Source organism: Lactuca virosa, chromosome 8, assembly GCF_052849685.1.
Source record: "Lactuca virosa cultivar CGN04683 chromosome 8, Lactuca_virosa_CGN04683_v6, whole genome shotgun sequence".
NCBI lineage: Eukaryota > Viridiplantae > Streptophyta > Magnoliopsida > Asterales > Asteraceae > Lactuca > Lactuca virosa.
Window position 1 is genome coordinate 215922206 of NC_136433.1, and position 72089 is coordinate 215994294.

Sequence of the window (72089 nt, forward strand, 5' to 3'; positions counted from 1 at the left end):
AATTAAATATGGGCTCTTGTATTTATATAAGTGTGGACTAATGCTCATTTGGAATGGGCTTGGCATGCATGGGAGTCCATGGATATTCCATGGAGCTTTTAACCCATGGATCCTTGGAAAGGAAGAGTCATGGATATTAGGGTTTACATGGATGTAACCCTAATCCTCCACACTATATAAAGGAGCCTATGATGCTTGAAATGGTGACTAGTTGTGTGTGTACAAGAGTGGTGGCCAATTCAAGAGTGTGCATTATTCTCTAAAGAGTTTTCCAAAGTTTGTGGTGATTTGTGATTTTCATTTGAGGCATCCACACTATTGGTGTTAGGCTCTCAAACTCCAAGCAATCAACCACTACTAAAAGGTATGTCATTCTACTAGTAATTTTATGATACAAGTTCCCCATGCCATGCTAGTTAGGATGTAAAACCTTGGAAATTCTTATTTGCATGTATTTTAAAGAAAACATAGATCCAAGGTTTATAGGGTTGCATGTACACCATAGGAGTGTTAGAATGCTCATAACCCCACAGTATGGTCCCGTACTACTGAAAGCAGAGGATCCGTACTCGAGTCAAGGAGAGCTGCGATGAAACCCTGAAGCTTGTAGAGTTTGTGATCCCTCGATATATTTTGATGTGTATTCTGATGTTTTTTATGGTCTATTTTCAGTATGGTGACTCTGCGAGGCAGACCGATTGGAAATTCTGGTGCTGGGGAGGGCTCGGGCTCAGGTTCTGGAGCCGGGCAGTTGGATGATCAGAAGAGGGAGTTCATTTCGTCTGAGATTACGCGTAGCATTCTCGAGTAAACTCCTGTGATCTTTGGTACGGTCAAGGAGGGTATTATGGAGTTGTTGGAGGAGCGTTTGAGCTCTTTCCATTATGAGATTGTGTCCTTGATCGGGGCGCGTTCCTTGTCCTTCAATGAGTTTCGGGCAGGTTGATCTCCAGACTAGCACGTGGGAAGAACCCGATAGCGAGCAGGAGGTGGTTAGCGGATGTTGCTAATGCCTACTGCACCAGTAGTTGTCCCGAAGGGGCAAAGGTCAGACTTGCTTCCTGTATTCTGAAGGACAGGGGCACGAGATTGGTGAGAGGAGGTTGGGCACTCCGTTGGTGATGAGGTTGTTGATTCGATGACATGGGATGATTTCACCATATCGATTGGCTCCTCCCGAGATGCAGGAGTTGTCTACACAGCTGACGGAGTTGTTAGACAATGGATTCATTCGACCGAGCAGTTCGCCATGGGGAGCACCGGTCTTTTTTGTGAAGAAGAAGGATGGGTCTCATCGTATGTACATTGACTACCAGGAGATGAATAAGGTAACAGTGAAGAACCGTTATCCACTCCCGATGATCGATGATCTATTTGACCAACTTTAGGGTGCATCTTGGTTTTCCAAGATTGATTTGCATTCGGGTTATCATCAAATGAGGGTTAGAGACGAGGATGTGCATAAAACAACTTTTCGGACTCGTTATGGTCATTACGAGTTTGTGGTGATGCCTTTTCGGCTCACCAATGATACAACTGCATTTATGGATCTCATAAACCGCGTGTGCATGCCGATGTTGCATCGGTCTGTGATTGTATTCATTGATGATATCTTGGTCTATTCCAAGACCCAGGAACAACACGAGGAGGACTTGAGGGAAGTGCTAGAGACTTTGAGGAGGGAGAGACTTTTCACAAAGTTCTCCAAGTTTGAATTCTGGTTGCGCGAGGTGCAGTTTCTGGGATACCTTGTCAACCTGAATGCTATTCTGGTCGATCCGGCCAAGGTTGAGGCGATGATGCGGTAGGAGGTTCCGAGGTCTCCATTTGAGATTTGGAGTTTCCTTGGTCTAGCAGGTTATTATCGGAGACTCATCCGGGACTTCTCCAAGATAGTTGTTCCTTTGACTCAATTGACAAAGAAGTCGATTACATTTCGCTAGGAGCCTGAGCAGCAGGCAGCGTTTGAGACCTTGAGATAGCGGTTGTGTGAGGCACCGATTTTGACCCTGTCGGAGGATGTTGAGGGTTTATTGTGATGTGTCCATCACATGTTTAGGGGCAGTGTTGATGCAGAGGGGTCGCATGATCTCCTACACTTCGAGGCAGCTGAAGCCTCATGAGGCGAATTATTTGACGCATGATTTGGAGTTGGGGGCTGTGGTTTTCGCCCTCAATATTTGGCGACATTACCTTTATAGGCTCCGTTGTACTATTTACATGAACCACAAGATCTTGAGGTATCTGATGGATCAGCCAAATCTGAATATGAGGCAGCGTCGATGGTTGCATGTGGTGAAGGATTATGACTGTGAGATCCTTTATCACCCAGGAAAGGCCAATGTGGTGGACGATGATCTCAGCCGCAAGGAGGTCGCGACTCCGATCAGGGATATATGTTTGAGGATGACCGTGATTACTCCGCTTTTGGAGTGGATTTGTGATTCTTAAGTCGAGGATATGAAGGAAGAGCATCGAAAGAGTGAGCGTATTGTGGGTCAGGTGGCTTCCTTCGATTATGATAGCCGTGGGTTGTTGAGTCTTCATCGGTGGGTTTGGGTTCCGTATTAGGGCAGTATGCGTAAGGTTCTAATGGTGGAGGCACACAGGTCTAGGTTCTCCATTCATCCCGGGGCAACAAAGATGTATAGAGATCTTCGTCCTAATTATTGGTGGCCCTACATGAAGCGGGATGTGGCTTGGTATGTGGAGCGGTGCTTGACTTGTAGGAAAGTGAATGTCGTGCATCAGCGACCTCACGACAAGATGCAGCCGTTGGAGATTCCTATATGGAAATGGGAGGATATTACCATGGATTTCATCACGAAGTTACCTCAGACTGCACGCGGGATGGATTTGATTTGGGTCATCGTGGATCAGTTGACCTAGAGTGTGCATTTCATCCCGATTCAGGAGAGTATTTCTACGGAGAAATTGGCTAAGGTATATATCAGGGACGTTGTGGCATGACACAGGGTGCCGGTTTCCATGGTTTCAGACAGGGATGTCAGGTTTACTTCCAGGTTTTGGAAGAGGTTCCATGACGAGTTTGGTACTCTCCTCCATTTCAACACAGCCTTCAGACCTTATAGCATATGCTTCGGGTGTGTGTTTTGGACTTCAGTGGGAGTTGGGATACGTATCTTCCGTTAGCAGGATTTTCGTATAACAACAGCTATCACGCCAACATCGATCGACCTCTTTTTGAGATGCTCTACGGGAGGAAATGCATGGCCCCGATTTGTTGGGGTAAGTTCTGTCAGCGAGTTATGGGGAGTACCGAGGTGGTACTCAAGACTACCGAGTTGATCCTGTAGGTTCGGAGTAGGCTTCAGACAACTCAGAGTCGACAGAAAAGTTATGCCGATAGACGCATTTCAGATCTAGAGTTCCAGGTGGGGGATACGGTTCTCCTGAAGGTATCACCTTGAAAGGTGTCATCCGATTCAGGAAGAGGGGCAACCTAGGCCCCAGGTATATCGGTCCTTTCAGCATTTTGGCCCGGGTGGGCCAGGTTGCATATCGCTTGGATCTTCCAGATGAGCTCAGCCAGATCCATAACACATTCCATGTCTCTTAGTTGCGGAAGTGTTTAGTGGATGATTCCGTATTGGTACCGTTGGAGGATATTCAGGTGGACGACCGCCTGAACTATATTAAGAGACCGATGACGATTCTTGACCAGAAGACGAAAGCCTTGAGGAACAAGGTTGTTGGGTTGGTGAAAGTCCAATGGCAGCATTGCAAGGGTTCGAAGTGGACTTGGGATCCGGAAGATGAGATGAGGGAGCACTACCCGGAGTTATTTGGAGCAGCGGACTTTGAGGACGAAGTTTGGTTCAAGTGGGGGAGAATTGTAACACTTGAAGTTGGGAAGTTTCACATTTAATATTTATGTTAAAAAGTTGGCAATTTAGTCCTTTTGGCTAGTACACGGTGCGTACTCCATGGGTACGCTTGGTGTCCTAGCTGAAATATGAACGTGGTCATTGACCACGTATGATGGGCATACACTGGCCAGGGAGAAACCCTAATTTTTAGGGTTTGTGCCCTATTTAAGCACCATTAACCCACCTCTTGGACATTTTAGACCACCATCCACATCCTCAAACCCTAAGTTCGTCCCTTAGCCTTTGTGTGGTGCTTTTGAGCTATTGTGAAGCATTTTTTGTGTGTTTTGTGCATCTTGAAGAGGAAGGAGAAGATTGAAGACTCATCCTTTGGAGAAGAGCTTACAGATCCAGATTTAGCTTCTCTATTTCATGGCTTTTGAGGTATAAAGTTCATAGCTTGATAACTCATTGAATAGATCTTCTTTTGGGCTTGTTTATGGTCATTTTGGTCCCTTTTGGTTAGTCCTTGTGAGATAAGGTCATTTCTCAAGTTTAACCTTTTAGATATGGATATATTAAGGGTTCCTTAAGCATAAAGATGCAAAGTTTATGGTGTATATGGACTCACACATGTGTTAAGACCCTTGGTTAAGCTCTTTTGAGTTCTAGAGCCTCATTAAGCCATTCAGGCACGTAAAGTTGCCAACTTTACGTGATAAATCATCTTTTAGGACTAAATCTGAGAGTGCGGAATAGCGAATGAATGGATTAAGTGCTTATTTGTTGTGGATGGCCAACTCGTGAGTACGTTGGGCGTACCAAGTTGGTACACTGCGCGTACTAGCCTAAGGATGTGTACGCTGAGCGTACGAGCTGAGTACGCCCCACGTACTTAGCAGATGGGCTTCAGAAGTTTGGGCTTCTCGGCTTTGGGCCATGTTTGGACTTTAGGTGGATAGGGCCTTGTTGGGCAGTCAGGTTTATTTTGGGCTGACGTTTTTATTTTGGGTTCACTTGGATGAAGGCCAACAAAGGGATTTGGCCCAATTTTCCAAATTGGGCAGTAGTTAGGCTTTGGGTGACCATTTTGGAATTGGGCCTTTTAGTGTAATTGGTTTGGGCCTAGGTCTTGGACCAAGCCAGGTAAAGGGTAAAATGGTCTTTTTATCCTAATTTAGACTGGTGATGATGGATTGGAATCCAATTATTAATTAGATGTTAATTTATGTTGATAGCGCGGAGATTTTAGCGGGCCAACAGCCAGAGATTTATCTGTGAGATTCAGCAGTCTAAGGTGAGTCTTCCTCTCTGTGCTTAGCTGGTCGAAGGCACCAATTCCGACCCATGGTTGTTATGGTAGAGTGCTATATGTCTGTGTGACTCTTGCATGTGTATGTATACTTAGTGGGCGGGGCCCAATGGGTTATCCACATTTTCATGATAACTCTTTTGTGATGTTTTGATACATTTGATCATTTTGAGATTTATGATGATTTTTTGTGATAATGTTTTATTAATTGAAAAATTAAATTTTTGGGTCTTATTTTTGGGACATTATGTAAGAGACACGTTTTGAGATCGTGTTTTATATAAATAATATTATGTGATATTTAGTATTGAGTTCTAACAGATAGTTTTTACTAGAAATAAGGTAAAACTATGTTTAGAATCACTCATAAATTATTGGAAGTCTTATGAGATTCCAATTAAAAGCTAAATAGTGAAATTTAGCGAAAATATAAAACTTGAAATAAGTAAAATTTTATTGTTGAAAGTTGTAGATAATCTCGTTAGAAACACGTAGGCGAAAACCTCGTCGAAATCCGAGTTATAACGAAGAAGTTATGACCAATCGAAGATCCGCGATAAAACCGGCACGGTGCCGAATGACGTAAAAAGTGAGTTTTTGATAAACTACTTTTTAGCCTTAGTGATCTAAATGAAAGTCGTAGTATTCGTTAAACCGAGAAGTTCGATAAAAAGAACACCAAAATCTGACTTCGTATGAGGAAGTTATGATTTTTACAAGTTTCAGCTTAGCAGTAGACAACTAAAAACTCGAATTTTAGATCAGGTGATTTTTAGCCGACACAACCTAAACGAGAATCGAAGGTCTCGTCATTAGTAGTACAACGGTAAAAAGTCTGACGAAAACGGACATCGGATGAAGAAGTTATGAATTTTTAACGGATTTACCAGTCCCGGTCTGTTAAAAATAATAATATAAAAATAAAGTCAAAATTTTCCGACGAAGTCTAAACGAAAGTTGTAGAGCATAATTTTCTCTACGCGTTCATATAAAGAACATCAAAAACGGAGCTCGTACGAGAAAGTTATGGATTTTACAAGATTTGGCATAATTTTCGAGAAAAATCGCATGAATAGTGATTGCCACGTCACCCTCGCTCGGAGCTGGCCACGTGTCCGAAGCTGCTGAGTGGCAGGTCCGAGAAGCGACGCGTGTCGCACAGGTGTCTGAAGGAAGCCACGTGATCCTCGCATGCTCCCACGTGATCTGACCCTCGTGTAAGCTCCTGATTCGACCGAGGAGGAGGCCCAATCCGAAGCAGCCAGCTCTCCAGCCGAAGCTTCGCCCTACTGCCGCGTGTTCCGAGCCTCGCACACATGCCCCCCTCTCCTTGCTTTGGATCCGAGGCTCGCACCTATATAAGGGGTGCGAGACCTCCCGGTTAAGAGTTTGAATTTTGGCCTTTTTCACCCCTTTTCAACATTTACTTTCATTCTAACTTCCCCCGAAGCCCCGGTACTTATTCCAAAGCCCGAAGCGTGCCCCGAGATTCCCGAGAAGCCCGAAAAAAATTTATCTTTTCGGTTTTGAAGTCCTACCTTCGCAAGGCCCGGTTTTCAAGAAAACTCTCGGTTTTCAACGACGAAAGTCATATTTAGAGCCGAAGTGCTGCCCGAATTACTATTTTGACCCCTGGTTATTTCTCGGTGAGTTTAATAAATAGGAACAATTGTATGTTATGTGTTATATGTGCTATGTGCTTTTCAGTGTTATTATTCCGGTTTATTTTCCCGTGTTAATTTTATTCGCTATGTTTAATAGCAAAGTAATACCTTTGACCATGTGATCAGTGAAAGGACTTAGATTCATATTGGTACTGGTACGTAGCCTCTGGCCATGTAGAACATGTCTCCGTAAGAGAATGATTTCTATTCTATGGTATTGGCAGATGGTTAGACATGGCGTGAAAACCTGAAATCTACCAAAAGGTTAATCCGAAGTTGTATGTCTTCTGTGCCAATTGGGCCAAAGTTTTATTGATGTATATCAAGTATGGTAATTATTATGTCTCATTGATTGTATATTTTTGAATCAAATCAATGATTGATATGGAAAGTTTGTCACATGATTCTCATATGCCTTTGTTGTTCCTTGATCCTCCTTGCCTCTACCATAATGAAGTATATATATGGCATAACGTTATATTGTATCTAACATTGAACTCACTAAGCGTCACCGCTTACCCCTCTCAATGTTTAACTAAATTGCAGGAGATAAGCATCTAGTATAGTGATATACTGGTAGAAGATTTTTGAATAGTTTGAAACTATTGTTTTGATAGAAGATTTTCGAATAGTTTGAAACTATTGTATTTTGCACTCCCATATGTATAAAACTATAGTATCCTGGGGAGTTATGTAATATATAACACTATGAAATAGTGGGTTTGTATCCAGTAGTTTGTAACCGCTTTATCAATATAAAATATTGTTTTATGAATATGCATGTAGCATGTTTTGGAATAACTATATTGTCAAGTATGAAAGTTTGGGTCTTTCAGAAATATGAAAGTATAGAAAGGGGTCCTTTCAATCATGGTATCAGAGCAGTGGCTTAAGTGAACTAAATTCCACGGATTGGTATTTAGACTTAAACTATTGGAAGTTCAATATATGAACTTAATCATTGTAAGTATAGGGATACAAACCATAGGAAATATATATATATAAAAGTATTAGGTAATAGTAAACCCTAATATTCTAAAAATACAATATTACTCCCTATTGCAGAGCGATGGCTGAACAGGTTAGTAGCCATACCCCCGAGGTTGGTGGAGGTCCTCAACCTGAGGAAGTGAACACTCCAGTATCTCCTCGTGAGGAGCGACTCTTAGGTAAACTTACCGGCATTATTCGACAGACTCTCGAAGAACACAAAAAGAGTGGTGATAAAGGAAAAGAGAAAGCCACTGGAGAATCTTCGAGAGGAGAGGTGAAGCGTCCCTCGTTCAAGGATTTCAAAAGTAGCGGTGCTACATAATTTTCTAGTGTTCTTAATCCAATTGTTGTTCTTACTTGGATCCAGAACACAGAGAAAGTGTTTCGTATTTCTCATGTGGATGATGAAGACAAGGCTAACTATACTTCTGCAATGCTCATCGGAGAAGCCTTGGTCTGGTGGGAAGCAACCTATGAAGCTCTCAGCAGGTTTTACCAGGAGAATTTATCCTGGGAAATGTTCAAAACTCGTGTGCTAGAGAAGTACTGTCCTCTAGACATGAGGAGGAGGTTGGAGAAAGAATTCCTCGAGCTTAAACATGGAGGAATGACTGTGAATGAGTATGAAACTCAGTTTAATCAAAGAGCAAGGTTTGTTACAAAGTATATCCCAACTGAAGACGAGAAAATTCAGTTGTTCATGGAGGGACTGCGGCACGAAATCCACGATTTCGTTGCCAATCGGGAGGTTCTATCATTCGATAAAGCTGTTGAGTATGCTCGAAGGCGTGAGCATGACTTAGAGATACGTGGTGCCACTCTTACTGCTCCGAAGCATCCACGTACTGAAAGAACTGTTCCTGTTCCTTCTTTTCTACCAGCTTAAACCATTCGGATTGAGCCTGGTAATCAAGTGCAAACTCAAAATGCCTCTCGTGGACGCAGTATATCACAATCTTTTTCTATTCAATCGCCTTCATGTCGTGTTTGTGGTAGGAATCATCCGGGCCCATGCAAAATAGACAAGGAATCTATTGTCTGTTTTTGATGTGGAGAAAAGGGTCATATTAAGCCAGCTTGCCCAAGAAAGGATGTTACTTGTTTTGCATGTGGTATTACTGGCCACAAGAAGCAATTTTGCCCCACTCTTACTAGTCAGATGACGGGAAGTCAAGCTTCTGTTCAACAACCAGCGAAAAGTCGAGATCCTGTTCAACAATCAAGGGGTACTTCAACTAAAAAGGAGGAGGTTCCAAAAGCTAAGGCTCGTGCATTCCAGATCACCACAGAAGAGGCACGCGAGGACCCGAATGTTGTGACAGGTACATTTCTTGTTAACTCTAGACCTGCTCACATCTTATTTGATTCTGGTGCCTCAGATTCTTTTGTGTCTTATGAATTTGCGCATTCTTTTCAAATTGCTTGCTATGCACTTGCGCAACCTTTTCACGTAGAGACTGCTGGAAGTATATCATTACTTGCCGATAAAGTCTATAGGAATTGTGTTATAGAAATTGAAGGCTACAATTTTCTTTCTTATCTAATTCCTATCTCCTTGCCCAACTTTGACATTATTCTCGACATGGATTGGTTGTCAAAGAACCACGCAGACCTTTTGTGTTATGAAAAGATAGTGCGTATTCCCATTGAAGGGGAGAATCCTATCTATGTCTATGGTGAACAAGGAACCTTAAAAATAATATCTTTCCTCAAAGCCCGTAAATTCATATCGAAAGGGTGTTCTATCTATCTGGCCTACACAGTCGATGTCTCGAAAGAAGATAAGAAAATGGTGAATGATGTTCCCATTGCTAAGGAATATCCAGATGTTTTTCCCGAAGAATTTCCTGGACTTCCTCCGGACAGGCAACTAGAATTCCGAATTGATCTTGTGCCTGGTGCTGCTCCGATTGCTAAGACTCCTTATCGTCTTGCGCCAGCTGAGATGAAAGAAATGATGATCCAACTGCAGGAATTACTTGACAAAGGCTTTATCCGACCAAGTACCTCTCCCTGGGGTGCTCCTGTATTGTTTGTCAAGAAGAAGGACGGATCGATGCGGATGTGCATTGATTATCGTGAGCTGAATAAGGTGACTATCAAGAACAAATACCCACTACCTCGCATTGACGATTTATTTGATCAACTTCAGGGTGTTAGCTATTTCTCAAAGATTGATCTAAGATCTGGCTATCATCAGTTGAAAGTTCACGAGCAGGATGTACCGAAGACTGCTTTTCGTACTCGATATGGGCATTACGAATTACTTGTTATGCCATTTGGTTTAACGAATGCTCCTGTTGTATTCATGGATATGATGAATCGGGTATGCCGCCCAATGCTCGATAAATCTGTCATCGTATTCATTGACGATATTCTAATCTATTCCAAATCTGAAGCTGATCATGCCATTCATATTCGTGCGGTATTAGAACTTCTTCGAAAGGAGAAACTTTATGCTAAATTCTCGAAATGTGAATTTTGGCTTCGCCAAGTTCAATTTCTCGGCCATGTTATTTCTAGTGACGGTGTATCCGTAGATCCTACTAAAATTGAAGCTATTCAAAATTGGGAAGTGCCTCGTAATGCTTCCGAAATGCGTAGTTTCTTGGGTCTCGCGGGATATTACCGAAGATTTATTAAGGACTTTTCTTGTATAGCCGTACCTCTCACGAGTCTTACACGAAAGGAAGTGAAGTTCGAATGGGGTGAAGCCCAAGAAAAAGCTTTCTCGACTGTAAAGGATCTTTTGACCCATGCTCCAATCTTATCACTTCCAGAAGGTGATGATGATTTCTTTGTATATAGCAATGCTTCAAGATTAGGACTCGGTTGTGTGTTGATGCAACGTGGTAAAGTGATAGCCTATGCCTCAAGACAACTGAAAGATTATGAAAAGAATTATCCCACTCATGATCTTGAACTCGCTACAGTGGTGTTTGCCCTAAAACTTTGGAGACATTACCTCTTTGGTACAAAATGTCAATTGTATACCGACCACAAGAGTCTCAAGTATATATTCAGTCAGCAAACTCTGAATATGAGACAACAACGAGCCATGGAGCTGATCAAAGACTATGACTGTGAAATCCTATATCATCCTGGAAAAGCTAATGTAGTTGCCGATGCACTTAGCAGAAAGGTTTACCGTAATAGTATGTGTTATGCTATTACTCACACCACAACAAAGTTCACTATTCTAGATGAACTAGAGAAATGGCAAGTAGAAGCCCTAAAGCCAGAAAATGTGAAGAAAGAAGGGATGGTACATTACACCGATGTTTTAATTGATGATCCAAGAGGACTGAAGGTATTCAAGAATCGGCTATGGATTCCGAAAATTGGTGGATTATGAAAGAAGATTTTAGATGAAGACCATAAGTCTAAACTGTCAATACATCCTGGTACAAGTAAAATGTACTATGATGTAAGAGCTGATTATTGGTAGCCTGGATTAAAGAGAGACATTGGAAGATATGTACAGGAATGCTTAGTATGTTTACAAGTCAAAACAGAGCACCAAAAGCCTTACGGAACCCCAGAAAGCCTTAGTGTACCTATATGGAAATGGGAAGAACTGTCCATGGATTTTATTACCAAATTGCCAAAGACTGCTAGACATCATGATATCATTTGGGTAATCGTCGACCGCCTGACTAAAAGTGCTCATTTTCTTGCCATGCGTGAAACGGCTCCAATGGAGAAATATGCACAAGTATACTTGGATGAAATTGTTGCAAGACATGGTGTGCCACTAAAGATCGTTTCCGATTGTGATACTCGCTTCACTTCTCACTTTTGGGCGAGTATGCAACGTGAATTGGGATCTCGAGTTGCTCTCAACACAGCCTATCATCCCCAGACAGATGGTCAGACGGAGAGAACAATCCAAACTGTAGAAGATATGCTTCGTGCATGTGTCTTGGAGTTCGGTGGTAACTGGGATAAATACTTACCTCTTGTCGAATTCTCGTATAATAACAGTTATCACGCTTCAATTAAAATGCCACCATATGAGGCATTATATGGTCACAAGTGTCGTACTCCATTATGTTGGCGTGAAATAGGACAGAAAATCCTTGGAGGCCCTGAAATGATTCAAGACACCACCGACAAGATTCAAATTGTACGAGAAAGAATGAAAGCCGCCCATGATCGAAAAAAGTCCTATACGGAAAGGAGGAGGCGACCAATAGAATTCCAGGTGGGGGATTTCGTAATGTTGAAGGTATCGCCATGGAAAGGTCTTATGCGATTTGGAAAGAAAGGAAAACTAAATCCTAGATTTGTTGGTCCTTTCAAAATCCTCCAGAGGATTGGTAAACAAGCATACCGCTTGGAATTGCCTGAAGATTTGGCAGGTATTCATGATGTCTTCCATGTGAGTTATCTGCGCAAATGCTTGAGCATCTATGATGAGGCAGTTCCATTATCCGAGGTGAAACTGGATAATAAGTTAACTTATGTAGAAGAGCCTGAAGAGATTGTAAACGAAAGAAGGACTAAGCTACGTAATAAAGAAGTAGAGTTGGTGCTTGTCAAGTGGAAACACCATCGAGGTCCGAACTATACTTGGGAAAATAAGAATGAGATAAGAGCGAAATACCCCCATTTATTTTAATCGGTGTAATTTTGGGGACAAAATTCTCAAAAGGAGGAGGTATTTGTAACATACACGTTTTGAGATCGTGTTTTATATCAATAATATTATGTGATATTTAGTATTGAGTTCTAACAGATAGTTTTTACTAGAAATAAGGTAAAACTATGTTTAGAATCACTCATAAATTATTGGAAGTCTTATGAGATTCCAATTAAAAGCTAAATAGTGAAATTTAGCGAAAATATAAAACTTGAAATAAGTAAAATTTTATTGTTGAAAGTTGTAGATAATCTCGTTAGAAACACGTAGGCGAAAACCTTGTCGAAATCCGAGTTATAACGAAGAAGTTATGACCAATCGAAGATCCGCGATAAAACCGGCACGGTGCCGAATGACGTAAAAAGTGAGTTTTTGATAAACTACTTTTTAGCCTTAGTGATCTAAATGAAAGTCATAGTATTCGTTAAACCGAGAAGTTCGATAAAAAGAACGCCAAAATCTGACTTCGTATGAGGAAGTTATGATTTTTACAAGTTTCAGCTTAGCAGTAGACAGCTAAAAACTCGAATTTTAGATCGAATGATTTTTAGCCGACACGACCTAAACGAGAATCGAATGTCTCGTCATTAGTAGTACAACGGTAAAAAGTCTGACGAAAACGGACGTCGGATGAAGAAGTTATGAATTTTTAACGGATTTACCAGTCCCGATCTGTTAAAAATAATAATATAAAAATAAAGTCAAAATTTTCCGACGAAGTCTAAACGAAAGTTGTAGAGCATAATTTTCTCTACGCGTGCATATAAAGAACGTCAAAAACGGAGCTCGTATGAGAAAGTTATGGATTTTACAAGATTTGGCATAATTTTCGAGAAAAATCGAATGAATAGTGATTGCCACGTCAACCTCGCTCGGAGCTGGCCACGTGTCCGAAGCTGCTGAGTAGCAGGTCCGAGAAGCGATGCGTGTCGCACAGGTGTCCGAAGGAAGCCACGTGATCCTCACATGCTCCCACGTGATCTGACGCTCGTGTAAGCTCCTGATTCGACCAAGGAGGAGGCCCAATCCGAAGCAGCCAGCTCTCTGGCCGAAGCTTCGCCCTGCTGCCGCGTGTTCCGAGCCTCGCACACATGCCCCCCTCTCCTCGCTTCGGATCCGAGGCTCACACCTATATAAGGGGTGCGAGCCTCCCGGTTAAGAGTTTGAATTTTGGCCTTTTTCACCCCTTTTCAACATTAACTTTCATTCTAACTTCCCCCGAAGCCCCAATACTTATTCCAAAGCCCGAAGCGCGCCCCGAGATTCCCGAGAAGCCCGAAATATATTTATCTTTTCGGTTTTGAATTCCTACCTTCGCAAGTCCCGGTTTTCAAGAAAAACTCCCGGTTTTCAACGACGAAAGTCATATTTAGAGCCGAAGTGCTGCCCGAATTACTATTTTGACCCCTGGTTATTTCTCGGTGAGTTTAATAAATAGGAACAATTGTATGTTATGTGTTATATGTGCTATGTGCTTTTCAGTGTTATTATTCCGGTTTATTTTCCCGTGTTAATTTTATTCGCTATGTTTAATAGCAAAGTAATACCTTTGACCATGTGATCAGTGAAAGGACTTAGATTCATATTGGTACTGGTACGTAGCCTCTGGCCATGTAGAACATGTCTCCGTAAGAGAATGATTTCTATACTATGGTATTGGCAGATGGTTAGACAGGGCGTGAAAACCTGAAATCTACCAAAAGGTTAATCCGAAGTTGTATATCTTCTGTGCCAATTGGGCCAAAGTTTTATTGATGTATATCAAGTATGGTAATTGTTATGTCTCATTGATTGTATATTTTTGAATCAAATCAATGATTGATATGGAAAGTTTGTCACATGATTCTCATATGCCTTTGTTGTTCCTTGATCCTCCTTGCCTCTGCCATAGTGAAGTATATATATGGCATAACGTTATATTGTATCTATTATTGAACTCACTAAGCGTCACCGCTTACCCCTCTCAATGTTTAACTAAATGACAGGAGATAAGAATCCAGTATAGTGATATACTGGTAGAAGATTTTTGAATAGTTTGAAACTATTGTTTTGATAGAAGATTTTCGAATAGTTTGAAACTATTGTATTTTGCACTCCCATATGTATAAAACTATAGTATCTTGGGGAGTTATGTAATATATAACACTATGAAATAGTGGGTTTGTATCCAGTAGTTTGTAACCGCTTTATCAATATAAAATATTGTTTTATGAATATGCATGTAGCATGTTTTGGAATAACTATATTGTCAAGTATGAAAGTTTGGGTCTTTCAGAAATATGAAAGTATAGAAAGGGGTCCTATCACATTACATGTAACACCCATAAAAATCACAAGAAATTTATGTTGGATAAGGTGTCTAAGTCAATAAATATAATTGGTATGTACTTGACCCGAGAGTAGCATAGTCCATTTGGGTTGCATGTCACCCAAACATTTGTAAGGATGGACTTTTGAGAAAAGGCTATTTATGATTTATTAATATATTATAAGTTCTAATATATTAATATGAAATCATATTATTTACTTAGTATTGATCAAGAATTAATTTGGAATTAATTTAGTGATCAAAAGAGATTAATTAAATGTAAAGGGTTGATTTAGTAAATCAATGATTATTATTGTATGGGCCTCTGGTTATTTAGGTTGGGCTAAACCAACATGGTAGTCCATAGATAGTCCATGGAGGTTTAAAACCATGGAGCCTAGGTAAGATGAAAGGTCGTGCACATTAGGGTTTACATGGATGTAACCCTAATCCTTGCCACACTATATAAGAAGCCCCTTAGCATGTGAAATCGGCCACTAGTGATCTTTGGAAGAGCATAGCCGATTTTGAGTGCAACTAATCCTCTCTCAAGTCCTCCATTGTTGGTGGTGGTGTATGAAGCATTTGAGGCATCACATTTGGGGTGCTAGGCTCTTAAAGTTCCAAGGAATCAAGCTACAAGAAATGGTATGTCATATAACTAGTTTTTTGTTATACAAGTACCCATATTTTGTATGCTAGTTATGGTAATGATTTGGAAAATCAAATTGCATGTATAATTAGAGAAAACATAGATCCAAAGCATTTAGGGTTGTATGTGCACCTTAAGGTTGAAAGGATGCTCAAAACCCATCAGTGGTATCAGAGACTAGGATTGTTTTCTATTATACTTGATGTTTTATTGGATTTCAAAGTTGGAAGAATCAAATTTCTGCATTCTAACAGGTGAACTCGCCGAGTCCGCTGGGTGACTCGACGAGTCCACTCACGAATGGACCAACTCGACGAGTCCTGTTCATGTACTCGCCGAGTTAGTGGTCCAGAGTGCAGAATTTCGAGTTTTGGCCAGAAATTGGATTAGGATCATTACCCCCAAACTGTTTTTTTGAACCATGAAATCTGTTTTTTCATAAGGTAATGATCATGCTTGTCCAATTAAAAGATAATTGTCATAATTTCAAGATTTGTATTAGTTTATATGATTAGGCTAATTTCTTGAAGATTGATGATATGAATTATCTTGTGCTTATGAGTTTAACTAGATCATGTATGTATTTTTGATTATTGTGTTAATTAAAATAATGATCTAAATGGTTTTAATGGACTCCATAACTTGTCATCAGGTTATGGAAAACCAAAAGTATTTTCTTTAAAAGTCATTAAACTCATAAGTTATGGAAATGAAAAAGTTTTGAATAGTGTCAAAACTCGCCCTCAAGTTTTGGAATTTGTAAAGTCACATTTAAGAATACTTTAATTCCAAACCTTAGAATTTTAAAAGTTTAAAATTCAACCCTTATACTATTATAATATTATAAGTTTAATAATTGTATATATGTATAAGACAAGTCAGTCTTACCGTTAGTAGGCCTTATTCACAAAGCCGGTCTATATGGGGGTATAAGGTTACTGCCTATAAAATGACAGTTTAATAAGTGTCCACTCTCACCCACCGCTTCCTTGACTGGTGGAGGGTCGTTAGCCGAACGGGTAGGATACGACACTAATTCTCATTAAAAGTATAATGAAAATTATAAAGTAACTAAATGTTTTATGAAATTCCCAATCTTAGTTACTTTAGGAAAATGTGAAATTGATGCTAATCCATGAAATATCACTTTGCACCTTACCAAGTTGTTAGTGGAGCGTGTGTGGCTAACCGGCACACTAACATGGACTAGAAAGGGTGCCAAAGGGTAGCTTGATGTTTGTCATCGATCGGTGGAGCGTGTGTGGTTAACTGGCACATCTATTAGGTGATAAATGACATCAAGTGTACCAAGTTAATTTGCATGGTTATTCACACCTTGTTTGTGATCCTCGGTATCCCAAAGACAAACCTAAAGGGCATAATCGAGATTTAAACATGCCATTGAAAAGTTCAATGAATGTCAAAGGAGTCTAGGAATTTCAATCCAATTAAAACTTAATAATCTATTTCGTTTTTCATGGTGGAAATTGGTAAATCGTCATTTACCTACCTTCAAAAATTTCGCAAGTTGGATTTCGGCATCCCTCTTCCAAATTGTAAAATATTGTGTTGGGTCCTAGCCTTAATATTTCATTTAGGTCTTATATTAAGGACTCTTATCTAATCTCAACTTTGTCTTTCTTTCTTTTCAGATGTCTTCCAACACTGCTTCAGGCTCAAACCCTACTAGCTCCTTCTCTCTCATGAACTTGTGTGGGAGAGTCATCTTTGATGGCACTAATTTCAATGACTGGATTAGGAACATCAGGATGACCACTCGCTATGAGGACAAGGAATATGTCCTAGACATGGAGCTTAAGGAAATCGACGAGTCTTCTGCTACTCCTGAGGAGATCACTGAGTTTAGGACTCATGAGAAGGATGCCACCAAGGTGTCTTGTATCATGTTGGCCACCATGACAACTGAACTCCAAAAGTCCTATGAGGCTTCTACCCTTTTGAGATGCACTAAGACCTGATGGAAATATACCATCAGAGTGCTCGTCAAGAGAGGTATGAAATCATCTCTTCCATGATAACAACCAAGATGAAGGATGGTGAACCCATCACGACCCACTTGCAGAAAATGAAAAGGTTTGTGGACCGTTTGCTGAAGTTAAATGTGAACTTTGATGAGGAGCTGGATATAGATATCATTCTACACTCCTTACCTTCATGTTATAATCAGTTCCGCATGACCTATCATATGAACAAGGAAGAGGTCACACTTAGCAAACTTCAAGGGCTTTTGAGGACTGCTGAAAGTAGTCTCAAAGGTAAAGCGGTTGTTACTACTCCTACCACCGCCCCTGTTCTGGCAATTGGACAAGGGAAGGGGAAGAAGAGGAAGGCTCCCTCTAAGAGCCGCAAGGGAAAGTCTCTTGATGGATCCTCTTCAAGTGGGACCAAGGCTGGTTCTACTGCTCCCTCTTCCATTCCTAAGGAAGCAAAGTGTTTCTATTGTCACGATAAAGGGCACTGGAAGCGAAGCTGCCCCAAATACTTGCAGGATGTAAAGGATGGGAAGGTTAAACCCACTGATACAGTTATTTATACTATTCTATCTAATAACTCATCAAATTCTTATTCTTGGGTCCTTGATACAGTTTGTGGATTTCTAATTTGTTCTGATTTGCAGGGACTAAAAAGAAGTAAGGATGTGGAGCACAGAAAGATAAACTTGATCATGGGGAATAGGAAGGTTTCACTTGTCACTAAGATTGGAGTCTATTCTTTATTGCTGAGTAGTGGGTTAGAATTAGATTTGAATAATTGTTGCTACTCATCTGAAATGGCGAGAAATGTTATTTCCTTTCATGGGTTGTACAAAAAAGGTTTTAGTTTTTCATTTGATAATGAAATTGGTGCTATTAATGCTTTTTATAATGTTGTTTTTTATTTTAAAGCATTACCTTGTAATGGTGTATATGAAACTGTGATGGTTGTAGACAACTTAGGAAACAATATGTTGCACATTGATTCTTCCAATGGATTGGATAAGGCATGCTTGTGGCATTGTCGTCTTGGACATGTCAGAAAGAAGCGCATAGGCCAACTCCAAAAGGCGGGAGTTTTGGATTCGTTCGACTTAAGGTCGAATGACACTTGTGAATCTTGTTTGCTTGGAAAGATGACCAAGTCACCCTTCACTGGTACTTGTGAAAGGGGTGAAGTTTTGTTAGATCTCATACACATAGATGTGTGTGGACCTTTCAGAACCGCCACAAGGGATTTTAACCGCTTCTATGTGACTTTTACTGATGATTACAGTAGATATGGCTATGTCTACTTAATCAAGCATAAGTTAGAAATATTTGAGAAATTTAAATAGTTTAAGCAGGAAGTGGAGAATCAGATGGGCAGGAAGATAAAGATGCTCCGATACGATCGGGGTGGTGAGTATCTTAGTATCGAGTTCCTAGACTATCTTAAGGAGTGTGGAATTGTTTCACAGTTGACACCACCTAGGACACCACAGCTTAACGGTGTGGCTGAGAGGCGCAACCGAACCTTGTTGGACATGGTTCGTTCCATGATGAGTCGAGCTTCGTTACCAATCTCATTCTGGGGGTATGCCTTAGAGACTGCCGCCCATATCCTTAATCTAGTCCCTACCAAGAAGGTTGCCAAAACACCTCACGACATGTGGACTGGGAAGGCTCCCACATTAGACCACATCAAGGTTTTGGGTTGCAAGGCTTTGGTGAGGCGCGAGACTCCCGACAAGCTAGAACCTCGGAGTGAGTGGTGTATTTTCATCGGCTACCCACAGAAATCCTTTGGTTATCTCTTATACAGACCGAGTGACAATGTTGTCTTCGTTGCGAGGAGAGGAGTCTTTCGAGAGAGAGAGCTCATAGGCCAAGGAGACAGTGGGAGGCAAATTGACCATGAAGAACTTCAAGAGTCAAGCGGTGAAGGAACCTCAAACACTAGCAATCAACCTGAGGAGGAAACTCCTGTTGATCCAGTTGACGAGTCCGTGCCTCTGAGGTGTTCCAGTAGAGTTAGTGTTCCACATGTGTTATATGGTTTCCATATAACATCTGATGATGATACATTTATCAGTGACAACACACTGGTAAATTTGGATGAACCTAACAATTACAAGGAAGACATGGCATGCCCCGAGTCTACTAAATAGAAAGAGGCGATGGACAACGAGATTCAGTCCATGTATGACAATCAAGTTTGGAACTTGGTTGACAATGTACCGGGTCGTAAGACAGTCGGGTGCAAATGGATCTTCATGAAGAAGATCGACATGGATGCAAAGGTACACACTTATAAGGCGCGACTGGTTGCGAAGGGCTTTAATCAAACTCCGGGAGTTGGCTATGATGAGACCTTCTCACCGGTAGCGAAGATTAAGTCTATCAGGGTTATGCTAGCCATAGCTGCATTTCATGATTGTGAAATATGGCAAATGGATGTCAAAACTGCTTTCCTTAATGGACTGTTGGCTGAGGATGTTGATGGGATTTCAGAGCATTCTAACACTCCTATGGTGTACATGCAACCCTAGAAACCTTGGATCTATGTTTGACTAAGATACATGAAAATAATTATTTTTCCAAGGTTCTTATCCTATCTAGCATGGCATGGGGAAATTGAATCAAATAAAGCTAGTAGAATTACTTACCTTGTAGTTGTAGTTGATTGCTTGGAGTTTTAGAGCCTAGCACCAATAGTGTGGATGCCTCAAATGGAAATCACAAATCACCACAAACTTGGAATTTTGAGAGAATAGTAATCACCTTTCTTGAAATCGGCCCTCTTACTTTACTCACCACAACTAGTGTGATTTCAAGAACCAAAGCCTCCTTTATATAGTGTGGTGGATTAGGGTTACATTCATGTAAACCCTAATACCCATGTCTTTTCATTTCCATGAGATCCATGGGTTAAAGCTCCATGGAGTATCCATGGACTTTCTATGCAAGCCTAGCCCATTCCAAATAAGCATTAGCCCACACTATATATATACAAGAGCCCATATTTAATTAGTCATACTTTTGATCTCTACATTAATTCTAGATTAATTATAGATCAATACTAATTAAATAATATGATTTTATATTAATATATTAGGACTTATAATATATTAATAAATCATAACTTATAATATTCTCAAACGATTATCCATAAATTGTTCGGGTGAAGTGCAACCCAAATGGACCATGCCGGGTCGGGTCAAGTACATACCAAATATAGTTATGGACTTAGACACTATATCCAACAGTCTCCCACTTGGATAAGTCTAATAACTATAGTTGCAAGTATGACTTCAGGAACCGATCAGCAATCGTCGCTCTTTAAACTCTGTTGAACTATGAAGCGCCATTTTAGATAAGTGATCATATAATCCTCTGTTCTAGATATCAGCCGGACAAATACATGGAACATGGTCTTCCTTATTGTCCAGCATTTGTTTCCCGATTTCCGATTTGTTTGACATAGAACTTAACTGAACACATCAATTTAGTTCTGACTGGGCCCGGTACATAGGTCAAAACAAAATCATCGAGGGGCCCAGATATCTCTTCTAATCCTAGAAGGAACAGATAAACTTCGACTCATATGTTTGCTCTACTACTTGTTGAATTACACACAAAAGCACGGTTTATAACATCGAGTTACAAATGCGTTTTCGTGCAATCAATGCATAACCAACTCATAGGCAACAAATCATATCTCTAGGTTTGAAGACTTATAAGATATTACCGTCTCACGATCACTCGAGATAAATTCCATGAAGTGATACAAGTGAGCGTGGGTTGAATCCAATACTTAGAACTTATGAGCACTCATTAGTGCTGTAGCCCCGCTTTGTCTAACATCTTAGACCTCTACAAGCCAACCCATGACAGTCTTGATTCATATCTACTTCCAACATATGACCGACTGTGGAGAGTTTGAATAATATGATATAAACCATAACATAATTATTCTGGAAGTCAAAACATGCAAAAAGAAATAATTGTAAACGATTGACAAGAGATAGCAACACTTTACTCATAAATAACAGCTTTTATTTATCATCAAGTGTCAATTACATTTTACAAATTTCAAGATTATCTAACTACTAAAACTAATATCATCCTTCAGCCCTATACTCCGAGCATGCTGGAGATGCTTAGCCCGAGTCAGTCCCTTCGTGAGGGAATCTGTTGGGTTCTCATCCGATGATACCCTCTTTGCCACGAGGATTCCGTCTTCTATTCGATGTCTAATGAAGTGATATTTTCTGTCAATGTGTCTGGATCTCCCATGATCTCTTGGTTCCTTGGCTAAGGCAACTGCACTATTGCTGTCATAGAAAATCTCCATTGGCTCCTTTATAGCTGGTACAACTCCAAGGTCTCCGATGAAGTTCTTTAGCCATATAGCCTCCTTTGCTGCCTCGCTTGCTGCTATATACTCTGATTCACAAGTGGAATCAGCCACTGTCTCCTGCTTGGAACTTTTCCAAGTAATTGCCCCTCCGTTTAGAGTAAAGACCCAGCCCGACTGAGAGCGGAAATTATCCCTGTCAGTCTGAAAGCTAGCATCACTGTACCCTACAACTCTCAAGTCCTCACTGCCACCGAGGGTAAGGACCCAGTCCTTAGTCCTCCGTAGGTACTTGAGGATATTCTTTACCGCAGTCCAGTGTGCCTTACCAGGGTTCCCCTGATACCTGCTAACCATGCTCAAAGCAAAGGCTACATCAGGTCGAGTACACGTCATAGCATACATGATCGATCCTACAGCTGAAGCATAAGGTATTCGACTCATTTCTGCTATCTCAGCCTCAGTACTAGGGCTTTGTGTCTTACTCAATCTGGCGTTACTCTGGATGGGTAACTCTCCTTTCTTGGAGTTATGCATGTTGAACCTTTTCAACACTTTGTCCACATAGGTGCTTTGACTAAGTCCAATTAGTCTTTTACTCCTGTTTCTCAAAATCCTTATCCCTGGGATATAGGCAGCTTCTCCAAGGTCCTTCATAGCGAAACACTTCCCAAGCCAGGACTTTACTTCCTGCAGGGTTGGGATGTCATTTCCTATGAGTAGTATGTCATCCACATACAGTACCAAAAAGTTGACTATACTCCCACTAGCCTTGATATAGACACAAGATTCATCTTCACTCCTTGAAAAGCCAAATTCTTTGATCTTCTCATCAAAGAAAAGATTCCATCTGCGAGGTGCCTGTTTTAATCCATAAATGGATTTCTCGAGCTTACACACTCTACTGGGGTACTCTGTACTGACAAAACCCTCTGGCTGAACCATGTAAACATCTTCAGCCAACTTTCCATTAAGGAAAGTGGTTTTGACATCCATTTGCCATATTTCATAATCATGAAATGCAGCAATGGCTAACAGAACCCTAATAGACTTAATCTTGGCCACTGGTGAAAAGGTCTCATCATAATCAACTCCCGGAGTTTGAGAATAACCCTTTGCAACCAGTTGTGCCTTATAAGTGTGTACATTACCATCCATGTCGGTCTTCTTCTTGAAGATCCATTTGCACCCAACTATCTTACGATCAGGTACATTGTCAACCAAGTTCCAAACTTGATTGTCATACATGGACTGTATCTCGCTATCCATAGCCTCTTTCCATTTAGCAGCCTCAGGGCCTGCCATGGCTTCCGTGTAGCTGTTAGGCTCATCCAGATTTACCAGTGTGTTATCAATGATAAGTGTCTCACCTTCTGCAGTAATATGAAAACCATAATAATGCTCAGGTGCATTCCTAACTCTGGTGGAACGCCTCAGAGGTATAGATTCTTCAGTCGGCTCAACATGAGTTTTCTCCTCAGGTTGAGGGCTAGGGTTTGAGGTTCCTTCACCACTTGACTCTTGAATTTCCTCAAGGTCAATTTGCCTCCCACTATCTCCTTGTCTCATGAATTCTCTCTCTCGAAAGAATCCTCTTCTTGCTACAAAGACCACATTATCACTGGGTCTGTAGAAGATGTAACCAAAGGATTTCTGTGGGTAGCCGATGAAAATACACCTTTCGCTTCGGGGTTCGAGCTTATCGTGAGTCTCGCGTCTGACGAAAGCCTCGCAACCCCAAATCTTGATGTGGTATAGATTGGGAACTTTTCCAGTCCACACCTCGTGAGGTGTTTTGGCAACCTTCTTTATAGGGACTAGATTAAGGATATGGGCGGCAGTCTCTAAGGCATACCCCCAAAATGAGATTGGTATCGAAGCTCGACTCATCATGGAACGAACCATGTCCAACAAGGTCCGATTGCGCCTCTCAGCTACACCATTCAACTGTGGTGTCCTAGGAGGTGTCAATTGTGAGACAATCCCACATTCCTTAAGATAGTCAAGGAACTCAGTACTAAGATACTCACCACCACTATCGGATCGAAGCATCTTAATGTTCCTGCCCAACTGATTCTCCACTTCTTGCTTAAACTCTTTGAATTTCTCAAAGGTTTCTGACTTATCCTTGATTAGGTAGACATATCCATATCTACTAAAATCATCAGTAAAAGTCACATAGAACCGATTAGCATCTCTTGTGGCGGTTCTGAAGGGTCCACACACATCCGTGTGTATGAGGTCCAACAAACCTTCACCCCTAGCACAAGTGCCAGAAAAAGGTGACTTTGTCATTTTACCAAGCAAACAAGATTCACAACTATCATCTGACTTTAGGTCAAATGACTCCAAGACTCCATCCTTTTGGAGTTGGCCTATGCGTTTCTTGCTTACATGTCCAAGACGACAATGCCATAAGGATGCTTTATCTAAGCTAGTGGAAGAGTTAATACACAATACATTATTTCCTAGATTATCTACAACAGATACAGTTTCATACACGCCATCACAAGGTAATGCTTTAAAATAAAGAACATTAGACAATATAGTGTATATACCTGCATGGTTGGGTTTTACTTTCCCATCCTTTAAATCTTGCTGGTACTTTGGGCAGTTTCGCTTCCAGTGCGACTTTTCATGGCAATAGAAGCATTCAGCCTCATTAGGGTTAGCAGAAGGAGTGACAAAACCTTTCTTGGTTTTGCTTGAAGAGGAGCCTTCAAGGGTCTTACCCTTGGTACCCTTAGAAGGGTTCTTTCTCTTCTTCCCTTTGCCATGCCCGATTGCCAAGACATTGGCCGCAGTTGGAGTAGGAGTAGGAGTAGTAACAACCGACTTACCCTTTAGACCACTTTCGACGGTCTTCAAGAGTCCTTGAAGTTTGCTGAGGGTGACTTCTTCCTTGTTCATGTGATATGTCATGCGGAATTGATCATAACACGATGGCAAGGAGTGCAAAATGATGTCTATTGCTAACTCCTTAGGGAAGTTCACATTCAGCTTCAGTAAACGGTCCACATACCTTTGCATTTTCTGCATGTGGCCCGTGATGGGTTCACCATCGTTCATTCGGGTTGTTATCATGGAGGAGATTATTTCATATCGCTCTTGACGAGTACTTTGATGGTAGCGGTCCATCAAGTCCTGGTGCATCTCAAAAGGATAATAGTCCTGATAGGACTTTTGGAGCTCGGCTGTCATGGTGGCCATCATGATGCATGCCACTTTTGTAGCATCTCTTTCATGTACCTCATATTCAGCAAGCTCTTCAGGAGTAGCAGTTGGCTCGGGTACCTTCAGCTCCTTGTCGAGAACATATTCTTTGTTCTCATACCGAGTGACCATCCTGATGTTCTGATCCAATCTGTAAAGTTGGACCCATCAAAGATGACTCTCCCACAAAGATTCATAAGAGAGAAGGAGCTAGTAGGGTTTGAGCCAGAAGCATTGTTATTGGAAGACATCTGAAAAGAAGAGGGAATAGATTAGATTAGATATAGAGATAGTCCTTAACAAAACACCCAAATGTAATATTAAGGCTAGGACCCAACACAATATTTTATAACTTAGAAGAGGGATGCCGTAATCTAAGCTATAAGATATTTGAAGGTAGGTGAATGATGATTCACCAATTTCCACCATGAAAAACGAAATATTTAATTAGGTTTTAATTGGTTTAGAAACTCCTAGATTCTTTGAGATTCATTGAACTTTCTTCAATGGCATGTTTCAATCTCGAGTGTGCCCTTCAAGTTTTGTGACTGGGATGCCGAGGATCACAAAACAAGGTGTGAAGTAACCATGCAAATTACTTGGTACCCTTAATGTATTACCCCTCAATCGATGTGCCGGTTAACCACACACGCTCCATCGATACTATGATAAACATTAAGTCACCCTTTACCTACCTTGTTAAGTTCAAGTTAGTGTGCCGGTTAACCACACACGCTCCACTAACTACTTAAACAAAGTGTAAAGTGTAATTTCATGGATTAGCACCTTATTCACATTTTCCTAAAATAACTATGATTGGGAATTCAATAAAGTTTAGTTACTTTAGTATTATCATTATACTTTTAATGAGAATTTATAAGTCCTTGTCCTACCCGTTCGGCTAACGACCCTCCACCGATCAAGGAAGCGGTGGGTGAGAGTGGACACCCATTAAGTTGCCATTTTATAGGCAACAACCTTATACCCGCCTTATAGACCGGCTTTGTGAATGAGGCGTACTAGCGGTAAGACGACTTGATCTTATACATATATAAATATTATTAAACTTATAATATTATAAAGTATAAGGGTTGAATTTTAACTTTTAAAATTTTAGGGGTTGGAACTAAAGTTTTTAATATGACTTTACATGTTCCAAAACTTGAGGGCAAGTTTTGTAAATTTTCAAAAACTTTTCATTTCTCATAACTTATGAGTTAATGGTTATTAAAAATGAAGACTCTTCATTTTTTGTAACCTATGTGTTCTTTTAATGGTTATTTATAAATGTGACTTTTGGTTATCCATAACTTAAGAACTAGTTTTGGACTCCATTAAAACACATAAAGATCAAGAATTAATCTAATCAATTATTAGCACATAATTTCTATGATCTTCTAAACTCATATGTTTATGAATGTTCATATCAAACATTTCAAGAATCGTAAGTACATATACAAAACTTGAAATTTTGATACGAGCTTTTGAACAAAACTTCGATTTTCAAGTTTTTTTTTTTTTTTGCATCAAGTATCAAATAAACAAACCAGGCTCTGATACCACTGATGGGATTTCAGAGCATTCTAACACTCCTATGGTGTGCATGCAACCCTAGAAACCTTGGATCTATGTTTGACTAAGATACATGCAAATAATTATTTTTCCAAGGTTCTTATCCTATCTAGCATGGCATGGGGAAATTGAATCAAATAAAGCTAGTAGAATTACTTACCTTGTAGTTGTAGTTGATTGCTTGGAGTTTTAGAGCCTAGCACCAATAGTGTGGATGCCTCAAATGGAAATCACAAATCACCACAAACTTGGAATTTTGAGAGAATAGTAATCACCTTTCTTGAAATCGGCCCTCTTACTTTACTCACAACAACTAGTGTGATTTCAAGAACCAAAGCCTCCTTTATATAGTGTGGTGGATTAGGGTTACATTCATGTAAACCCTAATACCCATGTCTTTTCATTTCCATGAGATCCATGGGTTAAAGCTCCATGGAGTATCCATGGACTTTCCATGCAAGCCTAGCCCATTCCAAATAAGCATTAGCCCACACTATATAAATACAAGAGCCCATATTTAATTACTCATACTTTTGATCTCTACATTAATTCTAGATTAATTATAGATCAATACTAATTAAATAATATGATTTTATATTAATATATTAGGACTTATAATATATTAATAAATCATAACTTATACTATTCTCAAACGATTATCCATAAATTGTTCGGGTGAAGTGCAACCCAAATGGACCATGCCGGGTCGGGTCAAGTACATACCAAATATAGTTATGGACTTAGACACTATATCCAACAGATGTTTACATGAATCAGCCAGAGGGTTTTGTCAATGCAAAGTACCCTAATAGAGTGTGTAAGCTTGAGAAATCCATCTATGGATTGAAACAAGCATCTCGCAGATGGAAACTTTGTTTCGATGAGAAAGTCAAAGAGTTTGGCTTTTCGAGAAGTGAGGATGAGTCATGTGTATATGTCAAGGCTAGTAGGAGCATAGTTAGCTTTCTGGTGTTGTATGTGGATGACATACAGCTCGTAGGAAATGATATCCCAACCTTGTAGGAGGTTAAGTCTTGGATTGGGAAGTGTTTCGCTATGAAGGACCTCGGAGAAGCTCCTATATTCTTGGGATAAGGATATTGAGAGACAGGAGTAAGAGACTAATATGACTTAGTCAAAGTACCTACTTGGAAAAGGTGTTGAAAAGATTCAGCATGATGGATTCCAAGAAAGGTGACTTACCGATCCAGAGTAATGCCAAACTGAGTAAAACTCAGAGTCCGAGTACAAAGGCTGAGATAGCTGAGATGAGTCGAGTACCATATGCTTCCGTTGTTGGCTCGATCATGTATGCTATGACTTGTACTCGCCCTGATGTGGCCTTTGCTTTGATCATGGTCAGCAGATATCAAGGGAATCCTGGCAAGGCTCACTGGACTGCGGTTAAGAACATTCTCAAGTACCTGCAGAGGACTAAGGACTGGGTCCTTACCCTTGGTGGGAGTGATGACTTGAGAGTGGTGGGGTATAGTGACGCCAGCTTTCAGACCGACATAGATAATTTTCGCTCTCAGTCGGGCTGGGTATTTACCCTTAATGGAGGAGCAATCACTTGGAAAAGTTCCAAGCAGGAGACTGTAGCTTATTCAATGTGCGAATCAGAGTACATAGCAGCAAGAGAGGCGGCGAAGGAGGCGATATGGCTGAAGAACTTCATCGTAGACCTTGGAGTTGTACCAGCTATAAAGGAGCCTATGGAGATTTTCTGTGACAGCAAGAGTGCAGTTGCCTTAGCCAAGGAACCAAGGGATCAATGGCTGATCCAGACACATCGATAGAAAAATATCACTTCATTAGACATCGAATAGAAGAAGGACTCCTCGTAGCAAAAAGGGTATCGTCAGAGGAGAACCCAACAGATCCCCTCACGAAGGGACTGAGTAGGGTTAAGCACTTACAACATGCGAGGCACATCGGGCTGAAGGACGATATTATTTTTAATGATTAGATAGTTTTGAAACTTGTAATGGTTGAAATGTAATTGACATTTGATGATTAAATAAAAGGTGTTTTTTTATTTATAAGTAATGTTACTATCTGGTGTCAATCATTACTATTGTTTCAATTTGCATGTTTTGACTTCCAGAATAATTATATTATTCAAACTATCCACAGTCAATCATACGTTGGAAGTAGGTATTTAGGCAAGACTGTCATGAATTTGGCTTGTAGAGTCTCTGAAGTGTATTAGATATAACAAAGGTTGCTACAACATTCATGAGTGCTCATTAGGTCTGAGTATTGGATTAAACCCACGCTCACTTGTTTTACTTCATGGAATTTATCTCGTGTGATCATGAGACGATAATATCATATAAGTCTTTAAACCAAGAGATATGAATTGATGACTATGAGTTGGTTGTACATTGATAGCACGAAACCGCATCAGTAACTTGATACTATAAAATGTGCTGTCGTGTACAATTTAACGAGTAGTTAGTACAAGCATATGAGTCGAAGTTTATCTGTTCCTTTTAGTCCTTGGAGGATTAAAAGCGATATCTTGGTCCCCTCGATGATTTTGTTTTAACTCATGTACCGGGCCTGGTCAGAATTAAATTGATGTGTTCGATTAATTTCTATGTCAAACAAATCGGAAATCGGGAAACAACTGCTGGACAATAAGTATGACGTTGTTCCATGTATTTGTTCGGCTGATATCTTGAGAACAGAGGATTATATGATCACTTATCTAAAATGGTGCGTCATAGTTCGACAGAGGCTTTTAAGAGCTATGATTGGTAGTTGGTGTTTTAGGTCATACTTGCAACTATAGTTATTAGACTTATCCAAGTGGGAGACTGTTGGATAATGTGTCTACGTCCATAACTATAATTGGTATGTACTTGACCTGAGAGTAGCATGGTCCACTTGGGTTGCATTTCACCAGAACATTTGTAAGGATGGACTTTTGAGAAGAGGCTATTTATGATTTATTAATATATTATAAGTTCTAATATATTAATATGAAATCATATTATTTAATTAGTATTGATCAAGAATTAATTTGGAATTAAATTAGTGATCAAAAGAGATTAATTAAATGTAAAGGGTTGATTTCGTAAATCAATGATTCTTATAGTGTGGGCCTATGGTTATTTAGGTTGGGCTAAACCAACATGGTAGTCCATGGATAGTCCATGGAGGGTTAAACCCATGGAGCGTAGGTAAGATGAAAGGTCATGCACATTAGGGTTTACATGGATGTAACCCTAATCCTTGCCACACTATATAAGAAGGCCCTTAGCATGTGAAATCCGCCACTAGTGATCTTTAGAAGAGCATAGCCGATTTTGAGTACAAGTAATCCTCTCTCAAGTCCTCCATTGTTGGTGGTGGTGTGTGAAGCATTTGGGGCATCACATTTGGGGTGCTAGGCTTTTAAGGTCCAAGGAATCAAGCTGCAAGAAAAGGTATGTCATCTAAATGGTTTTTTGTGATACAAGTACCCATGTTTTGTATGCTAGTTAGGGCAATGCTTTGGAAAATCAAATTGCATGTATAATTAGAGAAAACATAGATCCAAAACATTTAGGGTTGTATGTGCACCTTAAGGTTGTTAGGATGCTCAAAACCCATCAATTTAAACTTTTTAAAACAAATCCAAATTCACAAATTGTTTACAAACACAGATTTCAAAACGTTTTCAACATTAGAGTCTCCCAAAATCATAAGTCATAAACAAGAGGATGTGTATGGCCACGCCTTCGCCTTTCCACGGTCATCAGAAATACCTAAAACATAACCCAAAACTATAAGCCAACGCTTAGTGAGATCCCCCAAAGTACCAACACAAAAAAGATAACATATACAATAACAGCATGTCGGGCCCAATCAACAATCGGGTTGGAATACCCCCAGGCCCAATCAACCAGCGGGTTGGAATGCCAATCTACAATGGTTCATGTCATCCTCGGGATGGAATAACCTCGGGCCCAATCAACCATCGGGTTGTTATGCCTCCGGCCCATTGGCTTACGCACAAAGCAGTAAAGCCTTAACCCCAACCAAATATGTACACATATAACAGATAATCATATAACAGTCTACAGACAGTCATGCATATCTATAGATCACTAAGCATAGCACCATCCTATATACCAGGATACCGATCTAACAGATCACTACAGCCTGATAACATACTATCACATAACAGGATATAAAATCCAAAGGGCCGACCTTGGTGCCTTCGATCCGCAAGTACAGTGAGGAAAACTCAACTCGCAAACTGGACAAAAGTTGATGAGGTCCCGACTCCGAATCTCAGCTCTCTAACAAACACCTATTCCCACCAAATGACCAGTCTCCATAAAAATCCCAAATTACCCAAAATACCCTTTAGGTTAAACTTGGTCAAGATCAAAGTCAAACTGGTCAAACCAACTAAGTCTACTAAGTCGACCCAGCCGAGTCAACCCAATTGAGTCAACTCAACCGAATCAACTCATAGTGACTACGTGGGGCGTACTCTAAAGGTACATTGGGCGTACTCGCATCCTCGCATGTTGACCACCATATGTGTGGTTGACCTCGCATGTAGGGCATACTCCGAGTACGCGGGTCGTACTCCCAAAAGTCCAAAAATCCAATAAGTGCTTAATGGCTTAAGCACTCACATCCATTTTTTAGATCTATGGCTAAAATACTCTCAAGAGTCATAACGTTTCCAACTTTATGACTTTGCATTCCTATTAAGTGCTTTTTTCAACTTCTTAATCCATTAATACCTTCTAAATGATGCATGGGGCAAAACTAACCACTTGGAATCCATTTTTATGACTCAAGATCCTTCCAAGGGTCTGAAAGGACAACTTAATGGGTCAAGAACATGCTTTGTTCATGAATCATCATTTTGGGACCAAAAAGTAACTTAATATAGAAAAAACTAGATCTACAAGATAAAGGGTAAAGATGCAAGCTTTAAACCTTCAAGATGTTCCAAACCAAGTAGCAATCCCATATCCAAGGTGCACAACTCCAACATCTTCTCACCACCTTCATCTTTCTTCCAAACCACACCAAATCTCACTTAAGGCTCAAAGTTTCTTCTCTTTTGCTCTAGGGTTGCTTGAGGGTCGATATTGCAGATGGATGCTGAGTAAGAAGAGGGTTTGAGTCTATAATGTTGCTTAAATATGAACCAAAGCCCTAAAATTAGGGTTTAGATGCCACCCTCATACGCCCAACGTACGAAGTGTACGCCCAACGTACTAAGGCACGCCTTAGTACGCTTAGCGTACACACATGTACGCATGGCGTACTCATCCGACCCAATTTCCACCAAAAGCCACTTTGGGCCCCTTTTCACCCTTTCTCAACTTATGGACCAAAATGCAACATACTTAAATCATAAAGCCCCAGATTAGAAGTACCTTAGCATCGGGATGTTACATTATACTAGTGCATAGAAATGGTGTTGATTTAGATATGAGAAATTGTTGCTACTCGTCAGAAATGAAACGAAACATTATGTCTTTTCTTGCATTGTTCAGAAAAGGTTTTAGATATTCTTTTAATGATGAGAATGGTTCAATTTCTTCTTATAAAAATGGTATTTTTTATTTTGAAGCTTTACCTTGTGATGGTGTGTATGAAAATGTGATGTGTGTAGACAATTTAGGCAACAGTGTATTTCAAATTGATTCGTCTAATGGTATAGACAAAGCATGCTTGTGGCATTGTTGTCTTGGACACATCAACAAGAAACACATCGCCCAACTCCAAAAGGATGGAGTGTTGGAATCATTTGACCTAAGGTCGGATGATGCATGCGAATCTTGTCTTTTAGGTAAGATGAAAAAATCACCTTTCACTGGATCTTGTGAAAGAGGTGAAGGTTTGTTGAACCTCATACACATAGATGTGTGTGGGCCCTTCAGATCATCCACAATGGATGCTAATCAATTTTATGTAACATTTACAAATGATTATAGTAGATATGGCTATATTTACCTAATCAAGCATAAATAAAAAACCTTTGAAAAGTTCAAAGAGTTTAATCATGAAGTCAGGAACCAATTGGGTAGGAAGATGAAGATGCTTCAACCACATAGAGGCGAAGAGTATCTTAGTATTGAGTTCCACGACTACCTCAAGGAATGTGGAATAGTTTCACAATTGAACCCTCCTAGGACACCACAACTTAATGGCGTCGCTGAGAGGCGTAATAGAACCTTGTTGGACATGGTTTATTCCATGATGAGTCGAGCTTCTCTTCCGATTTCCTTCTGGGGGTATGCCTTAGAGACTGACGCCCATATTCTTAATATTGTACCGACTAAGAAGGTTGCCAAAACACATCACGATATGTGGACAGGGAAAGTTACCTTGTTGGAACATATCAAGCTTTGGGGTTGTGATGCTTTCGTTATACAAGAGACTCATGACAAGCTTGAACCTCGTAGTGAGAGATGTATTTTCATCGGATACCCACAAAAGTCCTGTGGATATTTGTTCTATAGGCCTAGTGAGAATGTGGTATTTGTAGCACGAAGAGGAGTCTTTCGTGAGAGAGAACTCATATGCAAAGAGGCCAGTGGGAGTACTATTGATCTTGAAGAGATTCAAGAATCAGCGATGAAGGAACCTTTGAAGAAGCTAGGGTTCAACCAGAGGAAAAGATTCCATTTTAACCAGTTGACGATTCATTACCTCTTAGGCGTTCCAGTAGAGTTAGAATGCCACCTGAGTTCTATGGTTTCCATATTACACAGATGGTGATGTGTTTATCGGTGATAGTACACTGATAAATTTAGATGAACCAGCTAACTACAAGAAAGCAATGGCAGGCTATGAGGTAGCCAAATGGCAAGAGGCAATGCATAGCGAGATCAAGTCCATGTATGACAACCAAGTTTTTGTAGTGACCTGAATTATGATTACATGTGCGGAATTGTAAAGATCAAGGTGAATCACACAAGCATAAACAACACAAAGAGTAAATAAAATCATTTAAAGCTCCATTAGGGTAGTAAGAGTACAAGTGGGTATTGTTATTTCTCTCACTAAACTAATCTATCCAAATGGATCTTGCATAAAATGGGAGCCACTCACTTCCTATTTATCGGAAAGGCTAAACCCATTACACATACAAGAGGGTAAGCCACATCTAAGAAGAACTTTGCACCATAACATTCTCCCCCGCAAAGTTAGGATTAGATGTCACAACTTCAATTTCCAAACGAGCTCGTGCGATCAAGACCAACACCCCCTCGAAGTGTAACCGGTCTTCAAATCCGCAAATTGAATACTCGAGAAGCTTCGAAAACCCATTTCTACATTCTCCCCATTTTTATAATCAACAAATGATTATAAAACCCACAAAGGATGAGAAGCGCTCGAGGAATAAACTTGACGAAACTCCCCCTTGACGTGTGACAAAAATGCAACTGTGAAAATCTTAGTCGAAAACAATCACGAAAAGCCTAGAAAAATTTCTAAATTTTGTAAAAATTTTCGACTTCTGGGTGAGAGTTACTAGAAATTTGAAAACTGGGTATAAACTGTCAATTTCATAACTTCTGTAGGGACCCGTTGCGCCAAAACAACTTCAAATGCGAAACTTTATCCCAAATTCGAAACTGAGCATAAAGTGACAATTCGCATCAACTACAGGGACTCAAAATGAAAAATATTTCCATTTCTCAGAACTATACCCCAATGTCGAAACTGGTTATTTTCTGCCAAATTGCTTAAACTTCAGGGATTCTAAATGAAAATTCTTCATTTTTCACAAAACGTTACCCATGTTGAATATGGGTAGAAACTGTCAATGCGTTGAAACTTCAAGGATTCGAATCGACATATTCTTGTGCTCTTCCCCAATTCGTTTTCCAGTACACAACGAACAAGAACATTTACCAGTCAAACTCGCATTACCAGTCAAATATGATTTCGACATGCTTGTTCGACTCCAAGGTTTTTTCCCGTTCGACTCGAAGCATCTCTTGTTTGACTCGAACTCTAATCAAGCAATACTCTACACATCAAAATCTACTCCTTCATACAGACGAATTCGACTCTCAGTCAATTTAGTCAATTTGATCCTAAGCAATATTGGTTTAACTATCAAACCCAAAACGATTTCGAATTTTGTTTTCTTCTCCAATTCAATCCTAATATGAACGAAAGGAACATAATTTGAATTTGATGTCAGGCTAAAGGCTTTCACCATCGAAATCGATTTCACCATACAAATGAATTCGACCCCAAATCAGTCTAATACACATCGAAATCGACTCCTCTCGACTTGAATGACTCAATTTCTAGTCAAAATTGACTTTGACTCCAAGAACTTCATTCGACGTTTAACCCATTTTCTTTTGACGTACAAGCTAAGACCAAAGCAAAATTGAATCAAAAGAACATTACCATCATCCATCAGCCAAATTTGAGTTGAACTCCAATAATTAACAATTTCGACTATATAACCCAAAACGACTCATGCCTTGCTCCCGAGTTCTACTTAAGGAGAGAAATGGGAGGATACGGAGGGAAAGCGAGGGGTGTCGAAGGAAAATCGTGTTCCCGAGTTTCATTAATGGAAAGGAAGTGAGGGGAGGGAAATGATTTTGGAGCCATATTTTCCTTCCAAATTTTCCTCCCAAATTGGGCGGATTTGGGAAGAAAGTGAGGGGAAGGAAAATTTCAAGTTGTATTTTCTTTTTCCTCCTAACTCGAGAACACAAAAACTTAAAATTTTTCTTTCATTTCTTTCGAACTCGGGAACATGGAATAAATAATATTTTTTTCACCTCCCTTTCTTTCTTTCAAAATTTTCCTTCCCTTACCTTTAATGAATTTAAAAAAAAATTCGAGAACAAGGCATCAGACTGCAAACAACCAACATCTGTCGAAATGGATTTCGACTCCAAACAACGCTTGTTCGACTTGACACAACGCCATTTCAACTTCGACTCTAATTTCTCTTGATTCGAACTAACAACCAACATCAGTCGACATCGACTTAACAATCTCCAAACGATACAATTCAACATAAGTCGAAATTATGATACACACCTCGAACTACTCCAGTCGAATCACTTTCGATTTCGAATTCATCTTCCAATCATACTAGTCAAATTCTCAATCACCAGTCGATTTACATTCCAAGTAGTCAATTTCGACTATTCATCAATTCGATTCTTAACTTTTATATCGAATCCAAGCTAAAGGCTTTTCATCCCAAAATCTTGTTTGACTCAAAATTATCGATCAACTTCGCAAAATATGTTTGATTCGAACAACGCAGAGCATTATCAATCGAACATACTTTCAATTTCAAACAAGTTCCATCGATTTTATGTTGATTCGATTCAACACTAGTTAAAAACGAACGAACATCGATTCTTTATCTAGTTCCTCTCAATCACCGTTTCAATCTCAAACATTTGACTTTCGACTTGGAAGAAACTTTGATATTTGCTTTCGAATCATAAGCTATTTATTCCAAAATTGAATACTCTTGAATCAACTCCAAGAAAACAATCAAAATCCAGTTTCAGGGGGTGTTTGGCTTATCTTTTTGAGAGGCAAAAGTCCTTTTTGGAAAAGATAAAATGTAAAAGATGTTTGGTAAAAGGATTTTAAAAGCTACTTTTGGATTTTTGATATAAGAAAAACTGACTTTTTGGAAAAGTCAGGAATATCTGACTTTTTGTAACTTTTCCAAAAAGGACTTTTGCCTCTCAAAAAGATAAGTCAAACACCCCGTCAATTTCGATTTTATGATATGAAAATCGAACCTTGATGATATTGAATGAGAAAATAGTGTTTACTGAAGAAATATATGAATAAGACCAAGATATCGAACAATGATATTAAAAAAAAAGCAAGTTTGATAAAGAAACAGATCCAGGAACAGTAAACAACTTATTTTGGGCTTAAGATGAACCGTGATCGAATGAATTTTGGGCTCATATTTTGAATTAAGAGAACAGTAACAAATTATGAGATTTGGGCTAAATTTGGTTGGATGAACAGTAATCAGATCATTTGATTTGTTTGGGCTCAAAAATTAATTGAATCAAATTTGATGTTTGGTCTTGATCTAAAAAAATTATTGGATCATCAATGGGGTTGAAACAATTTTGATCCAACGAATCAAAATGATAAAAAATAAAAAACGAAAGCACGAATCGAAATTATGATTGAATTTCGAGAAAACCTGGATCGTTCATCAATGGATCTTCAAGAACAAGGTATCGATCTCAACATGAATTTTTCGGAATCCATTTGAAAATTTGAGAGACCTTCTTGATAATTCTTTTTCCATTTGCAATACTCTAATCGATCATTGAAGATCTCGGTTCTTTTGTTGGAACAAGAAAATCACTAAATTTCATATTTTACCACCCACGATGCATGTTGTTGTAACGCCCGTGTTTCTAGGCTAGGCATTAATATTGACGTAATAGTCTAGGTTAACATTTGTAACTCATTTTGAAGTAATAAAGAGGAATTATGTGAATATTATGTGAATTATGTGCTTAGCTACTTAATTATTATGATTAATGAATTAAGAATAAAAATAAGCGTCGAAAATAAATAATTAAATAAAGCCGATATCTAAGGATAAAGTTGTAAAGAATCTCGTTAGAAACATTTAGGCGAAAACCTCATCGAAATCCGAGTTATAACGAAGAAGTTATGACCTGTCGAAGTTTCGCGACAACACCGGCACGGTGCCGAATGTCGTAAAAAGTGAGTTTTTGATAAACTACTTTTTAGCTTTAGTGATCTAAACGAAAGTCGTAGTGTTTGTTAAACCGAGAGCCTTAGTGATCTAAACTACTTGTTACCCCGGTATTATACCAAACACCCGAAACACGTCCCGAAGTGCCCGGGAAGCCCGAGAAATTTATCTTTTCGGTTTTGAAGCCCGACCCTCGCAGAGCCCGGTTTCTGAATAAAACTCTTGGTTTTATTAGAAACGATCGTTTTAGGCAACGAAGTGCTGCCCGATTATCAGTAAATCAAGTGAGTGTGTAGTTACTTTCACCTTACACATAGATATGAAGTATTTACCTTAAAATACGTGCTATGTGTAAATATATTAATTGTTTATTTGAGGTGACTGTTGAATAGATGTTTTATACAAGTTTTAAACTATATATGTATTTTATCTACAAATATGTTGGGTAAAACATGGGTAGAGAAAATAGTCGATGTGTGTTAAAATGGTGAGAGGCCTCGATGTTGTTGTTGTTGTTGTTGTAGTAGTCGTCTAGCGGAGTATAGATGACGACCACGGACCTTTCTAGACAGTCCAGTGGAACACTAGCAGTTTTGCATTCTGTAGGTGTTGGTGAACTATATGTTCATTGGCGTACTCCATCCCCCTCATGGTTGCCTTTAGGACATGTATGGATGAGGAGTCCTCTTAGCAGTAGTGTCCATCCCGATGATATTCCTTAGGCTAGGTCCCTTGTGATAGGTGTTTAGGGACGTAAAATGAGGACAACGGGAATGGGTAATCAGGGTTATTGTTGATTGGTGAACTTAATAAGTTTATTATTATTGTGGGTTGAAAACCCTATATGTTCACCAGGCTCCCAAGCCTGACCCACTCAGCTTTTTATTATTACAGGTAGTGGACCCCGAGCATAGTCGGAGGATGATGAGAGATTTTTAGATTATAGGCCAATAGTTGTAAATAATTGTTGTAAGGCTTATAATGTATTGTTTATACTTTTGATCTGTATCGGAACATGACATCCCTAGGTTTTGATATTAAAGGAAAATATATACTTTCTTAAAGAAAGGTTTTGATAAACTTTTATCATGTTTTGTTTTGGGGACCAATTCCGCAACATCTTTTAAAAGGATTTCTCTTATTTTATTTGAAAAGCATAAATTAAATTGGTCTTTTCTGGCTGAGAAATTAGGGGATGTCACAGTTGGTATCAGAGCATTAGTTTAAGCGAACTAAGAAATTGTAGGATACCTAGACTTAAACTTAGAATGCTAAGTGATGATTGTGAGATGAGTGTCTACCATATTTTAGACACGAGCACTAGTTTATTTTAGGAAAGATGCCTAAAATGCTTTTATGTGCTAAGAGCTATATGTTTGCCATATATGCCATTATTTGTTCGGATCTATGGTCTGTTGCCGACCGGATCTGGAAACCTTATGTGTGCAGGATTCTAAGCGCACGATTACGATATTAGAACTAACATGTAAACGTTTCGGAGTTATAAGGGAATTGAAATATCTATCAAGGATAAAGACCTAAATTCGCCTTATTCGGTATATAGATTATAATGGCAAGAACTCGAAGTGGAGCGGGAAATGCAAACAGAAACCAACAACCTCAACCCCAAGTGGTGGAACAGGTGCCTATAGTACGAGCCGCACCAGAACCCATCACCATGGCTAGAGTACGAGCCATGATTCAGACTATGATGGTTGAACAAAGGGAGGAATTGAGGCAAATGTTGCTGAACAACAGGGATGAACCTTCAAGTCCTGTTGAACAACGTGAATTAAATGATGATCGATCTGAAGAAGGAAACAACAGTAGATCTGTTGGTCATAGTGACCCGCTTGTGGTTGGGAGAAATAACCATGAGGATAGAGTGGAGAGAAATGGGTGCAAGTATAAGGACTTTATGACTTGCAAGCCATCGACCTTCACTGGAAAAGAAGATCCCGTCGGAGTAATGGATTGGATCTCGGAAATGGAATTGGCTTTCATGACTTGTGGTTGCCAAGGCAAGTTACAAACCACATTTGTAGTGCGTCAGTTCAGGGGTAGTGCTAGTCGTTGGTGGAACACTCTGGGGAAAACCCTAAGCCTTAATGAGCCACTGCAACTGACTTGGGCAGAGTTCTTGGTGCACTTCAAGCGCAAGTACTGCTCGACCCAAAATGTGCTTGAGCTAGAAAACAAATTTCTGTCATTGAAGAAGGGGAGTATGACCGTTGATGAATACATAAATAACTTCACAGACAAAATGGAGTTTGCTTTGCGTACTGTCCCAGATGAGCTGGCAAAAATTGACAGGTACGCAAAGGGACTTCCATGGGAGTAAGCGGTGCCAGTACGTCAGGCACTTACATTGGAGGCAACTATCTGGTCTGCCAAGTCTGTTGAAGATATGATTAAGGGGAGAGCCTCCAGCAAGGTTGAAGTTGGCGAAAAGAGAAAGTAAGAAGGAACTTCAGGTTCCAATAAGAAGAACAAATTCTCGAAGACTGGTTCGAGAAAATTCGAAGGAGGAGCCGAAGCCAAGTGGTGTGACAAGTGCAAGAAGAAACATGCTGGGAAATGCAGCGTGGAAGTCACTTGTTACAAATGTGGAAAGCCAGGGCATTATCCTAATGAATGCACCTTTAATAAGAACGTCTGTTTTGGGTGCAATGAAGAAGGGCATATTTTGAAGGATTGCCCGAAGAAGAAGGATGCAGCAAAGCCCAATCTTCCACCAAAGCCGAAGGCGAGAGCCTTTCAAATGACACTTGACGCTGCGAAAGAAGAAGCCGATGTCGCTTCAGGTACCTTTCTCGTAAACGAATTGCATGCCCAAATTTTGTTTGATTCTGGAGCCAATTACTCCTTTATTTCGCATGAATTTGGTAGAAAACTAGCTTTGCCTGTAGATAGACTAGTTAATGCTATAATAGTCGATGTGTGTTAAAATGGTGAGAGGCCTCGATGTTGTTGTTGTTGTTGTTGTTGTTGTTGTTGTTGTTGTAGTCGTCTAGCAAAGATTGAAGCTGTAATGAAGTGGGAACAACCAAAAAGTCCTACGGAGATTCGAAGCTTTTTAGGATTAGCTGGATATTACCGAAGGTTTATCCAAGGCTTTTCTTCGATCGCTACTCCATTAACAGCTTTGACACACAAAGGAGCTACTTATACTTGGAATGAGAAGCATAAAGAAGCCTTTGAGAAGTTAAAGAAGAGATTGTGTGAAGCACTGATTCTTTTGTTACCTGAAGGAGTTGATGACTTCGCAGTTTATAGTGATTCCTCTGGAGTTGGGTTAGGTTGTGTTTTGACCCAAAGGGATAAAGTGATAGCGTATGCATCGAGGCAATTGAAAGAGCATGAAAAGAACTACCCCACTCATGATCTGGAGTTGGCAGCGGTAGTATTCACCTTAAAGCTATGGAGGCACTATCTTTATGGTACTAAATGTAAACATTTCACTGATCATAAGAGTCTTCAATATCTCTTTAATCAGAAGGAATTGAACATGACGCAACGGCACTGGCTAGAATTACTCAAGGACTACGACTGTGAGATACTTTACCACCCTGGTAAAGCAAATGTTGTTGCTGATGCTCTCAGTCGGAAGGTAAATCTTGAAAAGAAAAGGCCAAGAGCGTTGAGAATTGAAGTTGTCTCGACAATTGTGGAAAGTATAAAGAAAGCTCAAGAGGAAGCTTTAGAGAAAAATGACCGAAAGGAAGAACGTTTGGGTAAAACGTTAGTATTCGGTACAAACAACCAATGGTTGAAGGTATTCCAAGATAGGATTTAGGTACCTAAGACGGGAGGAGTAAGAGATCTTCTGATGGAAGAAGCTCACAAGACCATGTACTCGATTCATCCCGGCAGTACAAAAATGTATAGGGATCTAAAACCCTATTATTGGTGGCCGACGATGAAGCTTGATGTTGCTAAGTATGTGGCTGAGTGTGTAACTTGTGCTAGGGTTAAGGCACAACATCAGAAACCGTATGGGAGTTTAGAACCTTTACCTGTACCCATGGGTAAATGGGAAGACATCACTATGGATTTTGTGACTAAACTGCCCAGAACAAGGAACGGTCAGGACATGATTTGGGTGGTCGTTGATCGCTTCACTAAGAGTGCGCATTTCATAGCCACTAACGAGAAATGGTCTATGGATAAACTTTTGAATTCTTACATGAAGGAAATTGTGAGGCTTTACGGTGTTCCGTTAATGATTTTATCTGATCGTGACAGCCGTTTTACCTCAAGGTTTTGGAGGAGTCTACAAGAGTAATTGGGTACCAAGTTGTGTTTGAGTATAGCTTACCATCCGCAAACCGATGGTCAGAGCGAACGAACAATTCAAACGTTGGAGGATATGCTGAGAGCATGTACCCTGGAGTTCCAAGGTAACTGGTATGAACACTTACCTCTATTAAAATTTTCCTATAATAATAGTTTCCACTCAAGCATCAAGATGGCACCTTATCACGCTTTGTATGGGGAAAAGTGTCGAACGCCGTCATGTTGGCTGGAAGCTGGGGAAAAGCAGTTTATGGGACCTGAAATAGTCCATCAGACTGCTGAAAAGTTGAAAGTAATTAAGGAAAGGATGTTAGCTGCTCAAGATCGTCAAAAGAGCTATGCTGACAAGAAAAGACAACCGATATCATTCGAAGTTGGAGATGCGGTTTTACTTAAAGTTGATGGGTTTTGAGCATTCTAACACTTCCTAAGTGTACATGCAACCCTGATAACCTTGGATCTATGTTTGTCTAATAATCATGCAAAGTTGAATTCCAAGGTTATATTCCTATCTAGCATACATGGGGAACATTTTTAACTTGAATGAAAGATAGAATAACTTACCTTGTTGTTGATTATGATCCTTGAAACCTTGTGAGCCTAGCACCCCAAGTGTGATGCCTCAAATGCTTCACACAACACCAAATGCAAAGGAGTAAACTTTGAGAGAATCTTACACTTGCAAAATCGGCTCTAGCCCTCTTGTTTCTTAGTGTTGCCGATTTTGGTGGAGAACATGTTGCTTATATAGTGTCACATCTAGGGTTACACCATGTAAACCCTAATGTGGCATGACTCTTCATTTCCATGACCCATGGGTTTGTAACTCCCATGGATCCTCCATGGAGCATCCAATGGGTTTAACCCAACTTGATTATCCATGGAGCCTTTTAGCCCACTATACAAGTTATGGATGATTTACATGATCAACCCATATATTTAATTAGTCATCTTTTGATCACTTAATTAATCCTAGATTAATTCTTGATCAATACTAATTAAATAATAATATTAATATATTAGAACTTATAATATATTAATAAACCACAAGTGTTATTTCTCTCATTTAGTCTATCCAAATGCATGATGCCATGCAACCCAAATGGACCATGTCGGGTCGGGTCAAGTACATACCAGAAATAGTTATGGACTTAGACACCATATCCAACAAAAGTCTCGTCGTGGAAGGGACTTATAAGATTTGGTAAAAGGGGAAAATTGAGTCCAAGGTTTATTGGACCATTTAAATTTCTTCAGAGGATCGGGAATCAAGCTTACAAGCTAGAACTACCGGAAGAACTGGAGGGTATTCATAATACCTTTCATGTGTGTTATTTGAGAAAGTTCACGGGAGATGTGCCCGACATAATTCCAATTTCTGAATTAAGGTTGGATGAAAACAAGAGGTTAATTGAAGAACCTGAGGCAATCGTTGACCGTAAGACTAAGAAGTTGCGACGCATGATGGTCGATTTAGTGCTTGTGCGATGGAAACATACGAATGGGCCAAATCTCACCTGGGAAACAGAGAGTGACATGATGATTCGCTACCCGCAGTTGTTTGTTGATGTGTGATTCCGGGGACGGAATCATCCTAAGGGGGAGAGAATTTTAACGCCCGTGTTTCTAGGCTAGGCATTAATATTGACGTAATAGTCTAGGTTAACCTTTGTAACCCATTTTCGCGATCAGAATCAGCATACTCTTTCTTTAAGCTTCCTTTGATTTTCTAAAACATCAAAATGTAATTAGATTACATTATGTATTAGGAATCTGCAAAAAATATACTTAATAGAGTTAGATAATGGACTTTACCTGAAGTAGAGTCACACTTTTGACTTTACCAGATCTTTCAGGTAAATCTGGCAGCTTCGCAACCAATGCCCCTTCTTTTGGCAAAAGGTATGGACTCTTTGGAAATGGTACATGAGACTATCTCAGACTTATCCTTTCTCTTTACCATTAGGTCAAATGACTTGACCATGGCCGATCCCTTTCCATTGGGAAGAGAAAGCTTTCATGGACTTCTAATGTTACCATTGTCAATGTTCATGGAAGTTTGGGAAGTTGATCTTCCAATAAAATTTTGCTTTACCAGTGCCCCAAATCATTGCTGATTTAGCAGCATCAAGCAAATAGGTAAGATCATTAAGGGTCATGTCTTGATCTGTCATCAGGGTGTGACTGAAGAACCAAGTCAACAGCCAGCTACCTGGAGACTTCGACACCCGACTCTCCCGGCTTGCCAATAGGGATTGAGTGACCTTGAACTTTTCAAGTATTTGACCTTGTGGGATAGGGAGAATAATTGGAGGAGGTGGAGGAAGTGAAGCATGATTTCCAGTCCCATTAATGCTCAACAAAGGGATTAATCTTTCACCTTGATTGCCATTTGGGATATCATCTTCAATAGGAAAGCTTGTTCCTAAAGATTTGGGAAGACCATAGTTGTCTTAACTAGACATCTATAATGGGAGAAATTCAAGTTTAGTTTATTTAAAGTCCTTAATATAACATCCAATATGAAATACTAAGGCTAGGATCCAACAACCTATTTATAACCGGAAGAGGGATAATAATCCAAGCTATAAAATAGTTGAAGGTAGGTAAATGACGATTTACCAATTTCCACCATGAAAACGAAATATAATTAAGTTTTAATTGGATTTGAATCTCCTAAATCTTTTGAGATACATTGAACTTTCAATGGCATGTTTGAATCTCGATTGTTCCCTCTCAAGTTTGTGACTGGGATGCCGAGGATCACAAACAAGGTGTGAATAACCATGCAAATTGACTTGGTACCCTCAACTTTATCACCTAATTGATGTGCCGGTTAACCACACACGCTCCAACAATCTATGATAAACTTAAGTTACCCTTCGCCACACATTGTCAGTCCCATGTTAGTGTGCCGGTTAACCACACACACTCCACTAACGACTTAACAAAGGTATAAAGTGTAATTTCATGGGTTAGCACCATTTCACATTTTCCTAAGTAACTAAGATTGGGAATTTATAAGTGTTTAGTTACTTAGTATTTATCATTATACTTTTAATGAAGGGAGAATTAGAGTCTTTATCCTACCTGTTCGGCTAACGACCCTCCACCAGTCAAGGAAGCGGTGGGTGAGAGTGGACACCTATTAAACTGTCATTTTATAGGCAGTAACCTTATACCCCCTTATAGACCGACTTCGTAAATGAGGCCTACTAATGGTAAGATTGACTTTATCTTATACATATCTATATAATTAAAATTATAATAATAGTATAAGGGTTGAATTTTAAACTTTTAAAATTCTTGGGCTTGATTTCGAATTAAAGCATTCATAAGTAAATCTTTACGAATTCCAAAACTTGAGGGCAAGTTTTGAAACTATTCAAAACTCTTTGATTTTCATAACTTATGAGTTTAATTAAAGTTTTAGAGACTTAAATGAAGAGACTCTTGAACATCCATAACTTGAGGACAAGTTATGGAGTTCATAAAAACTATTTATGAGAAAAAGACTCTTCATTTTGTAACCTATGGCATTATTTATGAGTTTTAAGAATCATACATGTGTCTTTTCATATAACTTGAGGACAAGTTACAAAAACATATTTTGTGAACAGTTTGTAGATTAATTTGTATTGAAAGCAACTAACACAAAGTTTTTTCATTAATCTAAATTAACTCATAAAACAAGGTAACACGAAAAAACTTTTGATAATCCATAACTTATGGAAGTTTTAAAACTCTTAAGATCATAACTTTTAAAAAAGACTTTTAAGTTCCAAAATTTTATGACAAAATTTGTAACTCCTTAAAAAATTTAGATCAAACTTTTAAAACAAATAAAATAATCATATCATTCTATGTTTTAATAAATTGACCTAATTCAACTCTTGTAGTAAAATGACTCAAATTTTACAAATAATTAGTTTTCCATAAAATCAAGTAATTATCTTAAAATTTTACAAACTTCATGTTTTTTTTTCTTTTTGTTTTCAACTTTGAAAATCAAACATTTGCATCAAATATAATAGAAAACAACCCATGGCTCTGATACCACTGTTGGGTTTTTGGTATAATACAACATTCTATGGTGCACATACAACCCTAAATACCTTGGATCTATGTTTTCACTAATTATACATGCAAATGGTTTCCAAGGCATTAAACCTATAACTAGCATACATTTGACATAAACCATATACGATACTAGTTAGGATAACATACCTTTTGATGGAGCTTGAAGTCTTGGTGTATTTGGCCTTAAAGTGCTTAGCCCCAATAGTGTGGAAGCCTCAAATGAAGTCACAACACATCATGGACAAAGGTAGAACTTGAGAGAGAATTCCATGCACCCAAAAACACCCATGAACTCCAAGAATGACTCAAGTGGCGTTTTTTAGGCTAAGAGCATGTATTAATATGTGTGGATTCCAAGGGTCATTGGTATAACCCAAATCCATACCCATGGGTTTTATGATCCATGGTTCATGTGGCCCAACTCTTTATGTATCCATACATAAACTTGGTTCAACATGGATCATAAGCCCAACACATACAAATATAACTAATTATCATAATTAGTCCCCATGGATTTAATTAGTCTCTTTTGATCACTAAATTAATTCCAAATTAATTCTTGATCAATACTAATTAAAACATATGATTTCATATTAATATATTATAACTTATAATATATTAATAAACCATAAATTACCTTCTCTCAAAAGTCCATCCTAACAAATTGTCCTGATGATATGCAACCCAAATGGACCATGCTATACTCGGGTCGAGTACATACCAATAATAGTTATGGGCTTAGACATCTAATCCAACAGTATTGACTTGGTTGACCGTTGACTTTTAACTGGTTTGACTTTGGGTCAAAGTTAAAGGACTATGGTTATTGATTAAGGATTTATTTTTATTTGGTTCTAGTCGATTCACGAGAGTGATCAACGCAAGACGTCACGGTGTTGCTGTATTTCCTTAGGGTTTTGATTCAAGTGAGTTTCCTCACTATACTATTTATTTCAGTATATATCGTTTCATGTTAGGATATAGGAGTAGTGGTATGTTGGTTAGAGTACCAGGGTTCGGTGATCATCTAGTTGAGTGTCCTAGGGGTTGTATGCAGTTATTTAGGATAGCCTGAGAACTTTTGATCTAGGCTTCCTTGCATGTTCCTTGTTTGGTTATGGCTCTAGAGTGAGATCACATGTTCGACTGTCTATCTCACCTCTGATTGCATATAACTATGCATTCATTAGTGATTTGCCAGTAGTGATGTGGAGTACTGTATGAGGCTCGACATGCTATAGTGGGTTGTTAGACAGGTAGACTAGTGTAGAAAATTGCATGTGTTTATGGTCTTGCTTGATTGGTTATTTGGGTTATATGTCGACATATGTGGTTGGTTGGGTTGAGGTGGTCCTGCTTTGTATTGTAGACCAAGATACTCGGGCGCGCTAGCGGTGTAAAACCCTGATCTAGGTATCAATCCAAATCACTAGATTGGTGTGGAATCCCAATCAAGTGAATGACACAAATAGTAAATATGAAATAAGAACACAATGTTGAATCTTCAATGCACACTATATTAATGAATAGTCTAGTACATAAGACTCTCTATGTCTCTCGGTTCTCTCTGTCTCTCTCAAATCACGAAATCAACAACTAGAATGACTAACTCTCTAATTGACTTATTGTAAACATGGCTGAATCAATACACTATATATACCCAGACCTAATTACAAAGGCCCAACCCAAATCCCAACCGAAATCACTTAGTGATTTCAGTCCAAACACCACCGAATTCATGGTGTTTTCAATCCTAGACCGAGAACTCTAAAAGATATGTAAAGTAAAGTATAAACCACAAATCATGTCCCAAAAATCTCCCCCTTGGTTAATAGCTTTCTTTTCTTTTCAATCTTCTCTTTGTTCTTGACTTTTAGCCTTTATCTTCGATTTCTTCACGACTTCAAAATGAACATATGAATTTCTACATAAATAAATTCATCTTGAATAGTTGGACTTCCTTTAAAATTTGACTTTTAACGCACATTGGGTATAAAGGTTTCTTGTATAGGTTCTTGAAAATAAGCACTTTCAGCTTTGAAATACTTCAGAGATAATTACAAAGAAACCGATTCGTATGCATCACTTCAGCAGGTTCATAGATAGTAGCAAATTGATTGAGGAGGCTTCAATACAATTCGTCACATAACTTCAAATACAACTTCATCTTGCTTCTGGGGTAGAAAGGTTGTGTGTTGAAAAATAATCTTCACTTCTTGTTCCTTCGTATGTATATTCTTCATCGATCACAGATTCGTCTTGAAAAGTACCTATGAATAAAAGTCCCTGTGGATCACAGAGTCATAAAGACCCTTCTCGCCACAGTTGTTCAAGGACCCAGCCTTGGCTCACATGGAGACTAGTCGCAGTATCTATGTGAACACGGAGGAACGCACTGCGATTTGTTGAGTATCGGAGAACTACTTGTGGCTATTTTTGATGTTAGACCCTGCATATCCTCGATCAAAGATCTCAATACAGGTTTTCAAGTTAAAAAGTTAACTTGGCCCTTGGCGAGACGTTCAATGGTTTCTGAATCTCAGTTGAGTGTACCATTCTAGTGCCAATGAGAGTTAATTAGGAATAACTCACAAAACCATCATGTGACAAAAGTATCCGAGGAAATATTTCCACAGTTTAGCATGACACGAGGTCAAGGCCCTTTGGCGGGACATTCAACAATAATGGTGCCTTGCGAGGTACATCGCCCTAGTGCCAGTAATCGTTAATTCCTTACCTGCGGAGAATGTATCCGAGAATACATTTGAGTCTCCTCAGTTTTGCATGACAAAAAGAATGTCAAGACCCTGGGCGGGATGTTCAGCGACATTTGTTTCCCGGTGGGGTGTATCGTCCTGGTGCCACGACAGTTCGTAGGTAAAGATAACTAACAAGAGTAATTTTGACAATCTGTATAGTTTCAAACTTTCAATTCCTTAAATACGACAGTTCTTAGAAATAAATTGCCTAACTGACAGTTTGTGCAGTTTCATGCCTTCAATTCTTTGTGAAAGTAGTGTAAAGTGTAATGACCATTAATTTCTTTCCAGGTCTCTTCTCCTTGCTCATCCACGTTTCAAGACAAAGAAATTTTAGAAATAAAAATTAAAATAAAATAAACTAGGAATAAAAATAAAATTAAAATACGCTCAAATACAATATTTTTGGATTTTTGATTTTTCTGAAAAAGAAATAAAAACAGAAATAAACATATTTTTTGAATTTTATGATTTTTGTTTGGTTTTAATTTTCCCCCTAAATTTGTGCATAGAGGAGAAAGAAAGCAACAAATATGAACAAATTTAAATAAAACAAAAATAAAATACAAAATGTACAAAAAAAAAATTATGTACGTCTTCAAAACTAATCATTTTAAGAAAATCTCGGAGTATCAAGAAAATTCAAACCGTAATTCAGCAATTGAAGTTGCATTCAGATGACCTGAGAACAGCAAGCAGAAGAAACAACGTATTCAGCCTCAGTTGTGTTTCAATTCCGTAACGAGTTAACATATTAAAAATTCATCACGCCGTTAAATACGATCCCTATTTGTGTGATCTTTTCTTTCTCCCTTCCCGCAAAGGACACATACCTTCAATTAAAGTTCTGAATGTCGTGAAGTTGAGAGATGTCTCCTGTCATGTGCTTGGAATGGCCACTATCAACATACCAAGGTCTGATGATATTCCTCCATAGCTGTTCCTACACAATATGCGAGACTAATTAGTTTTGGAAACCCAGTCCATATTGAAACTGAGTTTACCATTACTATCTACACGTGATACTCTTTCCCATGACATATCATGTTTATCATATAAAGAACATAAAGAAGTTATAGGACTTTTGGACAATTTTGAAATGTGACCTTTGGGAACCCATTGGTAATTAGGTTTAATCATTTTAATGTTTAACCTAATGGGTGCTTCAACACTTGATTTTGAAATGGAACTACCTTTTGATTTAGGCTTGAATCGCAAGTGTGAGCTAGAGGACAATCCTTGAGATGAATTTGACCTCACCTATTTCGGTTTGGCTGAACCATCTCTCGAATTAGGCTTCTTGTACGACATGCCCTTTTTGTCCTTGGGAGTCTGATTCTTAGCCTTTTTAGCATTCCAATCACCATTTCCTGAACGTGACCTCGAAGGATTCCTTTTAGAAAATCCCCCCCTTGGCACGTTCTTCCAACCTTATTCATAATAGGGAACATATGAACGATGTGGACAATTTCTAGCAATGTGACTGGGTGTTCCACATTGGAAACACGTTTGTTTCTTCACGTGGAAGTTGTTGCTCGTCACTGGTTGCGTGCCCATGCCTTGTCTCTGATTGTTTCCACAGGCATACTTACAGGAAGCAGTCTGTTTAACTTGTTTTGGTGGCTTATATTTACTAGTAGTTGGATTACTAGAATTTAAATTTAAATTAACATCACCACAATTTTTAAAGAAACAAAATCAACAGAATTACTGTGTTGGTTCACACAATTATTAGAAACACCAGAAAACAAAATATTAGTTTTTGAAGAATTTTCCACAAAGCTAGAATTATCTTTGTTTTTCTCGCACCCGTCTTGCACTGTTACTTTCTCTGCACATGAAGTAGAAACATTAGTATCGTTCACCTCAATATTCTCAGTTTTGCCGGATTGTTTAGTCTTAACTGAAACAGTTACAGTACGCTGACCATGTTGAACAGATTTTTCTGTCTCTATGGTTTCAGAAGCTGGAGTATAGTTATCATTGAAAGGAGGTGGTACACTGTGATACCCCAGACCCTCTTTCTGGTTACCCTTCCGCTTTAACTGTTTTTTCAATTATAGACTCAACTATCTCACTTGACACATCGAATTTCTTAAAATTAAAGTCAGCATCCTTAAATTTAGCCTTTAATGCATCAAGTTTGGCAGTTAAGTTTGCAATTTTCTCTTTGGCAAAACGATAGTGAACACATTTGGTGCTATATTCTTCTTTAATCCTGCTTATATCTTTATTTTGAGCATCTAGTTTTTCTTTAAGAGGCTTGTTTACTTTCTTAATTTCATAGATTTCATTTTTAAGATCAAAAACTTCTCTAACTAATAACTCATTTTGCTCACGATATTTATTAACTTTATCTACGCAAGATTTAGAGCATGAAACTTCACTAACCTCTTTGGTGGTAGGAGTGGTGGAGACCATGAAAGCGAACTACACCTCTATCATCTTCTCCTCAGCCAAATATGCATCCTCACCATCTTCAATCTGGGCAAGGTTAGCTCTTCCATCTTCAGTAAGATTGAGAGCCTGCATTTGATCTTCCCACAAAAACTGTTGTGCCACCATAGCATTCTCATTATTCAGAGGCGCTTCTCTGTTGTTTCCATCTGGAACCAAAGCCCTCTCAGCATTATTCTCCACTCTTGGCTTGGTGCACTCACGAGAAAAATGACATGCCTCGTGACAGTTGTAACACCTCATCTTACTCTTGTTGAACCCCAGTTTCTTATCCACAATCACTCCCTAGTTATTCTTTCCAGTTCGATGAGTGAACTTCTTCGCCCTGAACACTGCCATAGCAATTTGCCATGATATATCCATATCTTCAACATCCTCAGGGTGAATTTGATTGGGTTCACCAATCATAACCGAAGGAACTAATTCACCAACAAAAAAGGCATTGTAACAGTTCATGAATCCAGCCATCATAGCCATGTTTTCTTCAGCTCCTTTGGCAGCGGCTGGAGTCTACGAGGTGGATTTGGTGGTGGATCTGGACACATAGGAGTTTGGAGATGCCATTGGTAGACCAAAAGATGGAGGAGCATGATGTGATGGTACAACTGAAAACGCACTGTTAGTGGATGCTCCTAAGCTTGCAGTTGAGTAGGAATTGACATGATTAATTTCTCTCTACTTGTCATCCATGTCACATGCCTTGATGATAGCCATCACTTCAGCAAGATAGAGTTTGCTCAGGTCCTTTGTCTTCTTGATCACAGACACATTCATATCCTAATTCCTAGGAAGTGAATTGAGCAGCTTCTTATTAATCTTGGAGTGAGACAACACAATTCCAGCAGTGCTCATTTCTGTGTTGAGAGAAATAAAACGCTGCAAATGGACTTCCAGAGCCTCCCCAAGAACATGATTAAACATGTTGAATATTTGACGAAGAAAATCCCGTCTATTTTGCTTCATATCCTCACTCCCTTCATACACCTCAATCAAGGCTACCTACAAAGCCTTAGAAGATTTATACTCCCGAAAACCTTGAGCAATGTCAGGGGACAAAGCCATGGTAAGAATAGCCAGTGCTTTCTCATCATCTTCAATCTTGTCGAAATCCTCATTAGTGTATTCCTCGATTGGCTTATCAACCACGGTTTTCTTTTCATCATCCAGAGTGATTGTGATCTTGACTAGACCTCTCAGGAAGCTTCTCCACACTTTGCTATTCTTCATCTTAACATACTTCTCAAATCTGAATTTCCACTCAGGAAATCCATCAGCAGTTAGCAACTGGGAATTCGAGTTGTTGTCCCCATAACTGAATCAAGATCACTTTGCATTGTTGTAAGAGAGGTGTTGTATGAGTCCATTGTAAGCCGAAAAGTATATGATTTAACCGAAAACTACTAAGTTTGACCAAAAAGTCAAAAAGTCAAGATTGTTGACCGAAATCCCGTTGACCGAACACAATGTCAGACCGAAAACTCTGATCTGAAACCCTGTCCGACCGAAAACTAGATGTTTGACCTAGTTGCTGACCGATAACTCTAGTAGCCGCCGAAATCACTTTGAACTAGTCGAGAACTCAAGTGTGCCGCCAAAATCACCCAAGCTAAACTGAAATCGATGATTCTGATCTCAATTTCCAAATAAACGAAGAACACTTATGAGCAGCAAAGGTGATTTTTCGCCAAAGGAGACCCAAAAACACCAAAAACTTCAAAATTTTATGGATTGTTTTGAAAACTAATTGATACCAAAACAGCTTTAAGCTGTTTTCAAGCTCTGATACTAATTGTAAAACCCCGATCTAGGTATCAATCCAAATCACTAGATTGGTGCGGAATCCCGATCAAGTGAATGACACAAATCGTAAATATGAAATAAGAACACAATGTTGAATCTTCAATGCACACTATATTAATCAATAGTCTAGTACATAAGACTCTCTATGTCTCTTGGTTCTCTCTGTCTCTCACAAATCTCAAAATCAACAACTAGAATGACTAACTCTCTAATTGACTTACTGTAAACACGGCTGAATCAATACAATATATATACCTAGACCTAATTACAAAAGGACGTGACCAAAGCCCAACTGAAATCACTTAGTGATTTCGGTCCAAACACCATCGAATTCATGGTGTTTTCGGTCCTAGACCGAGAACTCTAAAAGCTATGTAAAGTAAAGTATAAACCACAAATCATATCCCAACAAGCGGTGTATTGTTGGCCCAAGGGAGCGACCCATCTATAATGTAGGCCTTGTGAGGCGATCTAGTTAGACTGTAGGCTCGGTAGAGCGGTCTGGTTGTCATGTAGGCTTTGCGAGTCGGTCTAGGAAGACTGTAGGCTCATGCATGCATGCATTGCATATGTATTGCGATGTGTGGTATTTTAGGGGAAATGACTAAACTTAGATTACAATTGTGGATTAAATGTTTTTCAGGTAGCATTGGTAGCCATGGGAAGGTGAAGGCATGACTGTACACACTCATCAACAACATTGGAGATTCTGCATTTTTCTATATTGCTCTGATTTTAAACAAGTGTAATTGAAACAAAGGGGTTTTCTTAACTTGGGTTTTGTGTAAATGGTGTTTTACTTTAATTAAAAATGAAAATTTTGTTTGTGAAAATGGGATGATACATTAACACAAACACGACTAGGGTTTTTATATCAATAGAAGGATATTCTTAACCATGAATAACTTTTACCTTAGTATTAGACTTACCCTTAGTTTTAACACTAGATTTAGTCCTACTTAATTATTTGTATTTTGTTGTTTCTTGTAGGAATAGAGTGTAACAATTTCTACTTGTGTGTCCCATGTTTTGGCGGCAACTTCATTTTTTTTTTGTATCGGATCTTCACCTTGGAATGAGATATGTTTATGGTTTTACGGGCACCCAACTTGTCTTCTGTCCATCAATGGCAGTAATAAAACCATCACTTCATACTTGTCCATATTCAATAGGAAATGGTATAGGACATAGCACAACCTGATATGTTGCTAGATATATTTCCATTGTGAAATATCATTCCAACGTTTTATGGAATTGTTTATATATTAATTCTTCGAATTTCTTCGTAACATCATAACACGGTATACCGATCAATTGCCATTTTACACAAGTACATGAATTGTCTTGTAAGTGGATTGTACAAATTTTCTTTTGTAGCAGCGATAACTGATATATAGAACTCCTTAAGTGAGCCCATATTTCCAGATGAGAGAAAGTGTATCTGAAGACCTACATAAGTGCATCAGCTGTTAAGGGTAAATTGAACACATGTATCCCAATTGTTGTGTGTATTTGTGTCGCCGTATTGAATTGTGTATTTGCACTTGATGAGAGTTTTCTATAGTTTAATCAACTTGTCACGCGACTCCAACAAAATCTGATGGGTAACGCGACGGAGAGGACGTCCTTTGTGTGACCCATGAACCGTGGGTGCGATGGTTTCGATGCTGAGGTCCCATAGATTGAAGTGGCAGTCCCATGAAGTAGATAAAGAAAACTAACCATCGGAGGAGAGGCAACATATTGAACAAAGTGAGAGTCACACAATGTTGGGCAACATCATAAGTTTTGTCTTCTTGAATGGATATGCGGAACGGTGAGGCGTAATCACAATGACTGATATAAGGGAATTTAGAGCATGGAAATAAGAGGAAGGTTGTGAGAAGTAGAGTAGGTGGACACAAGAAGTAGAACAGGAGGAGACGATCCTATTGAAGGATGATGGTGTAGACTCTTAAGAAACTCTGACTCCAAATCGGGCGATATTGGAGCCAATAACTAAACCAGGAGAGTTGCAGCTCTAAACTTGTATTGTTCATTGGCTAGAACAGGATTTAAGTGCATCAGCTGTTAGGGCTAAATTGAACATATGTATCCCAATCGTTGTGTGAATGTGTGTCGCCATATAGAATTGTGTATTTGTACTTGATGAGAGTGTTCTGTAGTTTAATCAACTTGTCACGCGACTCCAACAAAATTTGATGGTTAACGCGACGGAGAGGACGTCCTTTGTGTGACCCATGAAGCGTGGGAGCGATGGTTTCGATGCTGAGGTCCCATAGATTAAAGTGGCAGTCCCATGAACTAGATAAAGCAAGCTGACCATCGGAGGAGAGGAAACATATTGAATAAAGTGAGAGTCACAAAACGTTGGGCAACATCATAGGTTTTGTCTTCTTGAATGGATATGCAGAACGGTGTGGCATAATCACAATGACTGATATGAGGGAATTTAGAGCAAATGAAAATAAGAGGAAGGTTGTGAGAAGTAGAGTAGGTGGACACAAGAAGTAGAACAGGAGGAAATGATCCTATTAAAGGATGATGGTGTAGACTTTGAAGAAACTCTGACTCCAAATCGGGCGACATTGGAGCCAATAACTAAACCGGGAGAGTTGCAGCTCTAAACTTGTCTTGTTCATTAGCTGGAACAGGATTTAAGTTATATAAATAATGTGTGTGTATGTTTGTATGTATGTATGTATATTAAAAATCTAAGAGAGATAAAATAAACAAACATTAAAAATAACAGACTTAGGGGTTGTTTGGCAGGATCTGAATTTTTAAGAGGTCTAAATTTCTAAGAGGGTCTGAATTTTTAAGATCTTAATTTTAAGATGCTGTTTGGTTGGAACTTCTAAATTTTTTTTATTGAATAACAAAAATGACAATTTTACCCTTCTCTATTAATTTTTTCCAATTACAACATTGTATTTCCAACCTTACCACTTTAAAACTATAACCATCAATTCCACCAAAATAGCATCAAAATCATATAAACAACATCAAAACTCATTAAAACAACATCAATATTAACCAAAAGAACATCAAAATTAATAAATATGTTCCATTTAATCATTACGTGAGTTCTTTGTCCACATCACTCTCTCCTTTTTTACAAACCCACGAGGTTTCAATGTGAAATCAACAAAAAACCTCACCATCTAGAATCTTTTCAATCTCCTCTGGTTATGAGCTCCAGCAACACACCCCCATAATTATACACATCAAAATCCATTCTTTTCAAGCTTGTAAACGTATATTTTGCAACATAAATCAATAACCAAATTAAATGAATATAAACAAGATTACAAACAGAAATAAATTTATATAATAAATCTTCACCTGGAGCAATGTATAATAATGTCCCAAGTAAAGTGGTTGGTGGTGATCATCCTATAATAGTTTGTGATGTTCTTGAAACTACTTGGGTAGAGTTGGGAACCCATGGTTATGGAGAACTCAATTTCAATTTAGAAAACCGATCTCAGAAAACTCAATAACATAAATACAAAGAAAATAAAAAATCGAGGACTGATGAGGCTGTCAATCGATTTCAATTATACGAATCAGTTTTCAAGGGAAAAGAAGAAGAACATTCGATCTATTTACAGAGAATCTATTTTCAGGGGAAAAAATTTACCTGCAACATAAGGTCGTGGTCGTTGGCGGTGCTAGCGGACGCTGTCGGAGCTTAGCGTCGAAAGTCGTGAGGGGAGTCGATTTAGGGAGGTCAGCGACAGGAGGAGGTAGAAGAAGCGATCGGCGCTCGAGATGGTCGGAGGAGGGAGGAGACGGAAGAGGCGATCTGAAGGCGGGTGCGTGGTTTTGGAATCCGTAAGAGGGTAAAAGAGGGAAGGACGGGTTCTTTTTCTTTTCAGATACAATCCCAAATCTGAAAGTTTAAGAGGCTTTTACAAAATTAAGAGGCTTTTATTCCTATGTTACCAAACACTCTTAATCTGAAAAATTAAGAGCTTTCCTCTTAATTTGTCCATTAAGAGGCTACCAAACAGCTCCTTAGGCCCTATTTGTTTAACTCTTAATGCCTCTTAAAAAGAGGCACATCTAAATCCATAAGATTCAGAGCATTTGGTTAGCACTTAATTTACCCTCTTAATTGAAAAAAATGTCTGGCCCAATTAGATGGAAGCTCACATCTCAAAAGAAAAAAGAGCATGCGTTAGTTTTTAATTTCAGTCCTTACCCTCGTCACCTCTTTAACTGTTGTAACATCCATAAAAATCATGCCAATTTAAAACTTTTTAAAACATTCAAAAACTAATAGTTATTACAAATTGTTTTCAAAATAGTTTCATATCAGAGTATCCCAGAAATCAAGACCATAAAATGTGAGGAAGTGCACGATCATGCCTTCGCCTTCCCGCAATCATCTGAAGTACCTGAAACAAAATCAACAACTGTAAGCCCGAAGCTTAGTGAGTTCCCCCAAAATACCAACGTCATACAAACCATAACAATATCATACAAACAACATGCATACTGAGCCATCAGCCTGACTGGACCGCCTCGTAGGGCCTACAACCTATCTGGACCGCTCCCGAGCCTTCGGTACGTCTGGACCGCCTTGCAGGGCCTACAGCCTATCAGTACCGCTCGCCAGGCCTTCGGCCTGACTGAAACGCCCTACCGGGTCTGCAGTCTATCCGGGCCGCCCTGGGTATGTTGGCCTAGAGCACAAACCAGGACCGCCTCAACCTACCCCCAATCACACAATCAACACATAAATATCATATGCTAGCTAGCATGTACAGATACTCATACAGATCTAACAGATCACTAATCATAACATCATCCTATATCTTGATAGGTAGACATCTCAATAGACTTCCAGTAGCTCCATCAATCAACTATTTTTGCAGGGAGTGAAATTTTCCATATCTTTTAGTTAGGAATACATGTGGGTTTTGAAAGGTCAAAATAATGTTGGTGAGTTAACAAGTTTTTTATAATATAGAAAATACTTAGTGTCTTTTGAGTAGGATCTTTGTTTATGAATATGGTGTTATATCTCATTATTTATCCTTAATCCTATGTTTTTCATCCTTTGGTTTTGTTTATAATATCTTGTTGTATTCTATGGGTACTCATATGGATATTTGGAACTCGGTTACTTTAGTTAAGGCTAAACAATGTTACAATGAGTTACTATAATCGAGCCCATGACGTTGAAACACCCCGAGACGACGCTTCATCGGATGTTATAGCTAGCAACCACAGGTAGGGGTGTCAACCCTATATATATATATATATATATATATATATATATATATATATATATATATATATATATATATATATCTTAACATACCTTTCTCGCTCACTTAAGATTTATCGATTATATGTCGGGGTTACCTAAAGGTTATTTAGCTAAGGGATGAATAATGTCTCATTTAAAAACTATTCACGTGTAGCCGTATAAAATACTTTCACTTTCCATGTTTCATTAGTTATACTTAATATATATATATATATATATTATCCTATGTATAATTAAGTTAGTCTGATTTATTCCAGTAGGATATTCAAGCATAGTAACAACTAAGTACAGTGTTATCCTAAAAGTTGGCTAGGGTAACGACTAGGTATAACGTTTTCTAGAAAATTAATAAGCATAACGACTAGGTACGATGTTATCCTTAAGGGTTGGTTAGCGTAACGATCAGGCATAATATTATCCTTAAAAGTTGGGTAGGGTATCTACCAGACATAATATTACCCTAACGTTCTACACATAATTATATCACTAATACTTCACAAGTAGAAATAATTATAAAATAGTGTAGTATTATAACATGTATTCCCCCCGTAAAATGTTTGAAAAATGTAAAAAGTAAGGCCGTGAACTCACCCTTGAAGTGTTCTTTGTGTACTCGGTGCGTTGTGTCGAAACTTTAGAAGCTCGTAGATTGCTCGGAAGGAAAAGATGTTCCATTAGAGAAAGAGAGAGAGAGAGATAGTGAGAGAGACCAGGTGATCTGGTGTGAGAATGGAGGTGGTAGAGACCTCCATTTATAGTTGATATGTTGGGGCGCATGCGACGTCTTTTGGGGTGTGCGTCACGCATGTGCACGTTGGCTCTACCAGAGTTTGACACATGTCATCATTTCTGTGGGCTACGTCATCCAAATCTTCACAAATCCATTGTCAAAATGCACGTCGCGCGTGGCGCGCGGACGTGCGCGCATGATGTAAATCGATTTTCTAATTTTCGTAACTTCTGCGTACAATCTCTGTTTTTTACATTTCTTATATCCTTGTGTACGTCTCGACGTATACTACAACTTTCCTTTTGGTCATTTTGGCTAGTTTTGACTTCATTTTTTAGCTTACATATTTTTATACCCACGATGATTTTTCAAAAATCCACGGGTTCCGTTGTTGACATTTTTTGTTTCAAATTTCTTATCTTGCGGAAGACTATGATTCTCCTTTAGGTGACCTTAGCTAAAAGCCGGTCGTTCTCTTTCTACCTTTTTACGTTGCAACTTCTTGTATGTGATTGATTTTTATATTTTTATAAAAAGCTCATCTCCTATATATGAAGTCGGATTTTTACGAAGTTTATACCTTTGGGATCACTATGTCATGTATTTTCCGAATACATTAACCTATTCATAAGATGACGCGACTTTTTGCGCACTTATTTCTAAGCATATTAGTTGAAATGTAATCGAGAATATTTGTTAATATATTGTAGTATTACATCGTTTTCCTATTATATCCATCCATCTATGCTAATTCTTATAGCGGTTGGTGATGCTTTTACCTCAGTTTTCACATTGTCCGTATTTCATTTTAACAATATAACAAGTTTTCTCTATTCTCTCGTTTTACCCAAATTTCATTGCCAAATGCCTTGATGTTGTTATCTTTTGTTTAGAAGAAAAAACTATTGTATTTGAATGTAGGAAACATGTAAATTAGCTTTGTATTGTTGAAGTATCCCAATTCAAACTTCTCCATTTAGCTTTATATAAAATTGTACTTCTTATTGCTACCCAATTAGAATGTTAAAATTGGTTACAATTTACAAAGTACGGTGTCTTAATAAGAAAAAGGTTGGAAGTATAATGGTGTAATCGAAAGAAATGGTATAGAAGGGTAAAATTGTCATTTTTTTCATTCAGGACAACAATTTAGATGTTACAACCAAACAAGATTTTAAAAATCCAGATCTTAAAAATTCAGACCCTCTTAGAAATTCAGACTTCTTAAAAATTCAGACCCTACCAAACAACCCCGTATAGAATACAGACTCCATTATGATATTTAGACGTGATCATATCCCATCAAAATTGTAACGCTTGCAAATCCGGGCCAGACGTTTAGAGTATAATCATAATAACTTGTTATTTTATCGAACAATTAAAATCCTTTATTAGAGTAATTTTTTTTCATATGTGTTGTGAGCTAATAAATATTTATCGTATACACGTTAAGTGGACAAATATTAAAGTTCTATAATATTTTTAGAAAATCTTAATATAAAAATTATCGTTAAGCGATAAAATAAAATTAAAAATAAAAGATTATTTAGGATAAATAATCTTAACGAAAATTGTAGTAGACATAATGTCAATTCCATGGATATAAAGAACGCTCAAATCTGACTTCGTATGAGGAAATTATGATTTATCTAAGTTTCGTGTTTAAACGGATACGACAACGTGTGTCATAAAAAGTGAATCGGAGATAGGTTGCTTATTAGCCTAAGTGATCTAAACGAAAGTCATAATACTCGTAATTAGGAAAGTTTTCATATAAAATAACGTCTAAATATGACTTCGTATGAAAAAGTTATGATTTTTTTGAAGTTTCAGGTGCGACACAAAAATCGAAATAAAAATCGGTTGATTGTTAGCCGAAACAATCTAAATGAATGTTGTGGTACTCTTCAATATGAAATCGAAAATATAACGAATGTCGAAAATAGAGCTCCTATGAAGAAGTTATGAATTTCGCAACATAATTTAAAGTGTAATCCCTCTCGAACTGTAAAACGAAAAATAAAATGAAAATTTGTCGAGGAAGTCCAAATGAAAGTTGTAGTACTCATCGATAGCTACATGCTGATATAAATATGTGCCAACCGGGAGTCAACATGTGGCATCACCAGGGGTGAATCGTGTCGTGATCGCAGGCCAACCTTCATCCCTACGGCAATCGTTCAAATTTTGACACGTGACATAGGCGCGACGTGTCACACCCGGCCGAGGCGGCGGAACATGCCAGGCTGTGCGACTTAGTTTATGGATCACAAGCGAATTGAATATACATCACAAGTACAACAATAACAATAAATCAGTTATATTCCACTTTAAAGCTTGAACACATGGTTCATACATATAATAATAGTAAGTACATGAGTTTGCCTTAACAAATATGTTGATATAACAAAAAGTAGAGAAAACTAGGTTGCCCGAAATCCATGAACATTTCTTCTGCTAAAAGCTGGTTCAATGATCTCCTGAGAATACATGTAGTTTATGAGTCAACGCTTCATTGGACGTCGTGGATAAAGACTAAAGATAATTATCACCCGCTTTGATTGACCCGTCGAGGTTGTAGTGTAACATCCTAAAATATTCAACAAATTTAAACCTTTCAAAAACGACCCATTTATTAATAAAAGTGTTTACAAACTATTATTTCCAAAACATTAACTAAAATCAGAGTCTTCATGGATCCAATCAGTTGTAAACCAAGGATGTGTACAGTCACGCCTTCGCCTTACCATGGTCCACTGAAGTACCTGAAACCATAAACCAAAACTGTAAGCACGAACCTTAGTGAGTTCCCCCAAACTACCAACACGCAATCAAATAGCACATAAATAAAAACAGCATATTATGGGTCCAATCAACCATCGGGTTGGAATACCCAAGGCCCTCAACCACCGGGTTGGAATGCCAACATACTATGGGTCCAATCAACCATCGGGTTGGAATACCCCAGGCCCTCAACCATTGGGTTGGAATGCCAACATATTATAGGTCCAATCAACCATCGGGTTGGAATTCCAACATACTATGGGTCCAATCAACCATCGGGTTGGAATACCCCAGGCCCTCAACCATCGAGTTGGAATGCCAACATACTATGGGTCCAATCAACCATCGGGTTGGAATACCCCACGACATCAACTATCGGGTTGGAATGCCCCGGTCTGTTGGCTTACGTACAAAGCAGTGAAGCCTCAGCCACCGACCAACCATGTGTACATATAACAGATAATCATATAACCGCCTACATCCAGTTCCACAGATCTACAGATCACTAATCATAGCAACATTCCATCTACCATGACATCGATCTAACAGATCATAACAACATATAAAACATCCTATCTACCAGGATATCAATCCAAGGGCCGGCATTGGTGCCTTCGACCCGTAAGTACAGTGAGGACAATTCACCCCGCGCTGCCAAATCTCACAGAAAGATTCACTGGCTGTTGGCTCGCAAGAATCCCCATGCTATCAATCACAAGATAAACATCCACCAATAATCAGATCCGACCAACACTAAGTGTCCAAACTAGGATGAATACCTTTTTACCCTCTTCATAACTTAGCCCCAAAGCTAAGGCCCAAATCAACAATCCAAAAGGCCCAAACATGGCCCAAAACATCCCAAGGTCAACCCTGATCAAACTTCTGGTCAAAGTCAAAGTCAACAGCCCATGTTGACCAAACACACAGTGTTACGCCTTGGACACGCCGTGTTCTTTAATCATCCAGATAATCGGGAAAACCCCAGCCAACAAGCCGTGTTGGCTTTGCAAACACACCGTGTTTGCCCGAGTTTCAGCAGCTTAATACATTCAGCTGTTTTCTTCGATTCCAAGAACTCCAAGGCTCAGATCTAAACCCAAATGCTATCAAGAAGGATAAAGTTTCCAACTTTATCCTTTGGAAGCATTCCAAGGGTCCAAAAACCCAACCACAAGGCTTGAAGATTCAAGGGCTTAACCCAATAAGCACTAAATCCTTGAAGTCTAAATCGCATCCTTTCCAGAAGAGGTTCTAGCACCAAAACCATCCCAAAGGTCGGTGCTTTATAGTTATGCATGTCCAATGCATGTCTTGAACCCAAAATATGTCAAAATGGGGATTTATGACCTTCTATCATGCATGGCATCAAAACTCGACTATAGGCCAGATCCAAGACTCTACAAGGTCACTTAGCCCTAGAGATTCATAAAGTTGCTAACTTTATGAGATCCAACCATTCCTCCACTTAAGAACAACACGAAAAAGGGACAAAACTCAAGATCTAGCAACATAGAGGGATAAAAATCGGATCTTGGACACTTACAAAGGTCCAGAAGAGTGCCAAACTGAAGAATGGGAGCTTTATTGATGGATCTTTGCTTCCTCCTTCCACCTTCTTCCTTCTTTTGCTTTAAAAACACCACACTAGCTCGAAAATGAGAGGGAAAGATGATTAGGGTTTCTTTTAGGGTTTTCGGGGTTGATGGGTGAATAAACCCTAGCCTCAACTTTCCTTTAAATAGAGGGCAAAACACGAAAAATTAGGGTTTCATTCCCAGCCATCAACACGTTGTGTTCCAAGAGGAACACGTTGTGTTGCCAAAATGAAACCCGTGCCATTTCCTTATCTAGACACGCCGTGTTGGTGCCTCCAACACACCATGTCAAATTCTCAAAAGGGAATTATACTCAAAGTTGCTTCTCAAATTTTCGGGTGTTACAACTCTCCCCCACTTAAATTAGATTTCGTCCTCGAAATCATTCCTTACTATCTCATTTACCAAACTAACGATCCTGGAAGGATTCCCCGAATCCCAAAATGATCGGGGAAGTCACCTTGCTCGGATGACCACCCACCCTTACTGATGTCGAACCCAAAATAGAAGATACCACAAGCCCTAACAAGAATAAACCTCAACTTTTCCTTAGGCCAAGAAGCATCCAACCTCTATACCTGAAATTGAAAAGCTTGAACACTGTCGGACTCCCAGACAGACATCCAAAATTGTTCCTGCAAGGACTCAACTTCACACCCCAAACCAAACAACCTATCCGACCTTCCATTAATCGAACCCAACCTTAACAGAATTCTCCAAACCCGAAAATGAACGAATCTTTAATCCCTTGTAGAAAACCACTTCTATCTTACCCAAACCTGAAATCTAGAGTCTCAAATTTGGTCTGACTCCCTGACAGACTGCCCATAATGAACCATTGCTAATACCATTCCACTTATCCTCCAAACTAACTACTCAACTTCTGATAACCTGAGGTGCCCCCTAGAAAATAGAAGCACAGATCATATACGGCTGCCGAAAACTCTTCACTTGACACAAGGGATTAGATATTCCTTAGAGAGAAAGCTCATTCCGATGACAAAATTTCCAGGGATATAATGAACAACGTGAGACAAACTGGGAGATGGACCTTCTAGTTCCAACAATACACTACTTCCTCTAACTCCCGAACCAACATACACATGACAACCAACTCACAAGCAAAACACTCATGTATGGCCCAATCAGCCTCGGGCTGGAATACTAGGCATGTCTACAATGGGCCCATTCATCCCCGGTATGCAATACCCTCGTATCATAAGCATGTTTGGTCCCATCAACCATCGGGTTGGAATACCAAACATGTCGGGTCCAATCAATAATAGGGTCCAGTCATCCTCGGGATGGGATACCCTAGATTGGAATTCCAAAATACACATAACTTGGGTCTAAACTCATGACCCGAGACCCAAGGACCTACCCTCACATTTCCCGAAATCTTCTGATCCATGGCAACAAGCCACTAAACTTGGATACAAAGATTTTCCTCAACCGCCGCTGAGACTACCAGTCTCTCGCCTGATCCAGCAGCCAGGTTCCCAAGAACCCGAAAGACTAGGACATCCTTCTATTATTCCAATCATATCGACATTACATCTTTACCTGGAACTCGCGACCCACACCACGGGCCAAAAGACTCTCAACCCCTTTTCACATGTGTTACAGTGACCTAAACAATGTCCCTCTCAACACTAACTGCACCACAAGGCGAAGAGTAAACCATGGCCAATCCCTTTCACAGAACTAACTACTACCCATGCAGAGCCAGCGAAATCACGGTTGCCCACGACCCGGGAACAGGATGACGGTTTCAACCTTGATCCAATTCAAGGGCTACCATCTAATGAACAAAGCGCATAATTTGAATCACGCCTCAAATCTATCTTGTCCAACCCACATACACTCACTGAATTACCATAATTCACATCCTTAGAGAACCCATAACCTCATCCAAAAGAACCGAAATACCAAAGTCCTATTGAACGACGAACCTTAAAAACTAACAGAAAACATCCTCATGATCGATCAAAACAAGATTCCATACTTGATTGAGACTGACCAGTTTCCACCAATACGCAACCAACTCGTGAAGACTTATAATGTGGTCTTGAATGCCACCCAACCCAGGCCTGCTATGAGCTAACATTCCATACTACTACTGAGGGTAACCATACCCAGAGACCTAAGGAACATAAAACATACTAAATTTGATGATACGCTAACACATCCATAGAACTCCAATTGCCACACTCAAAACCTTCATAGAACTTCTGTTGAATACCCAAACGATGTGACCAATAATCGGAACATATGGCATTAAATCGAATGAACCAAAACCATTGCGAGGCCGAACGCACCAAATTCTGAAACTGATTCCTTGATCGATCCCTGCCCCCAAACTAGACTATAATTAGAAGTCCTTACACCTAGCTGACAATGTTTTCCTCCGCCACCGATACTCGGCCTGTGTAATCCGAGTGGTTCTTATCTATTCATTGGCATCCCAAATAGGTATCAATATCTGCAACGAGCTCCTTGATCACTCCCTGAACCGAGGTTCCATAACTCGCACTGTGGATCCCTAAAACCATTCCTCAATACCACGAACCCGAACAGATCGAAGATCCTCCAAGCATAATACCTTGTTCTCCCCCACTTAGGGTTTGAACTACCGCCCACTGGTGGTGAAACCAACCAATAACTCACCCGACTCAACCAGGTACAACCATCCCCTGACCCCGGAAATGAATAATACACACAGGATGATCCTCCATAATTTCTCAACCATGACCACTTATCATTAAGGATCCTTTACAAGAGCATAAACCAATACCAACTTATGATCCCAAAACATACACTCCTTGCCTGTACTTCCAACCGCCAAACCGGTGCCCGTCCTGCTATAACCAAAGAACACATACCCTTAATCACATCACAAAGCATACATAATACATCAACCCATCTGCACACTACCACGCTGAAATCTTGTCTCCAAACACTACGACAACCAGACCCCAAGCTGGGTTTACATCCCAACCTTGAAGGTCACAAGCCTACTCGCTCCTTCCCTGAACTCGAAAGCTGAAAGGGTAAAATCCCCACCAAAGATAGTGACATACCAGCCATCAATCAGCCACTCGGCTTTCGGTTGCGATCCCCAAACTAAACATAATGGTCGATCCATCCTTACGACCTTGAGCAAAACCCTCGAGGCCTCAAAATCCACAAGCTCATCTAGGTATGTACCAATCAACCCAAACCGCTATCGCCACTGGGGCTCAAAAAAATTACCGGACCCATCCTTATTCCTGAGCATCCACGACCAAGATCGACATATACGGAGCTGATGTCACTGATCATGGTATCCAAGCATGCTATATTCTCCCGACCAGTCCTTAGAATCCCTGAAACTTTACTTGATTCAAGTATGGATCATGTGCTTCCAGTAGTACGAGCCCAATACTACCTTCCACACCTATCCATACTTTCCTCAAGGATCACCGCGGGTCCTCTAAGACCTACTCACAATAATACTCCCAATACCCTCTCAACAGCGAAACAACTTTACTAAAATACTTCCTAGGCTCTCCTAGGATCCCCCATCTCCCCTACCATCAGCTGCTGAAGAACTCCTCATAATGTCAGTTAGCTACATCGTGAACACAATCACATGTAATAAAGCTCAGATAATCCTTAAAGTAAAAGACTCATCCCTACAACGGTTGGACTCAGACAAGAGTTGCGCAATAGGGTCAAACCCATCACTCTGATATTATTCAAGCTTGATTACATGTGACATTACATATTCACTTAACAGCTAACTCACATCACATAAGAGTCCCAAAAAGCACAAAGCAAGCAACATTCGAGCAGTAGATTCGACTGGCACTAGAACATAATAAAATCAGACGGATTCTCATACGAAGTTCCGAACTCTAACTCCCGGCATCCCGAATACATACTAGCATACTCATGTACTCCGTCCTCACTCCCTAGAGGAAGGCTAAACATATCGCGACTGGTCGGCTGACCCCACATAACTCATCCTACCACCAGCTGCCCCACGACCCTCCATTGGTGCCAGATAACTATCGCACGAACACTATCACATACTACACAACTTGAACAATATTAGGCTAAAAGATTCAATCCTGCAACAGTTGGACTCAGACAAGAGCTGTGCAACAGGACCAAATCCCTTAACCTAAGGCCATTTAGCTCATGCAATATTTGACTTAGAGCATTCACTCAATAGTTAGATAACACACGAAAGAGTCATACAACAATCAGTAAGAAATTCTACAAGAGATAAAGCATCATATAATCAGGCAATTATATCATGTAAATTCCTAAAGATCCTAACCTATCACTAGCATTCTGTTCTAACATATCACAACATAATCTCAAATAACTGTGTGGTAATTTGGGGTCTACTTACTGGCTCCAGCTGATCGTACACATCACATCATCCTTGTTTATTTTGAAAACCATTTGAAAATCGTTTTTAAAATCTTTTTCCTTAGTTTGAGACTGGATTCACACGAGTGTTCCTCCAATTCACTCAAACCAAGGCTCTGATACCAACTTGTAACATCCCAAAAATTTCAACAAATTTAAACCTTTCAAAAACGACCCATTTATTAATAAAAGTGTTTACAAACATTTATTTCCAAAACATTAATTAAAATCAGAGTCTTCCAGTATCCAATCAGTTGTAAACCAAGGATGTGTATGGTCACGCCTTTGCCTTACCACGGTCCACTGAAGTACCTAAAACCACAAACCAAAATTGTAAGCACGAAGCTAGTGAGTTCCCCCCAAAGTACCAAAACGCAATCAAATAGCACATAAATAATAACAGCATACTATGGGTCCAATAAACCATCGGGTTGGAATACCCCATGCCCTCAACCATCGGGTTGGAATGCCAACATACTACGGGTCCAACCAACCATCGGGTTGGAATACCCCAGGCTCTCAACCATCGGGTTGGAATTCCAAAATACTATTGGTCCAATAAACCATCGGGTTGGAATACCCCAGGCCCTCAACCATCGGGTTGGAATGCCAACATAATATGGGTCCAATCAACCATCGGGTTAGAATACCCCAAGCCCTCAACCATCGGGTTGGAATGGCAACATACTATGGGTCGAATCAACCATCGGGTTGGAATACCCTAGGACCTCAACCATCGGGTTGGAATGACCCCGCCTGTTGGCTTACGCACAAAGCGGTGAAGCCTCAGCCACCGATCAAACATGTGCACATAAAACAGATAATCATATAACAGCCTACAGCCAGTTCCACAGATCTGCAGATCACTAATCATAGCAACATTCCATCTACCAGGATACCGATCTAACCGATCATAACAGCATAGCAACATCCTATCTGCGAGGATATCAATCCAAGGGCCATCATTGGTGCCTTTGACCCGTAAGTACAGTGAGGACAACTCACCTCGTATTGCCAAATCACATGGAAAGAATCACTGGCTGCTGGCTCGCAAGAATCCCCACGCTATCAATCACAAGATAAACATCCATCAATAATCGGATCCGACCCACACTAAGTGTCCAAACTAGGGTAAAAGACCTTTTTACCCTGTTCATAACTTGGACCCAAATCCAAGGCCCAAATCAACAATCCAAAAGGCCCAAACATGGCCCAAAACATCCCAAGGTCGACCCTGATCAAACTTCTGGTCAAAGTCAAAGTCAACAAACCATGTTTACCAAGCACGCCGTGTTGCCCCTTGGACACGCCGTGTTCTTCAATCATCCAGATAATCGGGAAAACCCCAGCCAACTCGCCATGTTGGCTTTGCAAACACGCTGTGTTTGCCCGAGTTACAACAACTTAATACATCAAGCTGTTTTCTTCGATTCTAGGGACTCCAAGGCTTAGATCTAGAACCAAATGCTATCAAGAAGGATAAAGTTTCCAACTTTATCCTTTGGAACAACTCCAAGGGTCCAAAAACCCAACCACAAGGTTTGAAGATTGAATGGATTAACCCAATAAGCACTAAATCCTTGAAGTCTAAAACCCATCATTTCTAGAAGAGGTTCTAGCACCAAAACCATCCGAAAGGTCGGTTCTTTATAGACATTCCCAAAATAGGTCAAAAATGGGGATTTATGACCTACTCTCCATGCATGGCATCAAAACTCGACTATAGGCCATATCCAAGACTTTAAAAGGTCACTTAGACTTGGAGATTCATAAAGTTGCTAACTTTATGAGATCCAACCATTCCTCCACTCAAGAACAACAAGAAAAAGGGAAAAAAATCTCAAGATCTAGCAACATAGAGGGATAAAAATCGGATCTTGGAGACTTACAAAGGTCCAGAAGAGTGCCAAATTGAAAAATATGAGCTTGCTTGCTAGATCTTTGCTTCCTCCTTCCACTTTCTTCTTTCTCTTGCTTCAAAAACACCATACTAGCTCAAAAATGAGAGGGAAAGATGATTAGGGTTTCTATTAGGGTTTTAGGGGCTGATGGGGGTTGAGGGTGAACAAACCCTAGCCTCCACTTTTCTTTAAATGGGTGGCAAAACACGAAAAATTAGGGTTTCATTCCCAGGCATCAACACGTCGTGTTCCAAGAGGAACACGCCGTGTTGCCTAAATGAAACCCGCACCTTTTCCTTATCTAGACACTCCGTGTTTATGCCTCCAACACGTTGTGTCAAATTCTCAAAAGGGAGTTATACTGAAAGTTGCTTCTCAAATTCTCGGGTGTTACATGTAGCTAGCAACCACAAGTGAGGGTGTCAACCCGTATAGATCTATACATATGTATCTTGCTCCAAGGATTAACGGTTATAACCGAGAGGGTAAACTAAGTGGTTAAACTTAGGTAATGAATAGTGTCCCACTATAAATGCCATTAACTAAGGTATACGATATAGTTTCACTATAAAAGCCAAGTAAGTTCGATATATCCGTAAAAATGTATATTACTCGCTTTAATAGCTAATATGTTTCTCAAGTGCATGTATAAATTCCAAGATATATGTGTTATACTTTATACATATATATTTAACATACTTATTTGTACATGCATGATATAGGTTTGAAATATAACAAGTTGTTAACCTTTTTCATGACATAAGCTTTATGACACGCATTAGTTTCACATGAAATCATAACACTTTGTAGCAATATAATAAGTTATCTTTTTCTAGTTGTAACATATTCAAGCCACTACAACATACGCATGTCATGATAAAACTGGTTTATGATATATCATTTTGACAAAACATCAACTATAACTAGATATAATTTTAGCATGCATCTTTCATATTTGATAAACGTTTTTCATATGTATTCTCCCCCAGAATAATAATAATATTAAAAAGGGGGTCGTAAGCACTCACCCTAGATGCGTGATCTCGTATTTTGTTCGCTTTTGTGAAGCTTGTCGTGAGAAACTGCAAAATAACCCGTTCTTGAACTTTGAAACACTTTCGGGACTATTTTGTAACATAAAAGTGAATAAGGGTTGATTTGTAACTTAATTAACCAAAAAGGATTGTTTTGGTTAATTAAAACAAATGAGAGGGACTGCTTTGGGTAAACTAGACAATAAGGGGGTTTGTTTTGGTTAACAATAATAAATGAGGGCTTATTTTGTCAAACCAAGCAAATGAGAGGGTTGATTTTGATTAAATTAAATCAAAGTTTGAGGGATCCCATTTGTTACTGTCTTACTGATCGAGAAGGGAAGAAACGGAGGTGGGTTCCTTTGATCCTTGATTAATAAAAAAGAAACACGAAGAAAACAGGTGGTGATGGAGTTTCTTAGTGGTGTTGGTCGGAGGAAGGTGGCAAGGTGGGAGGGTCGACGATGACAACAAGGCAACATGGCAAAGGAGTGGTGGTGGCTGTCTCCGACAGCAGTGGCGAGGGCCTGCTCCGGAAGCTTCCTCGTCGGTTCTCCTTTCTTTTTCCGGCATCACACAACGAAGAGAGAGAGAGAGAGAGAGAGAGAGAGAGAGAGAGAGACGATAGGAGGTGGCAGGTGGTTGGAGTGATGGAGGAGTTCTGACAACAGCAGTGGTGGGTGGTGAAATGGGTGGTAGGAGGTTGCTCTGGCAACATATTTGCTGCTTCTCGTTTTATGTTTATCAGATAACCACGAGGGAAAAAGGGAAGGAAGGAAACCGGTGGGGGTTAGGGGGTGTTTGGCAGCTTGCTTGACAGAAAAAGATAGAAGGAGGAGGAGTGGTGGTATCACTCTTTTTTTTCTGCTCGCTGGAAAATGGTAGAACAACACCTCCGATAGAGGTGTTTCTTGGAGATTTACACACATTAAGAAGAAAAGATAGTATGGAGTGTTTGGAGATATATATATATATATATATATATATATATATATATATATATATATATATATATATATATATATATATATATATATATATTTGCCTTGGTGATCTTAAGGTTTGTAAACTACTCTTTTATAGAACTTGGAAGATAAGTTTTGCTGTTTTGGAATGGGTTGGGTTGAGGGTGATGCTCGAAAGTTAATGGGTACATTTTTCTTTTCACCAATTGTGCATGCATTCTTGGTCAAGATATCATGCTTGACTTGTTTCTTATTCCTTAAATAGAGTATCAAATTTAGAGAAGATGGGTTTGGATGTTTATGTAGGGGTTGACTTCTAAATTTCAAGTAGTATATGGAAGAGAGAGGAAGATGGGGACGTGTGATATCAAAGCGAAGATAGGGGATTACACTTGTGACATTAAAAATGTTATAATATGTCTCTATTGATCCACGTTCCCAATTCCTGACACCAAGTAATTTTTCGACGGTGGTGAATGAGAGATTTAATTTTAAGGGTTCTAAAAACCCGAACGGATTAACTTTTTGAGTTGTAGAACTCCAGTAAATCGTGTTTGAAGTTTTGCGTCGAATTGACCTGAAACGTTTGAGTTTTCGATTTTTACACATATTTATACTAAAATATTTCGAGTATGAAATCAAATATTAGACCATTGTCTGAGTCCAAAATCTCTCTCGGAATTTCCTTCTGAGGTGTACAAGTGCCTCAATGGATTGAAACGGTTTATTAGTTCATGTAAAACTAGTGTTAT